This window comes from Talpa occidentalis, unplaced genomic scaffold, assembly GCF_014898055.3.
Source record: "Talpa occidentalis isolate TD23 unplaced genomic scaffold, MPIMG_talOcc4v2.1 talOcc4.2, whole genome shotgun sequence".
Taxonomy (NCBI): Eukaryota; Metazoa; Chordata; class Mammalia; order Eulipotyphla; family Talpidae; genus Talpa; species Talpa occidentalis.
Genome location: NW_023602073.1, coordinates 1605550 through 1676250, shown reverse-complemented (window position 1 = coordinate 1676250; position 70701 = coordinate 1605550). Strand labels below are relative to the sequence as shown.

At 54.4% G+C, this 70701-nt stretch overlaps 1 long non-coding RNA gene across 2 annotated transcripts; it reads right to left on the bottom strand.

The window, feature by feature from the left end:
• Positions 1–10762: 10762 nt before the first annotated feature.
• On the bottom strand, positions 10763–34575 carry LOC119253067 (uncharacterized). 2 transcript variants are annotated; one of them, XR_005126979.2, is made up of 4 exons: positions 34235–34575; positions 30495–31261; positions 29747–29869; positions 10763–10923 (listed from the first exon to the last, which is right to left on the bottom strand). It is a non-coding gene; the product is annotated as an uncharacterized LOC119253067 (long non-coding RNA). The 2 variants fall into 2 exon arrangements; XR_005126978.2 differs by lacking the exon at positions 10763–10923 and adding an exon at positions 28975–29273.
• Positions 34576–70701: the final 36126 nt, after the last annotated feature.

Genomic DNA, 70701 nt, shown 5'->3' with positions numbered 1-70701 from the left:
TGTTCTGGGGTGTGCTCTTTCTGCCAAACTGCTAATAGTGAGTTTCAATGACAACAGTAACGACTTGATTCGCTTTTACAAATACAGCCAGTTGCAAACTACAGTATAATTGGCGCTTCTAGACAGTCATTTTAAACCTGCATTTTGCATCCATCCAGACTATCACAAATACGAGAGACTGTGCCAAGATTTGCAAAACTACCAAGCATCTATACAAACACGATCGCCTTATAGCCTCTCAGCTACCTGGGAGGGAGTTAAATAAAAGCAAATATCAGGAGGATCATCTTCTCCCAGAGATGACCAGGTGGGTAAACTGCAGATTTAGACCTTGAATGTCAGCACCCCGGCCCCCCAGCCAGCAGCCAGGATTCAGTCACAGTGACTTAGAAGCAACCAGACTCTGAAAAACTCTTAAAACTGCTCATTATCAACGTCCTTATAACCCAATCACTACAATCCTGAGAAGAAAAGAAACCTCTTCTCATTGAATTTTACTAGACAAATGGTGTCACTCTCAGTCTAGGATGATGTAGTTATTATATTAACACACAAATACCTGGATCCTGGAGACGCTCCTGTCAGAGCACAGCTGCCTGGTCTCGCCCATGTGAGTGATGGAAACATCCAGCGCACGTGGGGGTGGACAGCTACTGCCGGGAAGCTGGGCTGGCCCCAAGTCTTCTAGTTCTCCCTTCAAGGTGACTTCCACAACAGACTTTTCCTGAATTCAAAGAAAAAGTGCTGCTATGTCATCTTTCCTCGTATGATGCATCGCCTATAATTACGTAACAAATCTACGCAGAACTTCCTGCTGTATTTACATTTTTCTTTCAATGGTTCTGCCATCACCATCTTTTAAAATATTGTTCCAAACTCCAGAAACCTATGAACTCATGATGTCAGAGGTGACTTAGGCAAGAATACTTGCCTTCACACCAAATGGTCTTTACCCAATTTAAACAAGTCTCTGCAAAGAGAGACATGAATGATAGCGGGTGTCAGACGAAGGCGTGGCCGTGCGTATTTAATATTTATTTCTGGCATCTGAAAACATATCTCCTTTTAATTAATTTCCCTGCCACAACTGTCTGCGGTGCTCGTCCTGTAGGTCTTCCTCCAAGGAAGACTGTATTTGGCAACCCCGGTCCTGGATTCTGTACAAGGAGCGTGAGCCAGGCACCCTGCTCTCTGCAGCTTGACAGCATGCAACTTGCTTTTTGTTGATTCCCTCCAAACATTCCCTTTCGATTCTTTCTCTTTATGTCCTTCTGTTATTTTAATGCTTTCATTTTCCATTTCAACCCGCCGTCAGCATTTGCTGTGCTCAGCCCACGAGTCCCTGCACAGCTTCCTCTGTTTTGTGGGCAAGAGCAACTGTGATCACATCCTGGGAGGTGGAAAGATGATGCATTTAGGTAAAGTCGATGCTGGAAAAGCGACCTGCTTCCCTAACAGAGGTTGGGGCTGCATCGCCTCGATTCACAGGCCGGGAAGCTCGCCGGAGGGGGACTTGTTTGGGGATTCTTCCCCCAAGGGAAGGTTCACTCCGTCCCCTCCTCAGAACCTGTTTGTGGAGCCCTCTTATGCAACCAGCATGATGTGGGAAGAGCGGATTAGGAGCATCATAATAGGCACAAAAATAGGGCCAATTTTCACATTACACAGCTAAATTGGAAAGGAAGGAAACAAAGACATCGGTGGATGAAATTAATGTAATTGGAGAACACTGTAGCCAGAGTGGTTGGTTTGCTCTAATCTTGTACGCGATATAAAAATGCGCTCGTCAATGGGCCCCAGCTGCACGTCATCACAGTCAGCGGCGAAACTGAGGCCCCGGTGCCGACCCAGGAGACCACAGCCGCAAGCCTGCTGGGGGGACGCGGCCGGAACCCAGGGGCACACGGGCGGGGCACAGCCTGAAATCCCAGGGTCCGCCTGGCTGAGGAGTGGGGTGCTGGGAAGTCCCTTCCAGCCCGACACTCTTTCCCTTTTAAATGTTGCTCTATGAAAGGGGCGCAGATGCCAGCCTCACGCCCTCTGTCTGCTCCTCACCACCTCGTCCCCGAGGCCCTGCAAGGGTGCTGGTACCAACCTGGAGGGAGAGCTGGTGTCTTGTCTGTTTTAGACGGATTTGCATGTGGCAGCTTATGACGCTGCTGGTTTTCTGCCAGATTTTTAAAAAAGATTTATTTTATTTATTTATGCATACAAGAGCTGGGGTGCAGGCCAGAGGTGCAGGAGAAGGGGTAAGACAGAGCAGGGAGCAGAACAAGTGGATCCACTGAAATCCACTGCTGAGGGGAGCAGCGGGGAGACAAGAGAGGTCTGCTGTGCCATGTGGGTAGCTCCCTGGTGGGGATTAAACTCAGGCCGCAGCGGTGACAGCCTGAGACTCAACCCCTGGGCCCCAGGGAGGCCCATGGTGAAGTATCTTGAAAAGCAACCAGGTACAATGTCTTCACCGTGGTCTATGTCAAGATTCAGTGTATTCAAGGCTTGTCCTAGAACACATGTTGGTCTTACAATGCTGCAATTTTGAATGATGGGCATTGGCTGTTGTCAGATTTCCCTGCCCATTCAGCTGAGCAAAATGTCTGGCTGGTCACTGCCCATTACTCTGAGCCCCGACATGGACGCAGCCACAAACCCCAGCTGGGTCTCCAGCCAGATGAGTGTGCACATCATGGACACACACTCTTCACAGGAGAGTCACCGGCTTCTTTCTACTGCTTTGGAGTAGAGGCTGTTATACTTATTTAGCACTGGGCTGGTTGTGGCTGTGAACCCTCCTCGGCGACAGCATTTGTCTATTAAATGAGTGCAGGCGGCAGGGCCGGAATGGAAAAGGAAAGCGTTGAGTGACCTTGTGTCTCCCCGGGAAGGTCATCACAGGGAGGGCACCCAACCAGGCCCTGGGGTCGCCCGTCCCGCTCAGGCAGCTTCCCCGCAGGACTTGGAGCAGAGGAAGCCGCGGCTAAGCAACCTCACCCTGGGCGACTTTTTTCGGATGCTTGAGGGAGGGTGTAGGGGAAGTAAAGTATCAGGTGTTTCCGCCCTCCCGCCATTAGATTAAATGTACGCCTGATGGCGCACACCTGGGGTGGGGTGTGGGCACGCGCAGGTGGGCGCACCTGGGCTGGGACTGGGCCTGTAAGAACAGAACCACCAGGAGGACAACAAGCAGAGAGCAGAAAGGAACCAGCAGGTAAAAAGAGGCCACGAGACTGGCGGGGGCCTGGGGCCTGCCAACCTCCCAGCCCCCCGGGCCCCCTGACTGCTGTGTACCTGGTAAATCCCAGGAAAACCCAGAAAAAAACATCGAGGGCTCCTTCACCCGTCTGCGTGGGTCATAGAGACCCTGCCCTGGCCCCTCCTGCCATCACAGAGGGTCTCAGGGATTTCACGGTGACTCGAAGCATCATCTTGCTGCTGCGGCTGACACGGCCCCGGCGCCCGCATGGGAACACAGGCTCGGGGTCCACTCCGCGCCGGGACGGCCACCCTCGCCCCGCAGGGAACTCGTCCTGTGACAGGGCAGCCCCGATAGACAACGGGTTGCCTGACCGTGGGTCCACACCGGTGCCCTTAAAGGAGGCTTATGAATGCTGAACTGCAGACACACACTAAAGGCTGATAAAGGGATTATTTACAAGGAGGGGAAATGAGGAAATGAATAACTCAGGGAGAAAAAGGGAGGTGAATTCGTAAATGAGTCCTACCTGCTCTGCCCACCTGGAATCCCAATGACCCGCCGAGCTGGCGAGCAGCGTTGCACGTCGGGTGGCCAGGAGGCCCGCCCCAGCCCCCAAGGCCCGTCATATCCCCAAACAGAAAAGCATGGCTGCTTCACTCCACCCTCAGGTCCTCGCACCCTCCCTTCGGGGATCCTGGGATTTGTAGTTCCCAGGGTCCTGATGGCCTGGGGGTGGAGTCCACAAAGCCCTGTGGAGTTTGCTCAGGACATCCCTTCCCCCTAACAGTCCCGCTGGGGTCCAGAGGCGTCTGTCCCAAGAGCTCGCAGCACGGGGCTCTCTGGACCACCCTGAATTGATGCTGTCTTGGTTCCTTGTCTGTCCCGTCCCAAATGCAAACTCCCGGAGCCCCCAGTCCACCGCATGCTGCTCCCCATCCTTGGCTGCGTCCTCAGGGGTGAGTCGTGCGTGAGGAATCAAGGGCTGAGTGTTTCAGCTCGAGGACTACTGACTTGGCCTATTCCAGGAACACTTCTGAATGCTCAGGCCTGCAGGTTGTTCTGAGATCATTTGCATTTTTCAGAATAAAACACTCATTCAAAGGGGCGTGTGTCCCCCTGTTCACGGCAGCCCTACACACAGCAGCCCAGCCGAGGGCAGCCTAAGCGCTCAGGACGGAGGAGGGGATAGGAAGATGGGGCAGATATACCGGGGGCACTATTGAAGCAGTCACCCCCAAAGTAGCTCTTCTTCCTACTTGTTTGAGCAAATTTCCAAGCAAGGGTGGGCTGGAGGCGGCTGGCAGCATATTTCACCGTGGCGCCGGACACGCGGGAGACCCAAATGGAATTTGTGGCTGCATCTATGACAAGGCTCAACTCAATAAATCTTTTTTTAAGATTATGCATACAAGAGCTGGGGCACGGGCCAGAGGTGTAGGGGTGAGAGGATTCACAGAGCGGGAAGCAGAACAGGCAGATCCACTGAAATCCACTGCTGAGGGGAGCAGCAGGAGACAGGAGAGGTCTGCTGCGCCCTGTGGGTAGCTCCCTGGCCAGGGATCCAACTCAGGTCATAGCGATGACAGCCTGAGACTTAACCCCTAGGCCACCAGGGAGCCTCAACTCTCCGGCCTTGTCCTCTGAACTATCCCCAGTGAGTAAGCACAAGAGGTCAGTCACTCAGCCGATGCAGAGCCGATATAGCACCCCCAGGCCTCGAGGGACGGAGGAGGGTGACGCACACGCAGGGCTCGTGCGTGTCCGTGGAGAGCCTGAAGCTGCTTGGCTGGCGGCAAGACGTGGAGGCCCGTGCTGAAGTCATTGTGGTATTTTTAAAATGAGAAATCAGGGCATGTGCAAGAAGAATTTAAAAAGGGATCATCAGCGAGAGAGCAGTTGGAAAGGATAAAAATGGAGACTTGCACAGAGCAGGAAAGATCAATTAAATAATCAAAGTCGAACGAAGAGACGAGAACAGAGTCGGGGAAAAGTGAGTTGACCCAGAAAGGTGCATATTTTTGAATCGTGGCGAGAGAATGATAAATAACTTTTAATTACTTTTTATAATGAGGAGTTTATTTAGAAGAAGGCATTGTGTTTTCAGATTAGATTTGAGCTTTGTACATGAAAAGATGAATGTTCTAAAAAATAAAATAAAAACAGATCTTCAAAAGCATGTCTGTGCTTTCCACAATGAATAGCAGAAAAACACTTACCTTAAACAGAAAAAAAAAAAAATATGGGGGACTTTCTTAAAGATTCTTAATAGAAAGAAAAATCATAACTGGTAATTAGTTCATCGCAACCTGCCAGAGGGAGTTTGTCCCAACCTGCCGGGGCAGAAGCAAACTAGTATTTCAAGGAGATAGTTAAAAATAATAGGGAAAAGGCCGCCGGCGCTGTCATCTTCACCTGTGTCCAAAATAGCCGTGCGGCGCGAAGGCTGAGCCCGCGCTGAGTAACCAGGATGTGTTCCAAACGCCTCTGCTCGGTGTCTCCGTTGTGAAACGCTCTGGCCCTGGGGTTTCACTTGTTGCACCTGGAACCGTGGACAGGGAAGGGAGCCGCGGTGCCTCCGCCCCTGTGTCATCGCCCCTCTGAAGCCACGTCTGTGTGATTCATGGGTAGCGCTGGGCGCTGCGGGGCCCAGCTTGAGCGCTGCAAACCCACCCCTGGCAGAGTAATGTATTTATTGCTAACAACTAAAAGGTGCTGGGAACGGATCCTCCACCTTTTGCATGAGCCAAAGGAGCTTTATTTCTTTCGGTAACAACGCCAACCACATGGCGTGAAGCCTCCTCTTTTTCCTTCTATCACGTGTCTCTTGCTCATACGGAGTGGAACAGCAGTTCCCTCGGCATTTAGAACTAGCCCTGATCTTCAAGCGTCGGCGTGCATCTTTGCTCACCACCTAGGAGTCTCCTGGGAGCCGGCCTGGAATCAGCAGGGAGTCGAGATGGTAAACGTAAACATAACTTTAACACACATGCATATGTGCAAGCTATGTACTTCCCTGGCTAACACGTCTACATATTGTGAGGCCGGGAGTTTCAAAACCTGGAGGCAGCCCTCTAAATGCAGAAGCAAAGTTAGGACCTTAGCATCGGTGTGTGCAGGATCTACCCCTCTCACCAGAGGGTTTTTTTTTTTAGATATTCGACTCTATGGATAGCTCCATTTCATTTTTTTTATTATTTATGAAGCACGCATGAAAATATCATGGAATATAAGTAGCTTCAGGATAAAAACGATCTCTTTGGATTCTTTGAGATCAAAAATGAAATGAATCCTGACTTTTAAGTTATCAATTTTATATATATCATCATGTTCAGTTATCAACATCTGATGTATATTAGATAGATGATTTACATAGAAAAAAACTTTCCAAAAATAACTGACTATGAAAAATATGGAGGTGACCAGAGGAATCGGGGAGGCAGGGACAGAGGGGTGATGTGACCGGGGTGGGTGTGAGATGTGATGGGGTGGTGGGTGCACGAAACAGGTGTTGGGGTGCAAAACTGCACTCCCTAAATTATGCAGCTTTGTAAATGAATGGCAAATCAGTCCAGTTTGATTAAAAATAAGAAACACTTTACCAAGCTACTCAAGCCTGCATTTTATTCAGCACCTACATTGTATCATCTGTCAGTCCCGATGCCCAGGCTTTATAAAGCCAGATACGCACCGTTTGCCCAAAATCCTGGGTGCCGGGTGTGTTTTGGGTTTCTGGTTTATTTTCCATGTCTTAGGAGCAGACACAGACAGAATATCGTCTCGCAAACCCCTCCCAAGACTTCCAGGATTCATAGACCCACAGGACATGCCTCAACCCTCACCCCAAATTGAACAGATAAAAACTGAAGACTGTTTTCATGTTGTCAAATAGTTTTGCTGCCAAATGAATTCATGTTGGGTAAGACCTGGCTGTCAGATTTACATCTGTAACATGTATGTGTCTGTCTAGCCTACGCACAGACGTGTGCGTGTGCGTGTGTGTGCGTGTGTGTGTGTGGGCTAGTGGTGGTAGCTGTGTGTGAATTCACAGTTTGCTTCTCCTTCCAAGAGAAAAGAATAGAAATCTGTATTTTAATTCTCCCTGTGCACAGAAACATGCACTAAAAACTCAGCACGTGTCTAGCAGGGCGATTATTTCCCTAAGTTGTTAAGAAGTTGCCCTGCAGTTTCTTGTTTGGTTTTGTTTTTTTGCCTACATGTTTTGAGAATGGCTCGTAGGGACAGAAAAAAAGCAGGCTTTCCTCTGGAAGAAAATGCTCGTCTCCTTTTAATCCTCTGATTTCATCTGCAATGAGAGGAAAGGAACATTTTTCACCCGCTCAGCCGACATCCTGGAGGGAGCTGGCCCGGCTGGCAGGAGCTGGCTGCCATTCCCTTCCCGCCTCCTCTGCCTTCTCTGCCCCACCCCCGTTTTCCCCCTTTTCTTTCTTGATTTATTTTCCCAGATGGGCTAATTCATTAAATGGAGGGTAAGTTAAAATGCGCCCGCCGCGAAGAGGTTGCCGATACTCTCCGAGCACCCGGCACCGAGGACACCGCTTAGCCGTGTGGGGCGGCGGATCCATCACCCACTTCCCCGCTCCCTGGGTGCCCCGGGCCCCCCACTCTGCAGCTGAGACCCAAACCAGCCACGTGCTTGTCCGAGCCCAGCTTTTCGAGCCCAGCTTCCGCGCGGGAGAGGCGGCCCGGCCTGAGGTACGGCTGGTCTTGAAACTTCCTCGATTCAAAGGCAGCCAGCCAGCCTGCAGCGCTGCGGCTTTTTGCCTCCATGCTTTGCCACTAGGATGTTTTGAGAACGGTTCGCAGGGACAGGAACAGAGCAGGCTTTTCTCTAAAAGAAAATCCACATCTCTAATGACGTGTGACACTCCCTGCTTGGGCCCGAATCCGCTGAGCCTCGGGCTGTTCCGGATGGGGGTGGAGGCCGCGGCCCGGCTCCAGAGCTCAGGGTGGGATGGCCGAGGGAGGGGAAGTTTCCACAGGACTGACCGAGGCATCTCGCGGCTGTTTTTGTCATTTTTCATGAAAAGAGCCGTGTTCTGATGTGGGGAGAGGGTCGCGACGCTTCCCCGGTTGCCTCCTCACCGCCCCATGTCACCTCCCGGGCACCTGGGGCGGCGCAGGTAACGTGCGGTTAGACACGGGGAGGTAAAGCCCGTTGCCCGGGCTTTGGGCCAGCCAAAAACAAGCATAAGCACCTCAAAAGGTGGACTAAAAAACAACCCCCCAAAAGAATGCGGCTTTTCAAAACTCTGGGGAGCCCACAACGTCCTCTCTAAAAATATAGACAAGGATCATCCTTTATTTCAATCCCGCAGCCTTGAAATATTTGGCGACGAACATTGGCGCCCAGAAGAAATTTTGCAAATTAGAAACGGAATTTTCTTGACGTTTTAAGGCAATTTTTCCTGAAGGAGAAAGCAGGCGTAGCTTTTCAGTGACACAGAAAATTCCTATCATTTCACTCCGTTCCAAAATTATATTAATGGAGTTTTTGTCATGGGAATAAATTAAAATGGGGCACACGGCACAGGGAGTGTGCTGGTCGCGCGGCACCCTGTCATTTACACAACAGTCCCGGGGAGCAGCCCGGCCCGGGGTGCACGTGCAGGCGGCTCCGGCTCATTCAGTGACAAGTGGTTTTTAAAAGGCTCCATTTAGAGTTTCTCAGAGCGAGTTTATGAAAGGCTCGCTGCTGTTTGGAGGAGACGGGCTCTTTCCTTGCAGCTACGCAGATTCACGGTGAAGTCCTAGAGTTTCCTCGCCAAGGGCAGAAAGAGGACGAAGACCGAAAAAACGGCGAGAGGCTTGCTCAGCAAAGAGGCCCAGGGCAGGGACTCCCCCCAAATAGCTAAGCTCTAGGATTTCTCCCCAGCCTGCCGCCCTTGGGTGAGAGTCTGTGGGTGAGGCTGAATAGACCGCTGGGCGCAGTCTGCGCGTGAGGTGGCCCAGGCAGGGAGGAGCGAGGCCCGGATCTGACAACCGAAGTCAGATATGATCCCACGCAGGCAGGATGGGAACGGAAGAATTGGCATCGACGTATTTATTTATGTTTAATGAGCTTATAAATGTTAAAAGAGTAGAACATAAATGTTTGAAATGATTCTAGGATTTGGAATAGCTTTGATTTTTATCGTAGGCATTTCCCCAGCCATTGAAACGCTGCTGTGCCTCCACAGCCAGCACACAAAAGCAGAGCCCCAAAACCCCAAAGCTGTCTGGTCAGAGCCCCCGAGAATGACAACCTTCCCGCACGTGTCCTTTTCTGGAGCTGCTCTGAGAAGCAAGAGAGAGACGCAGCAGCCGCCAAGGTAACTATCATTTTGTTGAATATTTGATTACACCCTCACATTAAATTGACAATTAAAAATTTTTAATGAAAACAATCCCGAAACCACGCATTGATCACGTCTGGAAAAATCCCAGATGGCTGCACGGGGGGGGGTGCCCGGGAGGGGGCGTCGGGGGCGTCAGGGTGGGTGGGGGTGAAGGGCAGGCTTCACCCTGCGCCGCTGCGGCGACAAGTGTCACCTGCAAGGCTCCACGAGCCTGAGCAATGAGGGCTTTTGGCTAAAACGCTGCAAGACACGCAGCCCCCCCATGTCACTTGCGCCATTTGCTCTCCACACAGAGGATCAACACAAGATCAGGGGCTCGGGAGTCCCCCTGAGAGACAGAGCGGGGGGCCGCAGCCCTGCCCGGGGATGCTGGGGCGCAGCAGCCGGCAGAGAGGGCCAGGAGGGCTGAGCGGGGGGAGAGCAGGCCCGCCGCCAGCCACAGGGCCCGGGAGGCCTTTGTCATTAGCCCCTCACCCGGCGGTGGCACAAACTCATTTAGCCCCATGCTGGACTCCATTAGGCCAGACTCGTATCAGATGGTCCTTGCGGGCTCCTGGGTGGTGGTCCTGAGTCGGGGGGCAGCACCACGGGGGCGCACGCTGCCCCTCCCCACAGACGCCAGCAGAGGCGCGAGGCCCAGGCAGGCCTCCAGGCTGCGGGTGCGACAGGGAACCCCCATAAGGGGAAAGACTGCATCCTCCGTGCCCGTCTGCTGGCATCTCCCCGCTCTCGCAGAGGAAGACAGAGTGGGGAAGGCCCCGAGCCCACGGCAAAGCGCAAATGCCAGGCGGGTTCACTGCGGCCGGAGCTGCAGCCGAGCTGACCCCGGCCATCTCTTCTGACCTCAGAGCTGTAATGAAAAGTCAGCGAAGCAGGGGCTGTCGACACAGCTAAGAGCAAGGATGTGGCATCGCAGGGAGTTTCTCCCACTGCTTCTTTGGGAAGTTTTGCTCAAAAATATATAGCGATGGAGAGGCGGCGTCCCTGGCGCGCACACCCTTGAGCACAGCAGGTGTTGTAGAAGGAGAATCTCAACCTTCGGTCCCGGCAGAGACACCGCCTGGGGTCAGGGAGGAAGGGGCTTCAACACCGAGTCTGAGTTTGTTTCTTTTACGTCAGGAATCATTCCAGCAAGAAAGACAGGAAGACAAGGCAGCAGACACCGATTTTTTTATGGTGGCTTTTTAAAAAAAAAGCCATCAGGGTCAATATTTAAATACTGTATGATTTTAAAAGTCGGCTCCGTTGCTCTGCTTGATTGGGCTGTTGTGTTTTCTTCTTTGAAGGTTTTTCAAAAGCATGATAGAGCCCAACTTCCCTTCTGCTCGTTTTTTCTCACATGCTATGAATTCCAGAGCAGCGACCCAGGATCTAGGAGAAACAGAAACTGTTTTCACTCTCTTATTTCATTCAATGAGTTAGTTTCTTTCCTGCCGGTGGTCACTGGCGTCACTCTAGAAACAAATCAGGTTTGCAGCTCGATACCTCCCAGCGAAAGCTCGCGGTGGGACGGGCCCTGTCGCCAGGTGCGTGTCCGTCCGACATCCTGAAACGTGTATTTCGTTCAAACGCTGCAGAGGCAACAGACTGAAAGGGCAGAGGGGTTGTCCACGCGCCCCCAGATTTTCATGCAGAATCTGCTGAAACTATACTAGCAAGTTACACCACTGCCTAAAACACTTACAAGGCTCATCCTTCTGAACCCCGAATGCCGGGGAACAAGTTGGGGGATGCTGGAATAGCATCTGCTCCTCATCTTTGCAGAACGGAGTGGCCGTATCTGCTGGAATGTTCTGGTCTCTTCCCTCCTCCCTGCCGGGATAAGTGTGCAGTTCCCTGCTGGTCAGAGAACCAGGGGGTACCTCCTGGGTGCAGCCGAGCCCCGGCCCTGCCTCTCCCACCAGCCGCCCCTCACCACCTTGTCAGCGACACCTGTCTCCTGCCACATGAGCTTGGCTGCAGATGATTCCTTTAAACCGAATTAAAAGCAAAACTGTTGGCATGCTCAAACATCCTTTCACTCGCTTCCATAGCGGAATTATGTGGAAAGGAAATCTTTTTTTTTTTTTAACTAGGAATGAGTGCTGCACAAATATTGCCAGGCGTGTTGTCTAAGGGGGAAGTCAGGGCATACATGGAGAGATGAAACAAGCCAGTATCCCATCAACACGCCAATAAATATGAAGCGAATTCCTGCCACACCGCCGAGGTGTTAAGATCAGCTTGCTCTGGGTTTTAATTTCTGAAGCAGGGCCAGTGGAGGCGTGAACACAGTAACTGAGGGTGCATCAGCTGCCTGAGCCCGGAGGCCCCGCCGCGTCTGCGAGGGTCTGTGATGCGGCGTGGCGGGCCGGCGGGGAGCTGGACGCGCCAGGTGAGTGAGCCGGCAGGTCCTGGAGCAGGTGAGTTGTGTTGAAGCGCCACCTACTGAAACTCGGTGCCCCCAGCGCGCACGCCCCGAGTTTGCATTCACGACATAGCGTTGGCAAAACTGGTTCAGGGGAAAAAAAATGACAGTACAAATGAAATCCTATTTTTGGCAAGCAGGACTCTAGAAGTGTGTCAGCTTCAAACTTTACTGATTACAGCATTTGGTCGATGCTAATGCTTCCGTGCGCTCCCTCTTCTCAAAAAGAATGAAAGCAGACAGGAGCTCAGCTCGCCAGCCCCGGGAAAGTGGGTCGCTATGGGTTTGGGGGAGGCGGGGAGGAGGCGTTGTGCATGCAGGTTGCACGTTTGCAAGATTTTGTGCAGGATAACATGCATCTGGGTGGCAAGGATGCGTGCTCACCCACACACAGCGGAGCAGAACGCCGCCGTCCAACAGAAGGTGATAAAATGAACACTTAGACTCACTGGCATGCTAGGTCTAGTCCCTTCCAGCGGGCTCCCACCCCCGTATTTAAGGGGTTCAGGCAGAAACGGGTATTCTACTTCCTTGTAAGTCAGGGGAAGGATGTTTTCTAGACACATTTCAAATGCACCAGCCAGCCCCTGGCCAGGCATGGTCTTCTGCACTGATCTGGAGACAGGTGGGGATTTTTTTTTTCTTCCATCTTATTTTATAAATCGATGATTTTTTCTTACATTGCTATAGTCCCCAGAGTTGGAGATATTTTGCAGGGGGCTTAGGATGGAATACCATGTTTTGTTTTTGTGGATCTTGATGAAATGAAGTTGTTTACTTTCTAGAACGACATCTTAACGCTATAGTGGAGTATTTCTCCTTCAAACCAGGCTTGATCTCGAAGCAAATCCCTCAGCTTGAGAGCATATGGGATTCTGTTTGTAAAATTTAGAAGAAATTATTGTTTTGTTTTTCTTCTGGCCTCATTTTTCAAAGTTATGCAAATATCAAATTCATTCTTCATAGAGGCATAAACTATCTATTTAAACAGTACACCACAGGCTAATTCTGGCAGTGCTAATATGAATTTCTGGATAAAGATAATTTATATACTATATGTTTTTAAATAATCAAAGTAAATGTTTCCATGCATGATGCATTCTTAAAGGTCTCTCTGCTAAATATACATTTGTATGATCTATGTAAGGGTCGTGCAGGAGTCTGCTTGAGTGGGAGAATCATTTATATCCTTAACTACTGTGGTAATACGTTTTCACGGTCGCCGCGAAGACTACAATCTTTTATTATGTTGACTTTAAGGCCCACAAACTTCCAAAGGTAAGATTCCTGGTCTCACTCACATTCTCTGCCATAAGCAGCCTCTGCCTTTCATCAGACGATTTCATTGCCAAAGTCAAAATAAGTCATAGGAAGGAGTTTGTGTAAAGCTACCGAAGACTAAAACAAATGTTAGAAAATGACTTAATCCTCTTTCTCACGTAGCACTGCCTGATTATGTACCGGGGTTTCCATGAAACCAGAACTGGTAATTTAAAGATTTGAAGTATGTATTTTAGGAAGCGTTCTAATGTATGTCCAGGCCATTGTCCTTAATCAGAATTGAAATTTGCAGACTTGTACGTTTGACCCCTAGAAGAACAGGGGGTCACTTCTGTGGCCTCCACCTAATTTTTTCTTTTATGGGAATCCTTGTCCCTATGAAATGAGTGTCGTGAGAACTGTGAGAACAACTACATTTCCCAGGAAAACTATGAAAACAGCATACTTGGGTCATGGGGGATTTCTGTAAGAGTCATTTCTCAAGCCGAGTTGCAGTAGCTAAAATGAAAGTTTGGGATTAAATGCAACCCATCTGAAGTGAGGTGTGGCCGGGCGAGTCGCCCCTCCTACAGGGCAGCTGAAATGCTCCCTCCCGTCCAGAAAGGCCACCCTAGAGCCCGTGCCAGCTCCAGAATTCCCCACGATCCAAATCCAAGCTCAGGACGTGTCATTCAAAGCAACTCTTCCTTTTACAATGCATTTCAAATATCTGCCAGAACAGAGAAGGAACGTGGGGTCCTCAAACACCTCCACCCTGAACAGCAACCCGCCCCCTTCACGGAAAGTCTCATTTAGTGAAAGTCCCCAGGAGGCCAAAGTCTGCCACAATTAGTCCAGCCCTGGAATTGTGCAGTGCTCAACCTGTGCAACAGTGCCCAGAGCACCTCTTCACCTTGAGTAGCAAGAAAATCAAACTTGAAGGATGTGTAGGGATGTGGACTTCCAGCTATTGAGCCCCAGAATTCCACAGGCACACCAGCGGGGCTGCTCTCGGGGCTGAGAGGAGGAGGCGGCTGGTGAGCTGCTCTAGGGGCTGAGAGGAGGAGGCGGCTGGTGAGCCCACCGTGCTCCTCTTCTGAATAATGCCCCAGTTGTTACTCCAGAGAACAAAGCTCCACCTGGGCTGGGAAAATTGCAAGCTGTATAAATAATAGTGATTGACAAGAGGATATACAGGTGACAGAAATTCTGGTGGACTCTAAATCCTGCCTCTTAGCTCAGGCCCAGTAGGCAGGAGTCACAGAGCGCTTACCTGTGGGAAGGAAGGGGGGGGGTGTCTGCTGTGGCAGGTGGTTCTCTTCACCCTTAGACCATATTCTCAAAAAAAAAGGTGTGTTTCCTTCACAAATCTCAAAGTTGGCTTCATTTGCACACCTTATTAAAAGAGCAGTGTGCAATCAGTATCTTGAAGGAGTGGTTCTAATTTAATGTCTTCTGGATTTCATTTAAAGAAATCTGGAAGGACTTGCAAAGCAACGCGGTGTTTCCAGAGGCAGTGAGCAGTGTATCTGAAATGGCGTGTGGCAGCTGACACCCTCTTCACGACACCGCTGCTGGCTTGTTGGTGAGCTATGATTCCCATGAACGGGACAGAGTACCCAGATTTTTCACAAGATGGTTCCTCCCGCTCAGCACAATGAAGCAGAAGCAGAGTCAAGTTCTAAGGGTTAAACATCGAAGCTAAGAAGCGGGGAGCGCCACAACAGGAACCGCAGCCAAAACCTAGCTCTGTGCCGATGCACATATTTTCCATGTGTGTGTGCGTTTTATTACATAGTTGTTCATTTTTGTGCAGTTATTGGCTCCTCCCCTCAGGTGTTGTCAACTCCATCATAAACCAGATTCGTGCCAGGCAACCCCTTAGATGTGATCTTGACAGTTTTCTCAATAATTCCGTAAATATCAATCCATTTCACAAATGAAGATGCTGATGTTCAGGGAAACTAAGTGTTCTTAAAAATAAATAACCAGAAAGTACAAATTCATGTGTTTCTGATTCAAAATTCCACATTCATTTACAGCTGTCTCACACAGCGTCTTATGCTCTGTCCGTTGAAGGTTCTAGAGGTAAATAATCTGATTCTTGTACGTTTCAATCATGAACGTTTGTGCTTTAGAATACAATTAAAAAAAACACCTCTCCTTTCCCCAGATCAAAGAGCTAATTTTTGTGTTCTCTGCAGAGAAGATTTTACTAAGAATTAGATATCCTAAATGCTGACCAGAATTATTTTTCTGTATAAAATAGCAGGTCGTGTAGTTAATTAAAAAACAAAACATTTCTGTACTTAAAACCAAGCACCTGAACTATAACCATTTAAAGACTAGCATTCAAAAATTCTATATATGAAAGAAAAACATTAAAAATTGGTAATTAACCCAAATAAAAATCTACGTGATATCCGTTTACAGTTATTCATATTACTTTTCTGAACTTCAAAGCCGTGGCACCTGAGTGTTTGTCCAAAGTTCCCCATTTTCGTTTTAACTGTGGTTATTTAGCTTGTAAAGCACAACGCTGGCCTAATTTTCAAGCTCTAGACCTTATTAGTGAACAAATTTCTATATTTAGAACCTCATATTAGTACTTGATTCTTCACATACCTAAATTTTAGTGCCAAGCTCCGGATTTAGGCCCTTAAATGCATATTTCCAGCAGCCAACTCTTTCTGCTGTAATTGGATCTACCCCTCGACGGCAGATCATAAAGCAGATAAGATATGCCAAAAATGTTTACATAAAAGTTTAAGACCAGAAGTGAGCAGAATTTCATTTACCTCGCTGCCGTAATCCTCCAAAACCCTGAAGTTATCATTGGTAATTAGTAAGCTTTATAAATTAGGTTACTAAAATAGCAGATCAAAAATAATACCAAGGATTTTTTTTTCTTGTATTAAGAAACCTTGTGTTTATAATAATCCTACTAGATTTGCAGCAAAAATGTTGGCAACCGTCCAGGTTAGCTGATATCTATTCACTTACTTCTAGGAAGGCAGAACGGAAGGTAAGAGCAGGAAGCAGAGCAAAATGATATCAATCCCGTCACTCGAGCTGATGCCCAAGATTCCAGGGAACGCGGGGCTCCTGGCTCAGGGACTCCTTTCCCAGGAAGCATCCCCTGAGCTCTCTGCAGCAGCCTAGGCCCTGGCGCTGGTTCTGTGGCAGGTACGCGTCCGCCTAGGAGGGCACCGGCGCTCCCCGGGGCTGCGTGCAGTTCTCAGCATTTCCACAGATCCGTTTCACCCTCAGGAGGCTTTCCCCGAGAACGACTGTCTAGCCCTTGACAGCAATCAGGGGCGGCGACGTCTCTCCTGCATTTTACAGGCGAGACAGAAGATGAACTTTCTGGTCTCTGTAATATGAGGTCGGGCTCCCAACGCGCTGACTCCCCCTGGGGACTGGTTACACCGAGGACTCAAGCCAACCGCATGCTCTCCCAGCGTGACTTCACTGGGGAAAACCCAGTGGAGCCGGATGAGCGTGCAATTCCATTGGCTGCAAAAGGGGAAGATCACAGACTTAGGGTGAGGCTTGGAAGGCTAGTGGTGTCCTCTCATGGGTCCAGAATTCTCCTTGTGACGTCAGCTCCCAGGGAGAGGAAAGCTGCTTCCCCAGGCAAAGCCCTCTGGTGGCAGATCCCAGCCCCAAAGGCAGCTTTGGAGACCCCCAAGGGCACTTACTGTGACTCCCCAGCTAGGAGTGTTAGAGCAACAAGTGCAAACACTTCAGCAGGCTTCTCTTTGAGGAGGGATACACCTGAACGCAAGCAACTGCAGGGCCGGGAGAATGCGATGGCTTAGGTGGGAAAGTCACGTGTCGGGGGGACCGGAGGAGGCCGGTCTAGGGTGCTTCAGAGATGCTGCGGCCGGAGCTGGCCTGGAAGATGGATGGACAGGAGAGGGGCTGAGAAGGTGAGAAATGGCCCCTTTGGCAACATCTCAACCTGTATGACCCTCTTTGGTTGCATTAGTCATCACTTCCCAAGGTTTAGATACATGAGAAGCCTTAGAAATATACATACAGGGGCCTCCCTGGTAGCACAGGGGTTAAAGTCTCAGCACTATGAAGCTATCTGCAGCCTCTGCAGCATGAGATCGATCCCCAGCCAGGCAGAGAAAAGCCCACGGGGTGCAGTAGACCTCTCCTGTCTCCCCGCTGCTCCCCTCAGCAGTGGATTTCAGTGGATCCGCCTGTTCTGCTCCCCACTGTCTCTAGTGAACCCCCACACCTCTGGCCTGCACCCCAGTCCTTGTATGCATAAATAAAAAATATAAAATATATAAAAAAGAAATACACACACACACTTGATTATGTATTACCTAAACTAAATGCAGACTTGCATCCTTTTCCCACTGTGAGGTTTAACCTGCATTTTGCAAGTTTCCCAGCCCCGATTAATTTAACAAATGCTAGTGAAGGGACTATTAGGGGCCTAGGAAATCCCAGCATAAACAAGAGTATTTAATCCCCTAAGGATTTGACAATCTAATGAGGCACAAGTGATAGCGAGAGCTAAGCAGACAGAGCGCACTCTGCTTGCCAGCTATCGACCGGAGCCATCTTCAAGTATTCATTCCCATGTGCCCTCAAAACCACCCACATCATTCCCGATCTCCAGGTGGGCCAAGGTGCGGGGACCTCACGGCGCCGTCTCTACCACGAGCAGTGAGCCGGTGTGGCTCAGAGCGGGCTCAGCGCCGGGCCGCAGCCCACCAGGAGGGCCGGCGCGTGGGTCTTTGTTCTGCTTCCGAGGCCGTGACCGATGAGCTATGAGGAGGCGAAGTTCCATCCTTCTTATCCAGTCGGAGCATCGTCCCAGGCTGCCCTGTCCTGCTTTGCAGACAAGTCCCTGTTTCCTTAAGAGACGTGGCACCTGCTTTTCCGGTGACAGGTAGGCCGAGCGGTTTCTGTGCCGATGCAATTTTAAATGATGTTCAGAATTTCCTGAAGTCGTTGAAACGCTTTCTTTCATGTCCCTGTGAAGGCCTTTTCCAGGGCCCCTTTGCGGGGCCTCAACTAATGATCTGCTTCGTGCCGGTAGCTCCGTCATTCCGAGGTAAATAAAATCAAAATGCAATTCCGTGAATGGGCGTCATTCTATCGACAGAGGCTCAGCCCGAGCCAGAAAGCTGAGGACAGCGTTTTGGCTCTGGAGCAGGTCAGCTGCTCGCTTCATGCCGTTCCGCGGGCTTGGGAGGAGGCCGTGGGAGCAAGGCGGGGATAGGACTTAACCCCTGCGTTCAGATCCATCTAGAAAGCCGGCAGAGAGGCAACCCACCTGCTCCGGCTGGACGCGGCGGGAGGCCGGGCCGCGGGCTGTCCGCAGGACGCTCTCCGGGCGCAGATAAAGGCACTCGGGGAGCTGGGGACGGTGGCTCTCCAGTTGATTTATTCAACAGTCAGAAGATTTTTGCGCACGACAGACTAGCTGCAGATGCATAAAAAGCTGCAGGACTTCTCTGGAAATGTTTCTGTATTGATTTCATCCTCGCTGGAGTCAGATATGGATGTTTCCCTTCCACGCAAAGTGCTGACGTGTGCCGATCGCGGCCGGCCCGCGCCCCCGGGCCTTCTCCACGGGGCATGCGAGCAACCATATTGTAACAGTTTGAAATTGGAAGAACCTCATTTTCCGTTATTTTCACTTACTCAGCAACACAGCGGTAAAGGCCGACGACAAGCCTCCTCCTCCCGGAAGAGAGACAGCGCCCGCACCCTCCCCAGACGCGGCGCCCTCCGGGGGCTGGGCCGGTTTTGCCCGATGATCTCCGTGGCAGGTCTTCGCCCTCCTGGATTCTTTCTAGAAATAACTCCTTCCCCAGAGCTCGCTGCTTATTTATCGGGACACGTGTTCTGCCAGGAGAGGCGTTTGCCAGGTGCGCCGTGACCACGCCTCAGGGGACGCGCCGGGGACGACCCGCGGGCACCGCCGAGGGGCAGAGAAAGAGCAGCTGGCACTCGCCTGTGCATGAACTCAGGGGCAGCCGAGACCGTCTGTCTTTCTCCAAAGGGCTCTGGCCTCTTCTGTGCACTTGTGTCTGCTTGACTCCCGGGACGGCGTCAAGGCGAGCGAGCATCTTCAGGGGACACCCGACAGGGCGCCCGCTGTCCTGCCCCCGAGGCTGCAGCTCACGCGTCCTCAGCCGCGCAGCCGTGGCCAGGCTCACGAGAAAGGGGACTTTGCCCGTGGGTCCAGCCAGGGCCGCCGGTGGCCATCCAGACACCTGCCGTCCGCTGCTGAGCTGGCGTCGTAAGGGGTCAAGGGCCTCCGGGCTTGGGGACACCGTGTTGGGGATGCCTCTGTGGGCATCACAGGCAAAAAGAAGAAAAAGGAGCAGCTAAGCGGGCAGTGTGTAAGCTCCCCGGGGCTATTGCTTAGGGGACTCCCAGAGGGTGGAAGCATCACAAACGGGTGCGCTGCTGTTTGTTAAATTTTCGACAGGTCATCAGGGCTGGTGGCTGCAGCAAGGATGCTGTGGCCGGGCAAGGCTGCTGTACCCTTGCTGCATTGTAGCAAGGAGCGCACTCGCCAGGAAGCAGAGCTGTGGCCCATGGGCTGGGGGTCCACTCGACTGGGTCTCTCTGACCCCACCCCCAACTTTGCTTATTTCAATGCCCCGCCCTGCTGGCCCGGGGCACTCTGCCCGCAGGGGAGAACTGGCCGCAGGAGGGGGCGCTGTGTGGAGCCCCATGACGCCCTGGGTCCAGGCCCAGGTCTGCTCTGACTGTCCCTGTGAGCCTGAGTGTGTGGTTTCATGCGGGCACTGGGCGCTTCCTGCAGCGCTGGTAGCCACCAGCGCCAGCTCCTCGGGCCGGGGTCAGACGCAAGTCAGTCACATCCCACAGGGTGCTGAGCCCTGAGTCTGGAATATTCGCCTAAAGCCAGAGGCCTGCTCGGTAAATACTCTCACAGCAAACACAACCATCGTGCAGACGGTCGCTCCTACCCGAGATTTCTCCTCTCATCCTCGAGTGGCGCCATTTAGATGGATCCATAAGTACATCAAATGCTTATTTTTTGAGAACACTGTTTCAGAAAATACTGGCGCTGGCTTTTGCAAGATTCACGCACATAAACCGAAAAAGAGGACAGAGAAAAATGCAAGTCAGAAGGAGGGAGGAAATGTAAAATCGTGCGCTACGAAGTCTGAGTCGCTGGTGCTCAGGAGCCACCCAGTAACGCTGCGGGATTTAAAGCGAAGAATCAGCAGCTGCCCTTAGAGCTGCCCTCCGGGAAGATACACCCCAAAGTGATCCCAGAGGCGCAACTTCAGGGAACAGCTATTCCTTCAGACCCAGGGCTCGGGTAGGAAGGGGAGGGTTTGGAACTGCAGAAATTCGGGGGCCTCCGAGGAGGGAGATGGAAGTCATTGTTAGTGGGCAGGGTGAGGGGGCTCCAGCACCCCCAAACCTGCCTGCTCTCAATGGGCTCTGCCATCTACCCCATCAAGACAAACATACTTAGTGCATACGATCTTTATTTTTTTTAATTTATTTATTGTTTTTGCATCCAAGAGCAGGGTGCAGGCCAGAGGTGCAGGGTGAGAGGACTCCCCAGAGACAGAGTGGGGAGCAGAACAGGTGGATCCACTGAAATCCACTGCAGGGGAGAAGCGGGGAGACAGGAGGGGTCTGCTGCGCCCTGTGGGTAGCTCCCTGGTCTGGGCTTGACCTCAGGCTGTGGCGGTGACAGTGCTGAGACTGACCCCTAAGCCACCAGGGAGGCCCAAGACCTTTAATAGAAAAGAGCTGCAGTATGATCAGCGTGCCACAGAGAGAAGAGAAAGAAGAGAGTTAAAATTTCCTCAGGAAGCACCCCAAGTCACCCGTCGCCTCGTGGGTCAGTGTCCAGCCAAACAGGGTTGGCCTAAACAAGGTCGCTGAGGCCCGAAAGCCACCCATGTCTGAGGCACCTTTGGGATCCATAGGATGGGGGCAGAAGGGGCCAGGCAGGTCATTTGCAAATCTTGGGGGGCAAGGCAGCTCCGGCCCCCTCCTCAGCAGCAGGGCCCATGGAAAGCTGGGCTCCCCGGCTCCGGACCCTCATTTCCAGAAAGGACCAGCCAGTGATTCACCAAAACAGATGTCTGGTTGCACAAACCACACCCTCAGCTGAGAAGCCCTCAGGACACTCACAGCGTAGCATGATTTATGGGCATAAAAATTCAATTTTTAAAAATCATGAGAACAGGGTTGCAGCCATATTGTCATTATTCATCAGGGTGTTCACTCCGAGCGCTTTTGGGGATATTCTTCTAATAATACTTCAGATTATATGGTCGTCGTTAAAGATCTCCAGCGGGCATATGATTTTCCCTCCTTTCCTGGAAACAAACTTCCCTCCGACCCGCGAGGGTGACGCTGCTCCGTTTTTGTAGATGACTTCTGGTGACACGAGAGGCCCCTGGGACAAGAGGCATGTTTACCACGATGTCCTGGGAAAGGGGAGACTCTTCTTGAAAGCTGTCGTGACGGGGAGTCCTGTGAAGACATGACGGGGAGTCCCGGGGCAAGCCTGGGTCCGCGCGGGCATTCCCGGTGCCTCAGAGCTGACCAAGACAGCTAGTGTCTTCTATGACTTGACCCCTAAAAGGATCCACTGGGGGGAAGTCAGTCTCCTCCCTTCTAACTCCAGAGACACCTGTGCCCTGGGCTTGTGGGCTGGTGGCCGGCTTGGTGGGAGCTGGACCGGGTACAGCACCTGTGCCCCCCAGCACATGGCAGAGAGGCAGGGGGGCACCCTTCTCTGCTTTGCAGCACATCCTGGTGGAATGAAAGCAGAGGCCACCTGGGGTGGGGTCCGAGCAGAGCACCCCGGTATACCTGTGGGGGACTCATTCTGTCGCTGCCCAGGGAGGGAGGGCGGGGAGCTTCTGGGCACATGGGAGTGTCACCCCTTTGAGGAGGCTGAGCTGCCTCCGGGCAGAGTCACCGTGCCAGAGACCACACCGGAGGTCAGGGTTGAGGAGCGGGGTCTGCAGGTAGAATCCACAGGGTGTCCCCCAAGATCTCCACCTGCCCTTGGGGTGGGCAGGACCTCTGGATTTGAGGGAGTAGGGGTCCCCACTGGGTTTCCTGAAGGAAGCAATTAGGAGCTGAGCGCAGGAGCAGGGAGCTGATTTTGCCAGCAGCCTGGGGGCCTGGAGGGAAAAGCCTGAGGCACAACCGAGCCCCTGCCCAGCCGACTGAGACTCTGAATTCAGCTGGTGAGATGGAGGCACAGCTCTGCCCCCCAAACTGGACTGGGGATCCTGACTGGGGCGAGGGTGTCGGGCTTGTTTGCAGCATCCGAGTGTGTGCGCATCTGTTAGGCGGCGGCGGGACGTCGTGCAGACGCAGGCGGAGTCGGGATACCAGCATCGGGCTGAGGGGGGCATTGGTGTCCACCTGACGCCCTCCATCAGACATCGTGGGTGCTGACGCGAAGGGTCACCCCAAAACCCGCAGCTCTAAATACGGAAGCATCACTGTGTCCACTCACACTTTCTCCTGTGCCCCTTTCACTCCGTCTCAGACAACTCGCCCAGGCCTCGGTGGCTGCTGGGCTCGCCCGGCTGCCGCCTAAATTCCAGACAGCGAGGCCTCGGGCCGCCCTGTCACTGCACTGCACAGGACGGAGAGTTGGAGAAACGCGCTTCGTTAGTGTTTTCCAAACATAAGAGACGTGACCGCTGGCTGTCGACCGCCGATCGACTCGCGTGGGGCTCTGCTCGGGGCCTCGCAGACGGACAGTGAGCCACAGCGTGGTGAGGTGGTGTGTCCAGGACCAGCGCTTGGCCACTTGCACCGTCGCTCCCGGGCTCAAGATCACTTTGAGAACAGCCGTCTACAAAGGTCAACGAAAAAGCAAGCGTCGCAGAAAATGTGGAACAACAGGAGACCCTCCCACGAGGGGTCTGTGGCCCCGAGGCGCCGTCTGCACGCTTCCCCCACTGTGCTAGGAACTGGGGTAGCTGGGGCCCATGTCTGGCCCCTCCCGGCTCTCCCATCTGGGCACCCCTGGCTCCCTAGAGAGAGGGGCGTCTCTAGAGCTCTGGATTCTGGGGTTCTGCGGTGAGCTCTCCACCCCAACCCAGTCTCCACTCTGCTCCCTCATGTCTTGGTCGTTAAGTTTCTTCCTCCTGGAGCACTGATCCGCGTGGGTCCCTGCGGCGCCAAGGTCATCGGCCTTGACCTTGCCAGGCTGCTCTGTCCAGGCTCACTGTCTGCTGTGACCCGGGCAGGTCCCAACGGTTGAGGCCAAGGACGCCTGCGTGGAATTTATGTCTAGAGTATATACAGTCATCGGCTTCCGATATCGAAGGGCTCGCTCATGAATTTTATTGACCCTGCATTACGAAAAGATTTTGTTTATAAATGAGGCCTCTAATTATAATTCCGCCGGCTTGACATAATTGAAGGCGGCTTTGTCATCCATCGGGTAACAGATAGAGCCCGTTCCCGGGCTGTGTAGCAATCACAGTCTCTCCATCACAGTGAAATGCGGTTGGAAAGCAAGCGGCAGCGGTTTCGCATTATTCCATACGAAGCGGGTGCGGGTGCAATGGGTGGGCACCATGCACGCGCCCATATTTTATAGGGTAACGACCTCAATTAATTCTGGAACAATGGCTTATCCAGTTGAAACAGCTACTTAAAAATGAACTAAATCAGCGTTAAAAATGGGCAGCTTTTATACCTTGGATCCCTCATCACTCACACTCATTTTGGATGTAACGACCTAGTGAAAAATCTGAAATAAAATCGAATTGATTAGGTCTTCGTAGTTCCAACTCCTGCACCCAGAAGGAGAGCGTTTGGGGCAGAAATCCTGTCCATGGGCGGTTTTCTTTAACCGTAAGATTATTTTATGCTCAAGCTGTTCTGCAAAGAAAAGATGCGGGTGGCAGGTGACGACGAGAGGACTTTCTGGCATCTGGACGCCAGGGCAGCTGGACAGGAAGGCACGTTGCAGAGTCTTGATCCAGGGTGTGTCCTGGAGTCCGTCCACGCGAGGCTCTGATTTCCGTGTTTATTTCTGCATGTTCTCGGTTCTGCTCCACCTTGCGCCCCTCCTCTGTCACCCGCCTTCGCCGCAATGGAGTCGTGGCAGCACCTTTCCGGCCCGCCCTGGCCTCTTGACTGGCCGTGTGTGCTCTCCCCGGCTTCTGGTTGTTGCTCTGAAGGGTAAAGGTTGTCCCTGCCAGCCAGCGGCCTGCCTGGTCCCCCTGCCAGCTCAGCCAAGCCCCCGCCGCCTCCCGGGAGCCTCCCTCTCCCGTGTTCCACGCCAGGTCCTGCCCTGCTCTGCCTGCTCCCCCCGCCCACCCTCTGGCCACGGCCCCGCCTCCTTGGCCACCTGCTTCTCAGAATTCCATCCACCTGGCGCGCTCCTGCCCTCAGCTCCGACCGCGCTCACTCTCCTCCTGCAAAGAGCTCTTGACCAGTCCCAAGTCTTGGTGGCCTGCCGGAGGGTGGAGCTTCGGGGACAGACATGCCAGGGTCCCTGGGGGCCCCCACCAGTCTGTCCCGCCCCATGGCTCACACAACTCCCTTCTGAGAGGCGGAGACGCCGGGTGCGGCACGTGCTATTCCCAGGGAAGGAAGGCTGTGCACCTCACGAGCCAAAGGAGGGGCAGAGCCGCGGCCTCTGGGATGCGTCCCTCTTACTCGCAGGCTCTCAGGCCAGCCTGCCATGGGGGCCCCGAGGCGCCTGGGGAGAGACGAGGACTCCGCGACGCCCAGCCGGGGCTCACATCTGTGCCAACTCCCCGGCCCGGAAACCCTACAGGGGGCCTCACAGAACCCCACGCTGGGGCGTCTGCACGCCTGGCCTGTGGCAACGGCCGATGCACACGGAAAAGTGGGTGATCGCCAGGTAAATGAAGGGGAAAACCGAGTCGTGCACTTTCCTCTCCTCTGCCATGCCTGAGCCCCAGAGACAGGATGCCATCACACCCCCGCGGGTGGCACTGCAGTCGGTGGCGGAGAGGCCGGGGCCTCTGCTTGGCTTACCCCACCGCCGCGGCCACCTGAAGCCGGAGGGCGGGGGGCAGCCTGCCGATGTCTTCTCTGCAGAGACGCGGGGCGCCGGTGTAAAGGGGATGCTCACCAAGCACCCCTCAAACCGGCCTCGCCCCCCAGTCTCCCGCGCCGGTGAGCACCAGGCCGGGCCCCCCGGGACAGGTGGCCTCGGGGAGCAGGAAGTCCCTGCCGCTTTCTGGGCCCCTCGTCAGCAGAAGGCGGCCGACACGCCCAGGGCTGGAGGTCACGTCCCCCCAGGAAGGCTCTGTGCGCGGGGCGTGAAGCGTGTGAGAGGCTGCCGGCTCCGATGGGGAGCTGCTACCTCGCAAGCGCGCGTCCCTCCTGCGGCGTGCGAAGATTGGTAAATAAAGGGCTCTCTGATAGAAAAAGGGCTCATCCCCATGGGGTCAATGAATCCTTTAAAGACGCCTCGGTTCTACTCAGTGCCCGGGAAGAGTTCATTAACCCAACTCAAATAGACCATTTGCTCCTGCCTGGAGAATCATGCTAATTAAATTGCTCTGTTTACCCACCTATGTCCCAATTTTCTATGAATACATGAATGTCTTGAGTCTCATTCCCCATCTTTGCAGAGGGGAGAGACGATTCCAGAGCCACGCTCACGCCCTCGCCGTCTGCCGCGGAGCCACCTTTATGGCCGTCCTCAAATCCGGCTGCGGGAAGTGTGTTGCGACGGGACTCTCCTTGCGAGGAGCCGTCTGCGGGGACACTGCAGGGTGTGACCCGCTGAGGGCTGTCCAGGAGGGTGATTGTGACCTAGGGACACGTTTTATTGTTAAATTCCTTCTTGCAAAAATTCTAGAAGGTTGTTCCTCTGAAGTAAGGCTAATTTCCACGCCGGGGCTGAACCGTCCGTGCTCGGAATCGGGGCTCAGAAGCGAGTCCTACGAGTTCTGATGCTCAAGGCCTCACGCTCTCTCCCCGTCTCTCAGCTGGAGCTTCCTGCCGGTTTCTCAGTCTTTCTGTCTCCTTCTCAGGCGTCAACGGTGACGGCTCCAGGCAGCTCATGGGCTCCAGTCACTCCTCTGCTGTCCCCACCGCGTAACCCAACTTCTCAAAAGGACGGGCTGCCGCGCTGCTCCCACTCCCTTCTGCTCCCGCGCGGCTGCCTGCTGGATGGGCTCCCGGGCCTTTTCCTTCACGGGAGCTGCTGACTGCGGCCTGGAAGCATCCTCCAGACCCTCACCACAGCTGTCCTGTCCCGCGTCCACAGTCCTCGGCTACCTGCGTTATTTCTCTTCCCTTGGCCGTAGGTCAGGCGGCTCCTGCAGCTGCGCGCCCCCTTTCTGTTGCTGGTTCTCGATCATCTTCTCAGGCTCAAGCCCGCCTCCCTCAGGCTGCCCCAGCACCCCCAATGCTGACAGTAGGAGTCTCTTCTAATCGTGTCCTTGCTTCTTTGATTGCGAGCACATCTCTGGCTGAACGGCTCTCCCCTGCCTGGCCTCTGAGTCCTGCGCTGTATCTCCAGCTGCCTTCTTGGCCATTCTCCGGGAGACTCAAGCTCACCTGAAACTCAGCTCTCCAGTGAAACTGCTGCGTGTCCAGTCGCTCCGCAGCCCCTGAGAAGCACGTCTGCCTTGGGAGCCGAGCCCGCAGTGTGGGGCCGTCGGCGGCGCCATCCCCAGGTCACCAGTGAGCCCTGGCGGCGCCCACCCCACGCGGTTCTCGCCGTGGGCGATGCCGGCCACACCCCCAGCGCCGTCCTCGCGGTGACGGGCGAGAGGCTTCTGGGTCGCCTCGCTGCGTCCACTCCAGCCGTCCAGGAGAAGGGGAGGGTTCCTGGTGTGACGTTCCAACAAACACCCGCGTCTCTCGCCCCCACACCCCTGGTCCTTAGGATGAAGCCCACGTGGCTCGGCCTCGCCCCAGCCTGGCGAGGCCACGGCTGTTCTGTCCCGCGGAGCGAGCCTCGAGGGTCAAGAGCTTGAAGGACTCTCAGATGACACAGCTCGTTGCTCTTAGTTAAACACGTTTGTTATCTCATTGCTTTCTTCCTTCTTTATCAAGTGTCGAGTCCCGGATATCAATTTATTATCACAATCACCGAATTCACCCAGTCAGTTGGGTGAGTTCTCAGACCACCCAGCGGAAGAGGAAGAGGCAGGACCTGACCCTTCCTCTCAGCGCCACGCTCGGTCGGAGACTGTGGAAGAAAGGAAGTTTGCACCTCAGCGCTCGTGAGCGGAAACCAAGTCGCCAGCCTCACGGGCAAAGGAAGGTCCTAAACATCCTGCGGGGTTTTATTACGAGCGACATACGGAGACATGAGTTTAGGATGAAGGGAGCAGAGGTGAAAATAAACTTTGTTTTTGCCATAGTTGTTAGTGCCCCGTTCTAATTTTACCCTTCGCGGGCGTGTCTGTGGTGCTGTTCACTCGTCCTAACGAGAAGCAGACCCCGGCGTTCCCGACACCCTCCTGACAAGGGGCGTCACGGGGTGCAGAGTCTTTCTAGAAAACACACAGCGACCTCCCACGTGGGCTCTGCCAAGGTTGAAGCCCCAGCCGGGTGGATCTGAACGCGCCCTGCACCTCTGGGGCGTCCACGCCGATTCTCTCACGTGCATCTTCCTTCCAAGTGCTGCCGGGGTCAGGCGAGGCGGCTGCTGGGCCTGTGGGTCTGGGAAAGCGCGGATTTCTCAATTTTGTGATGTGGAAACCTCTGTCGGGAGTTAGCAACGTGTCTATTTCCATCCCCAGTAAATGGAAAATATGTTTAATGAATAGAACAAAAGCTGTCCGTCGTGTCCCAACGCGGGAAGTAGAGTGGACACTACAGGGAGGCGGGGGGAGCCGCAGGGAGGAGGGGCCGAGCGGCCGTGGCAGACACTGCGCAGCCCCAGGGGTAGGAGCTGGGGTCCTGGAACCCGTCTCCTGTGGCCCCTGGAGCACAACCGTAATAATAACAGGTCAGAGGAGGAGGAGGAGAAAGAAACAGGAACGCAGGAAGCACGAAGGGGTGGCTCTCGCCCCGCTGCCCTCATAGACAGACCTTCCAGCATCTTCCCAAAGCCACACAGTCCGGCTCGGGGTTCCGAGCTGGGATGGGCCCCAGGAGCAGCGCTGAGTCCTGTCTTTGCTCCTCTCCTACTCCTCCATCCTCCTGCAACGTCTCACCCCACCCTGCACGGCAGCCTCCTGCCCCCCTCCTCTGTCCTCCCCATGGCCAGCAGTGGACACGTGGCTCTGTCGAATAGGAACTTTCACATACGACTCGCCCAGAGGCACCTGCTTCCTACACGGCGGTAGCAGTCAGGGTGCAGCCAGAGAGGCGGCACCGGTTGGTTTCTACTCAGAGATTCATCACAGGGAGTGACTTACAGGAACGCGGGGCCCCCAGGAGGCTGCAGTTGGCAGGCGCGTGGGCAGGGCAGGCCAGGACACAGGGGCCACTGGAGTGGCCTGTGGGCAGAACTTCTGGCAACCTAGCTCTGCTCTGAACCCCGGTCAGCTGTTTGAACCTGGCCCCCGGGTCATCCCGACTAACACGGTTTACTCGAAACCAGCTGATGGCGGACATCAGAGACTTGAATAAAGGATTCCCCGATAATGGCAAATCTTCACTTTTTAAAAAAATGATCAATTTTTAATTGACGTGACATTTGCTGACAACACTGTATGTGATTTAGGGGTTTGGGTTGACAGCCCTTCAGATGCATTCCCCACATTCACCGCCAAGACACCCACAGTCCTCAGACCCGCCCCCCACTTCACTGCGCCTCTGTGGTCTCGGTTCTGCAGTCATATTTCTAGGGTATGTTGTGCTTAATTTTGTAAGTTCCTTTATTTCTCTATTGTCCACCTACGAGTGAAATCATCCAGTATTTGTCTTTCTCCCCGATTTATTTTACTCAGCATCATCCCCTCCAGACCTGTCCATGTTGTCACAAATAGCAAGAGTTCATCCTTTTCACGACTGCGTAGTATTCCACTGTGTATAGAGGTCACATCTTCCTAATCCTCTGGCCTTGGGCACTGAGGTTGTTTCCATAGCTTGGTTGTTGTAAATAGGGCTGCACAGAACACAGGAGGGCAGAGAGTTCCTTCAAGTCCGTTTCTTGCATTCATGTGTCAATACTGAGGAGTGGAATTACTGGACTATATTTATGGTGTCCTGTAAGAACACCATAGGGAGCTGGGGCCTCATGCCTCAGGAAGGGGCACCAGTCCCACCTGATTTTGGGGAGCCAGCACAGCTTTCACCAACTCAGGCTTTTCCTCCTCAGTCAGCATCCTGGGCAGCCCCCCAGGAGGTCCTACGTCTAGCTGGCTGACAGCAACCACCTGGCAGGAATGAGGCCACTTCCTCACACAGCTTACCTGCACCTTCAGGCAGAGGCTGAATCTTTAGACAGTGACCCCTGAAAATAAAAATTCTCAGGGTTCTACCAGGAACTGCTAACAAAGCAAGAATGAGCGGGGTCAAGTTCAGCATCAAGTGGTAAGAAATGGAGGCGTGATGTGAATTACATGAAAAGGAACTTACTTTTCATCGTCACCTTCTGGGATGTGGCTTCTCCCCTGCTGTGTCCTCAGACCTCCAGGTCGGCCCACGGTGCTGGCCAAGGGCCTACTCCAGCCCCATCTTCTGGGACAGCGGACTCTTCGGCTGAATAACACAAGGGGGGATGTTTTCAGTTTCTAAGTCTTCTTAACACAAGCCAAACCTCCGTGCGACTTAGAAACTGGCTCATACGTTACTAACACTGGGCTGTGAAAAGGAACATAATTAGAAACTTTCTTTGGATTTTTTTCTAGCAGAAAATGTATGTCTTGAATAATTAGCAACCCTCTCTCTTCATTCATGCCTTCATTGCACCTAGTATTTCCCAGGTCATCTGGGGACACTGGCTCCGTACCCCCAAAGTAGAACAGGAACGGGAAGCCAGGAGGCCGAGCCTGCCTGAGACTGTGGGTTGATGCCGCAAGAGTGTACAATCTAAATTCTTTTTTTTTTTTTGCATAGAACTGGGGTGCAGGCCAGAAGTGCAGAGAAGGGGTGGTGAGAGGACTCCCCAGAGACAGAGCGGGGAGCAGAACAGGCAGTTTGACCAAAGTACACCGCTGAGGGGAGCAGCGGGGAGGCAGGAGAGGTCTGCCGCGCCCTGTGGGTGGCTCCCTGGCCGGGATCAAACTTGGGCTGCAGCAGTGACAGCCTGAGACTCAACCCCTAGGCCCCCAGGGAGGCCCTCTACGTCCTTTTCTTTTTCTGAGGATTATTGGGTGAAACTTACCTGCTGGCTTTCTTAGCGACGAGGCGCCTCCTGGATGGGTACTCATGGTTTTATTTGGATTCTTTACTTTCCAGACTCGCGTGCCTTTCCAGGATTTGGTCACTCCCTTTGATTTGTCTAATCTCTTGGCAGAACAGCTTTCTTAGGGCTCCCGTCAATTCTTTTAATTTCCGCCAGCTCGGGGGGAGTCCCCCTCTTTCGTTCCCGGTCTGGGGGATGTGGGTGCTGCCTTATTTCCCCTTGACGACCCCAGCTGAGATGTTGTCATTTTTATCCGTCTTTTGAAAGAATCAGCTTTCGGTTCCACCACTTTTATTACTTTTCCGCTTTCTAGGGCGCTGGCTCGCTCTGGTCCCCTGACTCCTTGGGCGGCTCTGCGTTTTGTTTGCTTTTTTCCTTTCTTCTGTTTTCTTAGCGTGAACGTGCCGATTTATCGTGGAGGCATATTTAAAGGGATACATTTCTCTCCACGCACTCCATTAGCCTCATCCCATAAATATTAATATGCTTTTAAAAAATCATTCAGTTAAAATTCTCCCTGTTCTGTTGCATGATTATTTTTGTTGAGACAGGGTCCTCCATAAGCGTGTTGCTCAATTTCCAAATATTTATGGATCTCCCGAATGAATACATTGTCTCGGCTGGTTTCTGATTCAATGTCATTGTATGGCAGCGCATCCTTGTGTGATGGCAATTTCACTGCAGTTACGGGGGCTCTGCGTGCAGCCTGGCTGGTCATCTCATGGCCGGCACCCCCAGGGCAGCGTCTGCAGAAGGAGAGTAACCCAGGATAGAGAATTAGCTCGGACAATCTCTGGTAGAGGCACCATGGACTTGTGATTTAAATGCGGGGTGAGATCACTAAAGTCAAGATCTTTAAGTCACCTAAAAAGCATTTTATTTAAAACTGTAAAAAGCATGACAAAGCAAAGTTGTGGACAGTTATGCTGTCAAGATATTCATGGAAGAAGATACTGATGGGGTTTTAAGAACCCTCCCTCCTAGTTGGAGTCAAAGCCTTCTTGACTCCTGCTCAGGACGGGGCGTGTATGCGTTTGCTGCCGTGAGAGCAGTTTAAAGAGAAAGATGTGTCCCGGCAGGACCACCAACCCCTCCACTCAGCAGCTCCAGGAGCCCTGAGAGCAGCCACCCCAGTATCATCCGCGACGCCCATGACACATTCTGCCTCCCCTTCCCCGGCAGGAACACACGTTGCGTGGCACAAGCTTGGTAGGATTTGTGGCCTGCTGTGTGGACGATGAGACGGGGTGAGGTCACCCATGTGACAAAACAACAGATACTCATGCCTTTCGCAGCAGCACGGATGGCGCTGGAAGGGATCATGCTCAGCGAAATAAGCCAGAAAGAAAAAGAAAAATATCGGATGGTCTCACTCCTAGCAGGAATCTAGAAAACCCAAACATGGGACCAGGAAAAAGACTGGTGGTCATAAAGTCAAAAGCAAAATCAACAGACAACTATACACCAGAGATACACTACAGCGGGGGAGGCGGGAGTAGGGTCAAAACAAGGGGGTGGGAATTTTACGGGGACTATAACCAAGATGAAAATGCATACACGGTACAAAAATGATGTAAAATACATATTATATATATAAAACCAACAAATACTGGCTGGTAAGTGTGGAGAGTACTAGTAGTGCATAGACAGATGAGGACACTTGCGTTTGGGATGGCCGGACCTGTTTCCAGCTTGAAATAACGAAGCCGACTTCATCCTGAAGTTACCGTAAGCTATTCTACTGTCCCTTGCGGTCAGGGGTGGGGGACACTGATATTTTCGCTTCCTTCTCGCTAGTCCAGAAGGTCTGCAAAGCGAGCGCGTTCAGTGGATTTTGAAAGCGTCCTCATATGAGAACTTGTTGAATACCCTGAATGATCGACGGCTCTTGGGCTTGAGAGCCACACTCATGATTTTCCCCCCAAACCTGATTTTTCTTGGTTTAGAAATCCGAGTGCAATTGTAAGGAAAATTTAACCCAGATGTTTTCATTCATCAGCTCTTAAATTACCAAAGCGCATTGTTGTTTTGCACGGATCCTGGAAGTCCTGCAGCCGCTTTGCGGCGATTTCAAGGATGCTTCTTTTCCTTATAAACACGATGTTTGGTTTTAGGCAGAGGATGACAAAACCACAGGGAGGAAATGTCAAGCCACATGGCCCATCTCGGTGTGGCGCTTTGTGCTTCTCTCTCGAGGGGGAGGCCACGCAAGGCTGAGCCCCGAGCGGGGGTCTGGGGGGGAGAGGATGTCCCACACGCCAGCACCTGCTCCCCCGGGGAGCCTCCAATTCCCTGTGGAATTAAGTTTGGGGGGAAAGTCATGAGTGTGGTGATCAAACCAGAGCCGTCAATACCTCCAGTGGAGCGGCAGGAAGGGACAGAGCTGGTTCCCTGTGACCCAAGCAGACGGGTAAGGTGGACTCCTGGAGCCCCCGGGGGCTTTTGCAGGCTTTTATAGGGATTTACCAGGTGCACAGCAGGCAGGGGTGCCGGGGGGCCGGGAGGGAGGCTGGCAGGCCCCCCAGCAAGTCTTCTCTCTCTCGGCTCCCGGCGTTCTCTCGTGGCCTCAGCTTCTCTGCTCCTTTCGCTCTGCTGTTCCCCATGACGCCGCCCTCGTAGGCCCAGTCTCAGCCCAGGTGCACCCACCCACATATGCCCACACCCCACTCCAGGCGCCCACTGTCAGGATCCATCATCATCCCTAATGGCAGGAGGGTGGAAAAGCCTGACATTTTACTTTCCCTACATCAGGGTATTCAACAAGTTCTAATATGAGGACGCTTTCAAGATACACACTGAATGTACTTGGTTTACGTACATGCTAAACTAGAGACTCACCCTTACCAAGTCAAGAAGGGGTGAACCCCACCAAGGCTTTGCTGTTTCTCCTCTCCCTAGGGGTTCAACTCAAATCACGGTGGGGGGCGGGGGAGGGTGTGGACAGGTAGAGCTAGGCCATAAGATCAAGCGTCCCAAGTCCACGCTGGGCCAGGAGGAGCTCATACTCGGGGGGTTTCAACCCAGGCAGAGACTCAACCTTAGGGCAGAACCTCTGTCCTCGCTCCTGGGGAGTCCGGGGCTGGGGCGTGCGGCTCCAACGGGCTACTGGAGAGGTAATTGAATAGGAGGCAGCACCAGCACAATTGCATTTGGGTCTAGAGGCGCTAAGTTGCGGCCTCAGAGAGGTCACACTGAAATGAATTTTTTAAAAGGCCTATAAAATTGCATCTAAGATAGATGGGGAGCCAAAGCAATATTTAAATGAAATTGTTATGGATATAAGTCACTTCCCCGGCATTATAACTATTTCTCACATAAAATATGTTTTCACTTCATATATAAAACATTGTTATTATTCACATCTTATGACATGTTAACATATTAAAACTTAAATGTTTAATGCATATATTAAAATTCTGTGTCATCATTAACCCAGCTGATGAATTCTCGAAAAAAAAAAAGTGGAAAAGATCTATGAAGACAGATCATTTTTACAATTAGATTAAAAATAGGTAACTTCAAATGTGATGAGATAAAAATGTTGAGCTCAAACTTCCAAACACCTTTCTTTTTTTTTCGGCTGGTGAGCTTGCCACCGCCATTTGTTTTCCTATTAAATGACATTTCAAGTACTTTATTATAAACATAAATCACATCTCCTTTCACGACGGCAAGCGACAAACTAAATTTGAGATCGGGCTTGCATGCCTGCGTCTTACCCAGGACTAAGTAGATGAACAGTCGCTTTATAGGTTGTATCTGAAGGATAAACAGAGACAGTAGACGACAGAAACATGGAAGCTGGCGTCTGCCCTTTCATCCCGGGGACCCCGCCTGCGCCCCGTCCCTCCAGCTGGCATCTGTCCTGCACCCCAAGCCCCGGGCTCTGCAATCCTATCTGCAGCCGCCCAGAGAAAAGAGGCGTCTGGGAATGTGCAGAGCGAGCGATAGGGGTGTGTGTGAGACGGCGTGTGTATTGTGTGTGCAGGCCTGGGCATGGGTGTGCATGCGTGTGCACGTGTGTGAGTAGGAGAGTGTCTGGGTGTGTATGCGTAAGGCTCGTGTGTGCCTGCATGGCCCGCCACACTCTCATGGGGCTTTAAGATGAGTCTTTGCTATGACAGTGCAAATCCCTTTATGATTTAATAGTCACCCTGTGACTGCGCCTGCCAGGCCGTGTGGGCGGGGCCTTGGCGGGTGGGGCCTTTGTGGGTAGGGAGTTTGGGGTTGGGCATTTTTGGGGTGGCCGTTTGTGGGTGGGGCGTCTGAGCCACTTTTAGCTTATGAGCAATCACCGTGTGTGTCTGTCTGACGTGTCACATGGCTTCACGGTTTTTTCAAGTGTAGAGCTGTATTTTACTCCTGCTGCATCTTTTCATCCAAGTGGCTGCTGCTGAATGAATCAAACCAGTGTGCTACCCCAAGTGTGGGCCGGGAGAGCGTTCTGAAAAGAAAATTTCCGTGAAATGGAGACAAATGATACAAAACAGAATGCTGATGGAAGAGTCGGTAAATCGGCGCAGGAAGTTGCTGTCTCCCACCCTCCGCACGAGCCAATGCCAAGTGATCTCGACCAGCTCAGTAGCCACTTTTCACGATCAGTTAGTTGTGTGTTTCCAGCCTCGTCTCCCCCGGGACGGCACCGCCCTCTGCAGGCCTCCTTCCTGCCCGCCACAGAGGTCGTCAGGATCAGGCGACGACCGCATTATCCTCAGCACAGAAAGGCCCGCCTTGCAATGTCATATGTGTACCCAACAGTGTGTTGCATGTGACGTCGCACATGCGTGACACATGGAATCGTTTGCAGCCTGCCCTGTCCTCGGATCCTCTCCGTCCTGCGCTAGCTCAGCCGCCCTCAGGCAGCAGAGTGCTCCCCCGGTATTTCCCTAACTCGTGTTCATGAGTCGGGATTCTCCAGAGAGACAGAAATAGATGTTATGATCTTGTGTCTGCTGTCCTGAGTTTGATGTGTGTTCTTTTTTTTTTTTTTTAATATACTTGCTTGATTAGATTAGATCGTTTATTATTTATTTTTTATTTTTTAAAGAATTTTTTTTTCCTTTTTTATTTTTAAGATGTATTTATTTATGCATACAAAAACTGGGGTACAGGCCAGAGGTATGGGGGTTGAGAGGACTCGCCAGAGCCAGAGCGGGGAACAGATCAGGCCGACTGAGTGAAACACACTGCTGAGGGGAGCAGCGGGGAGACAGGAGAGGTCTGCCGCGCCATGTGGGTAGCTCCCTGGCTGGCTGGGAATTGAACCCTCACTGCAGAGGCTGCGGACAGCTTCACAGCGCTGCGCTCAACCCGCAGCGCCACAGGGGGAGGCCCTATTTATTTATTTTTAAATTGTACTTTTTAATAGAGGCAGTGTTAGTGTACACCACTGTGTCTGACCCGGGGGTGCGGGTTCACAGCTCCTCAGGTGTGTTACACCTGTCACCAAGCCCCTCTAGTCCTGTCCTGGACTATGAAGAAGCAAAGAGAGGCACAGACAAGTCTAAAGAGTAGCTAAGCGTGGACTCTGACTGCAGGACAGAGGCTGGGTCACTGATTTTTAACCTTAATTCCTTTTTAAAATATTCATTGAATGCTATAAATCTCCTAAATGTTGTAGATATAAATTCGAGCCTTTTACCCAGGCAGAGGAAGTACAGCGGTACTTCAGGGGGCAAAGCAAGGCGGGGAAGATGCAGGCATTCGGGGATGGCCTTGGAGAGACAGACCAGCTTGGCCGGCTGCCCGACCTTGTGGATAAGGGTGCTGAGGCCCTGGCCGTGAATCTTGAGAGGGAGGAGCTGTAAGGAAGCAAACTTGTTGGTGATGCCTGCGTTGGAGTGTTCATTGCACCTGGGCTGGAAGTTCTGCTGGAATCTTTATTACATTCATTTGCTCAATAATATATTTTCTCATCACTAAACACTATTATTAACTGCATCCCCCCCAGTTTGATAGTTTATATTTTCCTTGTCATTTAGTTAAAACATTTTCTAATTTCTATTTTTTTTTTTTTTAAGTCATGCATTACTCAGAAGCCTGTTGTTTAACTTCCTAGCAGTCTGGGCTGCGGAGGCTTCTAGCTTGCTTTTGTTTGTTGATCTCTAACTCAGTTTCACTGTGGTCCAAGAATGTACTTTGAAAGCCTTGAATCCTTTGAAATTCGCTGAGGTTTGCTTTGTGATGCAACATGCAGTCAGTTTTGGTAACCCTGTTCGGCATGCTCTGCGCTCTCTGGATGAAGCTCCTGCTGGGGATGAGGTGAATCCTGCCGCAATCAATGCTGAGAATGTTTACCGCTACACCTGTTTTAGACTAGGATTCATGTCATTTTATTTACTCTTTTCTTGTAGACTCAACTCATTTAAAATGGAAAAATTTCTGGCGCGCAGACCCCTCCTGCCGCCCGCTGCTCCCCTCAGCAGTGTCCTTCGGTCCTTCTGCCTGCTCTGCTCCCCGCTCTGGCTCTGGTGGATTCTCTCACCCTCTGGCACCTCTGACTGTACCCAGTGCTTGTATAAATAAATCTTAAAAAAAAAAAATCTTTAATAAAATAGAAAAATTCCTAAAGGACAGAGGTCATTTTTACATGGAACAGATATTTCATCTGTTAATGTGATTACCTTGTGGTGAACAAATTCGTATTATCTTTAACAGCCCTACTTTTTTAAGAATCTTAGCATCGCCGTCGCGGCATAATAATTTTCCTGTAAAGATTGAAGAGACAGTATCTGCTCTATGGACAGGCAGTCCACTCATACCACTGCAGGCAGAGTATCCCGCCTCATCCCTGACATCCTCCGTGCATTTTCGTTCTTAACCTACGTGGTCAAAATAGTTTGTTCCGTTTCCTTAACCTGATCTCAAGAGTTTGTCCTGTGTCTCTACCGTAATCCTCGAGAATGAACGCTTCACTCCCTGAAACACAGGCTGCTCTGTTCTCTCTGGCTGACACTGGCAGTTGGAGACGCATCCGTCAGAGCGCAGGTGAAACAGGCTTCCTCTCACCACTCTCCCGCCATTGCAATCATATTTGCTTTGTGTTTCTGCCACAGTTTGCTCAGATCAGACCACATCTTAATGGCTTTTTTAGGTTTTTCTTTTGTTTCAATGTTTGTTTTTCTTCCCTGAGATCTTGACATTCTCGAGGGCAAGACCTTTGTCTTATTCTCTGCACCACCAGCAACTAATGTTCCACCTGAGACATTGTGGGCAAAAAAGTCCATCCTTGCCATGTGCAAATGATGTGACAGCTCTGGGTCCCCACAAGCTCAATACCCGTCCCGGAAAAATGCCTGGATAGGTCCTTCAGACAGTGAGAACCAAATGCATTTGTCTATATAAAGGAAAAACAAAAACTTGGCGGAGAATATTAAATATCCTGTTCCACTGAGGTATTTATGAGGTCTTTGGATTGGACTGAAATTCCTCCCCCAATATAAATGCTAGCTACAAGTCAAGCATGCTTAGGGGGCTGATATTAGGGAAGGAGCAATGAAGGAATCCAAACATTAGGTTTTGGTCTAAGACATTGAGTGCTTTTTAAAACCCACCAAATATAATCAGATTTATATTTATTTTGATAGAAATGTTTGCTCAGCTAATGTGCTCCAAATCAAATAAGGGGTGTTCCATGATGGAGGTTTCAAAAAAAGTTCTTAAAACTGTCAAAAAGTAAATAAGCTAACTATAATTATATTTCTTTGTTTCTCAGGGGACCTCATAAATGCTTGAAGAGGAATATGATGTACTAGAAAGTGGGCCAGATGGATACAAGCAGAATCAACAGCTCTTCCTCTGCTGCCATCAATACTTCAACCCACATCCTCTGAAGAGAGATGTCAACTTTTTTAAGGAACAAGTAACTCCATAATCGGTTAAATTTGGGGGGAGGATAGGCTTTTATTTCTTTTTAAATCTCCGTGTCAGGCCTCCCTGGTGGTGCAAGGGGTTAAGTCTCAGCACTAGGACGCTACGGGCAGCCACTGCAGTAGGAGTTCCATCCCCAGCCAGGGAGCTGGCCCCATGGCGCAGCAGGCCTCTCCTGTTTAAAAAGAAAAAAAAAGTCTCCGTGCCACCTCCAAAAATCTATAATTTTATTAACGAATCTAATGTTTTCTATAGAACAAGCAAAGATTATTTTCTGTCTCCTCACTGGCGTGGTGTTTTCGTGGCTGAACTCACGAGTCTTCCCTGCAATAGTGCGCGCAGGTTGGTGCCCTGTTTTGCTCACATGCCGGGTCCCGCATGAGGACAAGATGTGGAGAGCGTGAGCTCGGCGCCCCGACAGAGACACAGCAGCTTCTACAGAAGATGTCAATGGTCTCGCTGTTGCACATTATTGAACCAGTTAAATATAACTCTGGGTCACGCTGAGCTTGAGTGTGAGCTCTTTGGTTGACCTTCCAGGGAGTCTGGGGGACGAGGCGTTCCGCCCACCAGTTGTCCGGCTGAACACAGGGTCTTCTGCGTCCAGTCTTGGAACACAGACATCACGGAAAGTGGACAAAAACAGAACCCTTGGATCCCCCGATTTAGACGCCGGGGACACTACAGCCTATCACCCATAACCTATTCATGCAAAAGCATGCTTTTATTTTCGGTTTTGTGACTCATAAGACATGGGTAATGCAGCCAAGTTTTCTGAGACATCGCTGGGAGGTTTGATTAAAATAGATTTGGAAGCCTTGAATGAAAGGCCCGCGTTCATATTGCCGGACTTTATTCTCGTTTGAAATAATCCTCCATGGGGTGACAGGCACCGGCCACAAAGCCAACCTGAGTAGGGTTGAGGAGCTACTTTATGGGAGAAGAATCTGGTTTAGAAACTGTGGTGAGGAAAATGTGCCGGCGGCTCTCGGCATCTGCAGAACATGAGGACAATCAGGCCTGCAAGGGCCTTTATGGGGGTAGGGGAGGGGGGGTGTAGCACACCCCCCAAGGGAGCACAGTCCTGATGACCCTAAGAGACCCAGCAGGTGGGCTCTGTTCCGAGAGGCTCCTGCTAGTCAAGAAGGGAAGACGAGGCCCCTGAAGGCCGCCTCACGCCCGCCCAGGCAGGTCTAAGAAAGTGCGTTTCCCCGACAAACCTCGCCCGAGCTGACTCTGCATGACGCCGTTTTGAAGGTGTTGTCACAGGCACCCCCTCCAGGCCGCCCCCCTTGGATTCCAGTTCCTGAGAACCTTGTGAGCTCATTCCCTGTCGCGGTGGGGCTGGGGAGGAGCCGGGTCCTGTCCTGGGCCGCAGCTCGGGAAGCCGGAGGAGCTCAAATGGGAGCCCAGGTCCCAGCCCTCCGCTTGCCTAGTGCGATTTTGTGATTTTATCTTGGTATGCCTTAAATTATTCTATTAATACTTATATGTAACATATCAACGTGCATTATTTTAATACGTGTGCTGTGCACACCTTGTGTATCTGTAAGCACATGTAGGCCAGCGATGCTTTGTTGTGTGAGAGAGTTTGCATTTTCACTTGCTCTGAATCCTTCTCAGGCTGTCCTTGCTCGTCCTCCACACCCAGAGTGGCCCAGGCTGCTCAAGGGGTGATTTGCTCCCCAGAAGTTGTGGCTCACCCTACTCTTCTGCGTAGAGGACCTGGGGGGTGCCCACCAGAAGCAGGGGGCACCCTGGAACTGCCAGTGGGGAGACCTGAGTGAGGAGCCTGCTGCAGCGTGGTGGAGAGATTTGTGGGCACAGACAAAGGCTGAGTGCCTGCCCTGGGGGGCTGGTGTTTTGTTCCCCGGGTTTTGAAATCTCCCCCGCCCCACCCCGGCAACAGCTACTGTTTTTGGTGTAAGTGGGTGGCTCAGAGAACGCCCCAAGGAAGTCTGCTCTGATTACACCCATTCCAGGCACCAGCTGGGGGTGTCCGGCTTCATTTCCAACACTGCCTGGGGTGAATGCAGACCTGCCAGCAAAAGGGTTTAGTCTCAAGTCCTAGGGACCTTAAGTCACCCAGACTTCTGTCCCGGAGGAGCTGGGGAGCACTGTCTCGCTCTACACTTGATGGAGGAGAGGAATAGAAAAAAAACTGAAAAAGGAGGGGCCACAAGACCAGAGACCTGGCTCACACAGGGAGGTGGGGGTAGAAGACACGCGCACAACCATCAGCACAGCTGTGGAAACCGGGATCCTTGGCGCGGACCACACGGTTGTGGAAACCCAGATCCTTGGCGCAGACGACACCGTTGCGGAAACTAGTGTCCTTAGGCGCAGACGGTGATCCTGAGGCCGGACGCCTAGATCACAAAGCAGAACATCCAAGCGGGCCTCCAAGGACGCATCCGAAGGTGAAGACGGGAGACTCAGCCCATTGTGGACTCTCCCGTCCCGCTCAGATTCTGCATCCTTATCCAGAATCAGCACCTGACAGCGCCCCAGGACGAGCCCCTCCCCACCAAAAGAAGCCGATAAAACCCAACGCCACCCCGCAGAGGGGCAGCTCCTCCGGCCCGGCCCGCCCGTGTCTAGGCAAGCGTCCCTCACTCTGCGGCCCTTCCCTACTGAAGCTGCCCTTTGCCTATAACCGACGTGGCTGCCTCGTGGGGAAACTCGCCGCGTGCCGCCGAGAGGGGAGCTCTGCGGACACCCTTCCCGGGGCGACCCAAGGGCCCCGCACTAACTCAAACCTCATCACACTGATGGTTCGCACAGCGGGAGGCTGAGTCCACCTCGCTGATCGTCTGGGTCTGGGATTTTATTTCCCAGGCACGACCAGGCAGTCTGCCGGCCGCCTGCTTCAGCGCACCCCAGCTCCCTGGGCCACACCCCAGCTCCCTGTGCCCGAAGTGGGCACTGCAGCTCTCCAAGGGGTCGCTCGCTCCTCCTGGCCTGGCCGGCTCCTGCCCAGGCCCCACCTGGGCACCCACAGGGAGCCCCTCACGGGCCACAACGCCAGCAGCCCCCCGGAGCTCCTTGTGAGAAAAACCAAGGCCGCGCCTGCCACTCAGGCAGCTGCAGGGGGCTCTGCAGCTCCGCGGGGGGACAGGGTTCTAGGGGCCACCACCAGGGGTCTGGCAAGTCAGTTGCTGAGAGCCCAGGGCGGGGGTCAGGCCAGCAGGGCTAGGACGTCACGGAGGAGGGAAACCTGCCAGGACAAGGCAAGGGGTGATGAGGACGGTCCCGAAGGCCGGGGGAGCAGAGAAGTCCTTGCTGCTGGGGAAAGAACTCCGAGGGGTGACTGCCCCAGAGACTGGGGATCGGCGCCAGAAACCTCGCCGGGGGCACGGGCGTCCCCGCAAAGCCAGCGTGCACAGCCTTGCAGAAACAGGCTGCATTTTAAGACGGAGCGACTTGAGCTCCTCGGAAATTTTTTGTGTTACGAACAGCTGTTCGTGTATATTTGCCTAGTCCCCAAATTCCCCTCGCCAGCACCCCCAGAGAAATCTTCTCCGCAAATTCAATAAGGAGGATATTATTGAGAAGCTCGCCGACCCTCATTTTATTACCGGCGTCCCCCGTTTCGACGGGGGATTCGCGCCGAGATCCCCAGTGGGGGCCCGAAACTGCAGATGGTGCCAGCCGCACGGGCCCGCCGCACGCGCACCTGTGATGAAGTGTAATTTATAAACCAGGCTCCGCGAGAGCCGCGCGGCCACACGCGGATCAAGGAGAACAATGATGCCCACGTGCTGGGGCGAGAGTGGGAGGCTGTTCTCTGCGCTGCTCTCGGGGCCACGCGGGCGCCGGCGCCGTGTCCAGGCTGCGCTGACCCGGCAGCTGACCTCGCAGAAGGCAGCGCAGGTGAGGGGGCACGCGACCCTTGCTCACGGTATCCTGGTGACACTTACGCGTGCACCCCAGTGCTCCCAGGCCAATAAACGGGAGGAGAGAGGGAGGGAGGAGTGGGAAGAGGGAGAGAGAGGGGGAGTGGGGAGGAGAGGAGGAAGGGGAGGAGGGTGAGATGGGAGGGGGAGGACGGAGGGGAGGAGAAGGACGGGGGTGGGGGTGGGGAGGAGGGAGAGTAGGGAGGAGGGTGGGGGAGTGGGGAGGAGGGAAGGGAGTGGGGAGGAGGGAGAGTTGGGAGGAGGGAAGGGGAGTGGGGAGGAGGGAGGGAGAGTGGGGAGGAGGGAGAAAGGGGAGGAGGGAAGGGGTGTGGGAGGAGGGAGAGTGGGGAGGAGGGAGAGTGGGGAGGAGGAGAGAGTGGGGAGGAGGGAGGAGAGGGAGGAGGAGAGTGGGGAGGAGGAGGAGGGGAGGAGGGAGGAAGGGGGGGAGGAGGGGAGTGGGAGGAGGGAGGGAGTGGGGAGGGAGAAAGGGGGAGGAAGGGAGGGGAGGAGGGAGGGAGAGTGGGAGGGGAGGAGAGGAGAGTGAGGACGGAGGAGAGGAGGAGGGAGAAGAGTGGGGAGGAGGGGGGAGAGGGTGGGAGGAGAGGTAGGGGAGGAGAAGGGGACAGGGGGAGGGTGGGAGGGCAAAGCCTCAGGAACAGACAACAGGAAGGTGGGGCCCCTCCGCCCTTCTCTATTGGGGTCACTGGCACCCAGGCCTTGCCTGGCAAACGCACCGGTGCAGACCCGGCCTGCACCCGTGGGGAGAGCCAGGCAGGGCAGGGCCAGGCTGGGGGGATGCTCTGACCAGTCACGCGCTGTTGGGGGCCCTGGAGCATCTGAGACCCGGGCCTGACGCACTCAGTGCCCCCCGCCCCCCCCCCCCCCACGCCCCCGCCATCGCATCTGTGAGGAGAAGTGAGTCATGAAACCCAGGAGGTCAGATGAAGCCGGCAGCCGGCGAGGGGGCCGAGAGGCCACGGAGCGGGGTTCGAGGTGCTTTCTGTTCCTTCGAGCCTCCCCACCCCTCGCCCCCAAGGCCGAGTGTGAGGGCACCCCTGGGCGCCGCGGGCCGGGGACACTCACGCTGGAGCTCAGGCGGGGACGAGGCCGGGGCAGTGAGGGGGACTCGGGCCTGAACCAGCCTCGGGCCCCGCTCTGGGCTCCTGTCCCAAGAGCCGGCGGGGCTGCGGCTGGAGCAGGCACTGGGCGCTCTGGGCATGGGGGGGCCTGGGGCTCACTCCACCCCCTTCCTGAGACCTTGGGGGGAGCCCGCCGGGCACAGAGGGGGGCCAGCCCTCTCCTTGAGCAATGCTGGGGGCTGTGGGGGCGCCTGGGCTGTGCAGAGGGGGGTGCATGGGAGGGCTGTGTGAAGCAGGGCTCCCCCCGTTCCCCTCCTTGTCCGCGCGCTTTCGGGCCGACCCCCCGGGCCGCGTCTCCCCGGACCAGGGCGAGCAGAGCCACCCGGCAAAGCCCACCGCACCAGCCCCCCGTGGTCCTTCCTACCCAGAAGGAAACGCTCGGTTATGGAGCTGGTTGACACAACGGGGGTGCAGCCCCGCCTGGGGTGACCTGCCTTGAGCCCCAAAGCAGGACGCGCTCTGGCCACGTCCGCAGCTCCCCCTTCTCCAAGGCCCCTGCGCACCTGGGAGGATCACCCTGAACACCTCATTAGCAAATTGTCTGGAAACAGCTGGGGCGCCACGTGGCAGGTAACCGCGGCCTGTCGATGAGGCTCCTCCACCCCTTTGGGGAGCAGTTCCTGGCTCCCTGACGGCTTCAGGGGGAACCGATGGGCCAGAGGCAGCACGGGCGGGCGAGGGGGCTGGGGTCAGCGGGCGGCGCACGCCATGCAGGCCGGCCTCGGGCTCCGCAGACGCTCACCAAGGCCCGCCGCGCGCGTCCAGGCTGCTCGCGGCCGCCCCAGGTCCCGCAGCCAGCTCGGGGGGGTCAGGGGCCCCGTGAACACACTCAGCACCCCGGCCAGCTGAGCCCCCAGCCCAGTCCCCAGTGGGGGCCCCCCAAGGAACCAGATTGGAGGTGGGGGCTGGGGCTGAGCAGGCCGGCCCCAGGGGAGCACCCCAGTGGGCACCTCTGCTCATTGCGCAGAGGGAAGGCGCAGCGGCTGGGCTTGTGGGGGAGCCGGTGAGGACGGCCCCTCTCTGGGGCTGCTGCTCCCCTGCAGAGCGCGGCGCGCTCAGAGGCGTGAGGACACTGACCTGGGCTCTTCCTGCAGTTCCCGGACGCAGCGGCAGCGGACGGAGGTGGCCACCAGCGTCGACACGGGCCAGGTGGCCGAGCTCGGCCTGCTCCGGGGACGCCCACGGCGGAGCCCTCTGCTCGCCGGCCCCAGCAGCGCGGGGAGGAGCAGGAGAGGCTCGAGGCCGTGCGTCCTCCCGCAGCCCGCGGCGCCAGCTCCCGCGCGGCTGCCCTCGCAGAGGGCTTTGGAGACACACCTGAGAAAAATCATCAGGCGCAAATAGCAGCTGAGGACGCAAAGCCCCGGCGGTGCCAACGCGTGTGGGCAGCAGGAAGGGCGGCTCCGGGAAGAGGCAGGTCTCCACGCGCAGGCACCTGCTCTCCCGGGCCTCGTCCTCACGGGGGTCAAGAGGACCCCTGAGCTTTCTATGCCTTCGCTTTGGCCTTTTCCCAAAACCCCACGCGAAGCAAACAGGATGAGGCCTTTCAAATCCGCCTCCTCGCCTGTCAGGTTCAGGTCCGCCCCCGTGTCCGTGTCTTTCCCGTGCGGCTCCCAGCTCACCCCAAATCCAGCGGAGGTCGATGCTCCAGGTCGTGGGGCCTCTGGGTGGCTCGGTCTGAGCGTCTCCTGCGCTCTCCTCGGCAGGCGGGTTTGCCTGTGCTGGGTGCGCGCCCGAGGCGGCCAGTGTCCACTGGAGCAGCCGGCGCCGGGGCCTCCCCCAAGCTGCAGGGCCTTTATTCTGTGTGTCCGCCTGGACACGGGTGCCGCCCATCTCTGCGTCCACTGCTCTGCTCGAGAGTGGGGGGGGATGTCCGCTGTGGCCCCATCTGGGTCCCTGCCGTGGCAGGGGGCGCGCGGCACCTACCGGCCTGTTTTCCTGCCCGCAGCTCTGGCCGGCACCAGCTGCAGCCTTTTGTGGCTTTTTACCGCACTGCGCGTTTCCCTGCGGCCTTGGGAGAGCTCATCGTCTATTCTGAGTACACGTTCCCCATCACACGTGTGTCTGTTTTCTCCTCCTTTTCCTGGTGTTCTCGGTGAGCAGAAATTCTTAATTCTGACGACACCTGACTTACCGAGTGTAGCAGCTCAGACGAGTGCTGTCACGCCTCGGGAATCCCCGCTGAAGCCAGGGGCGCAGAAATACCCTCCGATGTTCCCTTTGGGGCCTCCCCTAGTGTGACATTTTACACCTCGGGCTTCCATTCAACAGTGAATTAATTTTTGTGTGTCTAGAGCCGGTGTGGGCCCGTGTCGCCTTTGCGTCTTCCCCGAGACTGAGCTGGGCGCTCTGCCCCGCCCAGGGCCAGCAACGCCGGGATAAAGGAATAAGACAGACACGTGTCGTCCCCACAGGGCGAGTCATGAGGGGCGAGGCAGATGCCACTGGCACTTCTGACTAGTTTCACGAAAGGCGTCTCAGCTGGAAGTGGTGTGGATGTCACCCCACGGCAGAGATGACAAAGGAGGGCCTACGTGTCCCCTATCAGCCTCAGCGGTGGTTCTGGCGCGGCAAAATCTTGGTCTTTGCTAAAGGGCTTCCAGGTCCTAAGTGAAGAACAAGGTGTAATTCATCACTCAGCTCCACAGCACAAAGTATTTGGACGCGAGCGAGAGCCAGCCAGCCAGCCGGCTTCCCACTCCGTCAGGCAGGAGCCCGTTATCAGAAATCTCATATTGGCAAAATCTTCATTTCACTGGAGCTCAATACCGAAGGAGGAAAACATTTTTTACAAAGGTCTGTGCTGCTGTCAGATGCCAGCACATTAAATTGCTTGAAAAATCCACACCCCGGCATGTGAGAATTTCTCAAAGCTAACTATTCATAAAAAGCTGACAGATCATTACTGTAACTGTCAGCAGACACGATACTGGTGTGATCACATGAAATTCTATTCTCGGGGAGGCCAGAAATCACAAGACTACACCGAGAATGCTCGCGTCGCCGGGACTCCAAACAAGGAATTGGTCAGATGTATCTAAATGGGCAACACGCCAGTGAAAAGGAACAGCATCAAAATGAGAAATTCTGCAATAATTACTAAGTCAGAGAATCAGGTAGACATAGGTCATTAGCGGAGACTATTAATTATATTTGGCAAACGTAGTGAGGTCTAGCGCTCTGCATGGAAAATTCATTTGGTCGTAGGAAAAATTCGTCGGGAAACCTTGAGGGCATTAATCATGGGTCAATATAATTATATGCAAAGGTTCTTTGATGCTCTGGGAATAGGAAGCTTCCCCCCCATTGATTTATGCCGTATCTAGATGGAGATTCTAATATTTGTTCTCTGACCCTCTCGGGGGGTTTAATCTGAGGGCTAGTCCAAAAGACAGACATGGCATTCCCCTAGCTAATCTCCAGGGAGTGGGGGAAAATACATTAAATTTCACAAATTCTAGGCATTTTCTTAAATCATCTCAAAATATTTGCATAATCAAATCATCCAATTTTAAAAGACGAATTGATGATTCTCTTCCAAAATAGGTATTATTCCCGCAGTAGCTGGTTCATCATCAGCTTTAATTGGGGCTGCCATTTATCAAGCTCCTATTTGAGAAAGGGAAAATAATTGCATTTTCACACCAAAATAAAAAGAACGGGGGAAAACCATGCACGAGTGAGCTGTAAAGTGACGTTTTTGCAGGGCAGCACAGCTCCACATTTTTGTTTGCACAAAGGCCTCCCAGATGTCATTAATAATGCAGATCGAGAAGAGGTGGTCTATACACACAATGAAATACTACTCAGCCATCAAAATAGATAAACTCATGCCATTCGCAGCTCATGGGTGGCGCTGAAAGGGATCATGCTCCGTGAAATAAGCCAGAAGGAAAAAGAAAAATATCGGATGGTTTCACTTTTAGGAGGAATATAGGGGAATCAAATAAGGGACCAGGGAAAAAATAATAAATTAGCAGACAACTATAAATCAGAGATATTCTGCGGGGGAGGGGTAGAGGAAGGGACCACAACAGAGGCGGGAAGAGCACACGGGACTGTGGTGATGGTCACGGGGCAATTGGTGGGGGGAATTTTATGGGGACTGCACCTGAGAGGAGAAAGCAAAACATTGTACCAAAATGAACAATGGGGCCTCCCTGGTGGCACAGGCGGTTGAGCACCATGCTATGAAGCTGCCCACAGCCTCTGCAGCATTGGTTTGATCCCGGCCAGCCAGCGAGGGTCCCACATGGCTCTCAGACCTCTCCTGCTGCGCCCGCTGCTCCCCTCAGCAGTGTACTTCGTCAGTCTGCCTGTTCTGCTCCCCACTCTGGCTCTGGTGAATCCTCTCACCCTCCCACACATCTGGTCTGTACCCCAGTTCTTGTATAAAGTAAATAAATAAATCTTTTAAAAAATGAACAATGATGTTAAGATAGATAGATAGATAGATAGATAGATAATAAAAAAAGGACATAAAAATACAAATGCAGGTTACTGATCCCAAAGCAGAAAACTTTGTCATGGTTCTCAGGTGGGGCCCTGGAGGCTGCATTGTAACAAGCACATGTGTTTGTGGTCCGGGTGCCCACAAATTATATTTCAAAAACCTTGAACTCTGTTTCGATTGGGACATAACTGACCCATGTCATATTAGGACTGGTGGCCTCTACTCACCCAGTTACTCTCATGGGGCCTCGGATCCTTCTGCACCAGCTCATACCTGGTGGCTGAAACCACGACATAGATGAGGTTGTCTCGAACAATTCACAATCTTATAACTGAAGGACACAGTTTTTCATAACTTGCCACGGCATACCAGTTTTATTACTTTTCTCTCCACACCGAGCATGTGGCCAAAATACATTCTGGGATGTTCGATCTCAGAGTTGGAAAGTGGCATCAGCAATTAGGTGATCAGATTTTTCTTCCCAAGAACAAAACTGGGGCAAAGAATGGCAATTTGCCTGAGTCTTTGCATCAGTGACCGACGCACGCTAGTCATTCTGTCACCACTTACTCAGACCAGGACAGAGCAGCTGGCACAGGATGTGTCCTCATACCCAGAACAATACTTATCAAGCTGGACAACGCAACTGAGTGTCTTTTTTCATATCTTGGGCAGTAAGCATGCCAGGGCTGTGTTGACAGAGGGGAGGGTAAAATGTGGTCTGAACCCCACGATATACCCACACTCACTGAGTTTCTGTTTGGTGCAGTTATCTTGTGAGCCAGAAATGACATAGTCAATTTTATACTATAAAATAATACTATTTTATACTATTATAAAATAAAAGTTGCTAGGGAATGAAGGAAGTGGTATAGTATAAAATAGTATATGATTAAATACTAAATACCATGTAATATTTTACAAAATAGTATATAGTATAAAATAGTACTATTAGTACTATTTTACTATTTTGCTAAAATAGTACTTTCTATACTTGTATAAAATAAAAGTTACTAGGGAGTGAAGGAATGCGAAATGTTCTCCCTAGTCAAGAGAAAAAGGGGTACATAGGCAAGACCCCAGGATGACATAGATGCTGAAACTAGAAGACAAGGAGGCTGAAGCAGACACTATAGATACATCCAAGGTCTTAAAGGAGAACATGGTCTTAATGAATGAACAGATGGGGGTCAGCAGAGGATAGAAACTATTAAAAGCCATAAAGAGGAGACTTCAACAATGGGAATTCCAATACCTGTGATGAAAACTCACTAGGTTGCATTGACAGCCAATTAGAAGCAGCAGAAGTAATGGTCTCTGAACATGAAACTACTTAAAGTAACCCAATGGGAAGGTGCAGATAAAAAGGTATTAGAAAGAGAGAGTCCCCAAAACAGCTGAAAGAGAGCGTTAAGGATACATAACGGATTCATAGGCTGCGTATTGAAATATCAAGAGCAACGACTCAAATAAAACACGCAAAGAGGCGTAACTAAAAAGGCAACTGTACAATTAAAATTAAATAACAAGATTTTATTGTCCTAAAATAAGAGAGGAAAGTAGAAAAAGGGGGTATAAGGCAATAAAGATGGATGGACAGGAGAGAGATAGCAAAATGATATCGACTTAAATAAATCGATTATTCCATGTAAATGCATTTCCAGAAAGGAAGGCTGATTCATCATTTGCAAATCCATTAGCGTAATCCAGCGCTCTAATCGATTTTAGGAACCTGAGTTACCTATTTCCATAACGAGCTGCATTTTAGGGGATCCGTTCCTGCTGCTGCGGCACTGGCAAAGCCACGCTCTTCGGCCAAGCCCCACCTGCTGGAGGCACAGGGGTTCCCAGCTCCCGGTTTCCAGGCAGAACTCCTTCTTCCCCGGGAAAACCTCAGTTTTGCCCATAGGTCTTCAACCGATCATCACAGCCTTCCCTAAAAATTAACCAATGACAGGAATACCGTCACAGAGACGTCTGGGTAAGCGTGTGACCGGCAACTGTGGGCCAGAAAAAAAATTCAATCCTCACGTCACCGCGATTCTCCACCTCAGTCCACCCAGGAGACAACATCAGACAAGCACAAATGGAGGCGCAGTTTATGGACCAAGAGGCTGCAGGTCTAGCAGAAGCCCGAGCCGCGCTGGGTGAGCGCAGACCGTCCCCCTGTGCCGCTGAAGTGAAGGTGGCCCTGGGGTCACCTGGCGCTGGGTGAGGCGCTCTTGGGACAGTCGCTGTCCCGAGGCTGCAGGGACTGGCGGGGTCATTTTCTACTTTGGTGACTGTGCCTGCGAAAGAGAAAACCGTATTCTTCCACGGCCGCAGTGAAATGCTGGGGGCGGATCTTGCTCTCTGCACATGCCTAGAGGCCCCCAGAGGATGTGTGGGTCCAGCAGGGTCCAGACCTGCAGGGAACCTCCATGCATGCTGGAGGGGGGTCTGCAGACAGCACCAGGTGAGGACCCCGAGGACCCTCTCCATGTCCGCGCGCGTCATGGAAGCGGACGAAGGGCGTGAGCCCCAAAGGAAAGGTCAGGGCCATGGCCTCCAGGGCAATGCCATGAGCGTGTGAAAGGTGGGGGGACCAGAAGCCACGCAGGGGCCCCTGGATGTTGGAGGATGCGGCCGCCAGCGCGGTGAGGACTCAGGCAAGGCGGGAAGGACAGGACAGGCGGGGTCTCCCTACCTGCTCACCGACCCCACCTCCCGGAGACCCTCTGTGGCCTCCCGAGCTCCAGAACCAGAAGATGCTAGATCTGTGTGGTTTCCGGCAACCTGTTCATGGTAATGGGCAACTAACCACAGCACACTGGCACCGCATGGGCAACTCAGAAAAGCATGCACTTGTTTGAAACTGTAGAGAGAGAGATTGGAGGACGCGTGCAGCCCAGACAAAGCAGCGGCGTGGCTGGGAGTTCCCGCACTTGCTTGAACAATTTCTTGAAGGTTCAAGTGTTAGCTGAATACAACAGGACACAAAGAGTGTGTCAGCGCTTAGGGTGGGGAAGTATCGCAGGGAAACCAATGGACGTTTGGGGGGGTCGGGGCAGGAACGGGCAGTGTTGACTCGGGAAGGGTGTGGTGAGACCTGGGCAGCGTGGAAAAGGCTTTGAAGGGACCCTCATGTGCTTTTCCATGTGTTTCAAATTCTTTTTACAACCCCCCCCCCAAAAAAAGATGATTTTATCTAAAACTCCAGGGCAGGGAAATCATGGCATCTCCACGGAGCGTGTCACAGCCAGAGTGTCTGCGGAGTTAGCAGCCTCTGTGCAAAAAATCAAGCTGGCAGCAGCAGGACAGCCGAGTGTCCTTGCGCAGACACCCAGGCAGGGAGAGGCTGGCCCCCGCAGGGTGCACCAGGCCCACAAGCTCTCCCTGCCCTCCTGCCACCCCCCTTTGGGGTTCCCCAGCCCTTTGGGGTTCCGTTATCCTGTGCACGCACTACCCAGAGCACGTTGTTGCAAAGGGCCATGTTGAACGGCGCCGGAAGCCACTTGAAATACAACCCTTGTTAAGCGCCACCTGCGTCTGCCCTTCTTACAGAGTGACGAGCCTGCAGTCGCTCCTCCCCGGCTGCCAGAGCCCTCTTATTGCCCTGGAAGCTTCCCACCGGCAGTAGGTTGTAGGTGCATGGGAAGGGACCCCAAAGGCATCCAAGTGGGTGCCTGTAGCACGCCCTGTGCCTGCCCCGATGAAATACCCAAAGGTGTGAAGGAGCTGTGTGCACACGCCACACACAGGGGCTGAGCGTGCAGCGCCTCCGTGCTAACTCCCTGTCCTTCCCCAAAGAGGAGCAAAAAGGGAGCCTGCGTGTCTTGGCCGGATGCGACGAGTTTCATTTTCCCATTAGCATGTAATAGGTTTCCATGCGGAACCCCTTTGAGCGTGGGAATTGGGGGGAGAGAGCCCCGCGCTCTTGATTGCTCTGCGACTTCGGAATACTCCGCGCCTGTACAGAGAAAGATAATACGTTCTGCGTGTGTTGATTTTTTTTCAATAGCAAGGTTTCTGCAAAAGCCATTTCATCTCCGAGAGGCTCAATGACCGTGTTTGGTGACAGGCCAGATGGCAGCCTTGGCTGGCCCCTGCGCCAGGACGCACGACCGAGCCGCAATTTACCTTCCGCTGCGCGAGGCTGGCTGCCGGGCCCACAGCTGCGGGCGAGCAGGCTGCGGCCTAGGCTGGTTCCCTCCCAATTTGGATGGAGCAGGTAAGAGGCTGAATCAGTACCCAGCAATTACCGAGTTGGCAGGCGCGGCTTTGTTTACTCACAGTGCTATTCCTACTGGACTTTATTAAAACACCATCTGTTGTCAGAACAGACAAAGAATCCAACAGAAACGCCGAGCAAGACGCAGAGAGGGGGAGCGGGGACAAGCCTGCGCGGGGGCCCTGCACGGGCCGGGCTGCAAGACCTGCTGGGACCCCGGGGTCGTCCCTGCGCACCAGGGGCCCTGCCCTGGCCCCCACTCCGTGCTGATGAGGCCCCGCCGCCAGCCAGGCCGAGGCAATCTGTGGTCAGAATGAAGTTGGCTGTGCGAGTCGGCTGGAAGGGACGGCTTGAGCACAGCCACCCGGCGCCCCGGCACATCAGCCGTGCCACAAATTAAAACCCAAACGAGGGAAAGGCACAGCGACGCGGTGACGGATGCTCAGAGTGAACTTCTGAGTTCAGGCTGGGAATACAGACCGAGACACCGGGGCGACTTGCCAATAACGGGGCAGCCCCCGGGCTGGGGAAGCGACTGGGTTTACGATCAGCTGCTTCCTCTCCCCCTGCACATGGGATCAGATATTCCTAATACGCAGCTGGTCGCTACAAATGGCCAAGTGTAATTTTTCAGACGCCCGCATGCAATTCCAGGTGAAATTAATTAATCAGAATGCGTCATCAGATAATGGCCTAATAAAATGGGTGGCAAGTCATTAAATATGCAAATACAGGGAGACAGCATGGAGGCCAGGTGTCCTTCCGATCCCACACGACGGTGTCTGCTTGGAGGCTGTGTGCAAAAAAGGAATTCCTCCCCCTCAGAGCGTCCTCAAGCCTGCAGAAATGAGACTTGAACGCCTTCTGGGGAGAAGCCCCAGCCTCCGGCACCTGTCTTGAAATGTTAGGAAGGAAGTGAGTGCGGAGCATTTGGGGGGAGCCTCAGGGGAGGGTCACTGTGGATGGCACCGCTGCCTGCCCCGCCTGACCCGGGGACCCCAATTCCTGCCGTCAGTTCAGTGTGCAGGCGAGCCATCCCCACTGTGCACGTCGGACGAGTGTTTGCAGCAACCCAGGGAGTGAATGGAGAGACGCAGTTGTGCCGCCCGCCACCCTGTGGCCCGACTCACGCGCCTCCTCCCGGCCTCTCGTCCTTGCCATGCATGAGCGAGGGGTGCACGACACCCCAGTGTCTAATGGCTGAGCACCTCAGGATTCTGCAGACGAATTTCCCCTCTCGCAAGCGTGCTTTAAAGACACCTCCTCTGCAGGCTACTCCACGCAGGGCCTACAGCGTAATCGGCTTCAAAGGCATGAATTATGAATTTTCCCTGCAACTGCAGCTAAGTGGTTTTTGGTTTGCCCAAAGCCTTTTGTCCTGGCGACGTGCTGCTGTGAAACCACAGAGACCTCAGGGTCAGGTATTGTAGAGGACGTTTATTTATTTTTTTAATTTTTTTTTTGCATATAAGAACTGGGGTACAGGCCAGAGGTGTGGGGTGAGAGGATTCACCAGAGACAGAGTGGGGAACAGAACAGGCAGATCCACTGAAATCCACTGCTGAGAGGAGCAGCGGGGAGACAGAAGAGGTCTGCCGCGCCATGTGGGTAGCTCCCTGGCAAGGCTGGGGATCGAGCTCATGCTGCAGAGGCTGCGGACAGCATCATGGGTTGCATCTCAACCCCCTGCGCCACCAGGGAGACCCTATAGAGGATGTTTAAAAAGCAAGACGCAGCCTTATCTGCAGGGAGCTTACATTCTCATTGGAAAGAGAAGGGAGCTCTCGAAATAATAGAACAGACTAGCAAGTTCCCTGTGGTGATGCGGCACCAACTCGCAGGGCTGCAGGAGCTAAGGGAGAACGAAGCCGGGTGGAGTCGGGAGAAGCTCTGGTCGACGGTGAAGCAGCAGGAGCTCGCGAAGCTGCAGAACAGACGTGCTCAGTGTGGAGGGCAACAGAGCCGGGCCAGAGCCAGGCAGGGCGTGCGGGCAGCAGGAGCCAGGGCAGCGAGGCCACGAAGGTTGACGGAAAAACGCTGTCACTAGCCCCCGGGTGCCCACGAGCTGAACCCCCTCCAGAGGCCGGGGGCGGCTTTTCAGGAAGGAGGAAGTCATAGGCTGTCTTTGCAGATCTTTGCAGGCTTGATCAAATTTTAATGCGCAACACTGCAAAACCGTCTGTATGAATATTTGAAGACCAAAGTTGGCCAAGAACGAGGGAAATGGTGAGTTGCTGGAACCACTGCACAGCAGGAGCACGGAGACGGAGTCGCACCACCTGAACGCCCTGTTCCGAGCGCGCCCTGCCATGGGGAGCTGAGCTCTGAAGCCACACCAGAGCAAGCGCCGTGGGCACGCGTCTGCGGGGGCAGCACCCTGGGCCGGGACAGGACGTGCCCGGGACGGCAGGGGGTGCACGCGGAGCTGAGCCTGCTTGAACCGAGGCACCGAGGCCGAAGACCAGCAGCTGTGACCGGTGCCATTGCTGGGGCGAGGCCCAAAGCCAGGGCGGGCTACGCGGGTTGAGAGGTGGGCGTGTGTCTGGGACAAAGACCACAGAAACGGGGTCACCAGAGACTGGCGGGGCTCGGTTCCCAGGCGGTCCCGCTCAGGCTGCCAGGAGGGGACGAAGACAGCGATGTCACTATGTCAGCCCAGAGTTTACATTGTACGAGGGTATAAAATGGAGGTTCCAGAACGGAATCTGCTTAGAATAAAAGCCCTTCGGTGTCCTTCTAGCTTTGAATTGTCTAAGAACATCGCTAGAGGTTGACAGAGAAGCTTCTCCAAGAATGATTGGACAGGTGGGAAGAGACCTGGGGCACACGCAGACATGCACACATGCACACACACCAATGTGCACACGCACACCAATGTGCACACACAACGGGGTTCAGAGAAAGACTTCAGTGAACAGGAGCTTGGTCCCCAGGGAGTCAGGGCCTGGGGCCGCGTCTCCACTGGCCGCGTGACAACCGACTGCTTCTGAAAGAGGCTCGTGAACATTTCTGAGGAGGCAAAAATGAGAAGAAATGGTTTTTAGCCGTGGGTGCTCACGTGGGGCGCACGGACCAGGCTCTGTGTCGACTGTCATCCAGGAGCAAGCGAGAAGCGGGCCGTCCCGGGAGAGCGTCTTCTGCTGAAAAAAGCTCTTCTTCCAGCGTTAGTTTCTAAAGAAACCCTGGAATGTCTCTGCAGTCACTTTGAAGTCCGGGGGAGGAAACCCACGTCGGGGAGAGCAACTTCACATGGGATGCTGTGAGCCGGGTGGGGGCAAGAAGGATGTGGGGAGAAACCGCTGATTAGGAAGATGTTATCAAAGAGCAGGATTTGGTTTTCTGGATTATGCTGGAATGACGGATTCTTGGCAGGGCTACAGAATCACGAGCAGATCCAAGGAAGAGAACAGCCAGATCAAAGGGTTGGGAGCTGGAAATTTAAGTCAACATCAGAAAAATGTTGTTGAGAACCTTGAAGGCAGAGGAGTCGAGCGAGTGCCCCGCACGATGTGGGCGCTCCAGAGGCTTCTTCATAAATCCACGGAGAACAGGTACCCGCTGGGCTTGGGTCTTAATGGAGAGAATCACAGAAGCCCCCAGATGGAGAGGGGACTGAGACCCGAGCTGACAAAAGTGTCTTGAATGAAAACGAAGAGAATCAATAGACCTGCATCGAGGCCAAGCAGAACAAATCTCCTTATGGAGAAAGAGGAGAAATCCTTTAATGTGGAGAGCGCGCTGCAAAGCCACGGGGCAAAGATCAAGCGGGGCCACGGAAGGATGCTGTGCGGAGGCAGGCGGCGGGGCCGTCGTGTCAGATGGGCTGATGAACCGGGTTTCCCAAACGCGGGTGAAAGCCTGGTGCCCGCGAGATGGACCCGCGGGGAGACTCGGCTGCGGGGTCCCGGTTCCCTCGTCCTTCCCAGAGCCGTCCTCTTGCCCCCGGGCCCTGAGCCAGGAATAAGGACTCATTGCCCCCGCTTCTGACCATCGCTTCACAACCTGAGCCGCAGGAGCCTGGGCATGGGGTGTCCATGTCGTTTTAACTTTCAGTTTTCCGGGAAATAAGGGTGAGGGTCGAGGGTCGTCAGAGGAAACTCAGGGGCGTCGGGTAGGGTGGAGGAGCGGCCTGCGCGTCGGCAAAAGACCGGTTTGGGTTGACGTCTCCTGAGGGCGACTGTTTTCTCTTCGCGTGACCTTGACAGAGCCCACGGCTTTCGCCCCTTCTCACGGGCGGCCACCCCGATCCAGGGCGCGGCGCTGAACCCGCCTTCTGCGCCAACCAGAACATCTGACTTCAGGAATTCTGTCATTCTTCTCCCAAGAAGGTCACGAAATAGCAGCTTACTGTAATCACTCAAAAGCTGGCAATTAACTGCGTGTGCACAAGGACAGAGGGAAATGGCTGGTGGGGCAGTGACTGGGCAACCACGGCGTCGCCGGGAGGAGGAGGAGGAGTCGGGGTCTCCCATCAGGACCCACTCGGCCCTCGCCGGGCAAACCTCGCGCGCAAACGGGGCCGTTTTCCACAACCAGCCTTCTGGGAGCAGACGCGCGTCGTCCTGATGCCTCTTCCATTTCCCTGTGTTGAAGTCGAACATTTCTCCAGTGTGGACACGTTAGGACACGTGAAGGACACGTTGGGACTCATGAAAGCCAGAATAAGTGACGGAATGAGTGAGTGAAGGAATGAATGAATAAAAAACTAACATAATCGCGCCCTCTGTTTGCCTTTGTCTGTCCAGATCTCCAGACAAAACTCAACACAGGAGTCCCTTAGCGGTTTTTAAAATGGCCACTCAGAGTCTAAAACTTGCATCTATTAAAATACAAAACGCATGCCAGGCAGGGGCATACGAATGTTTACTAAAAAGCCCCAGAAAGAGATTCCGAGAACTATTTAGGGAAAACATGGCCACACGCCCCCCGGGGACACGGCTGTCCTCTGAGCAGATTGTGTCTGCGAAGCAGGGGGGAGTCATGGCTTCAGAAAACGGCCCGACGCTGCAGGTGGGGGTCACAAGCGACTTTTTAGCGTCCTGAAAAATTAAGTCTGCGCCGGAAGACCCCAGATTTCTTCCTGGAGCTTCGTCCACAAACCGGCAAGGACGCCCCGCGGTGAGAGTTTGAGAACCACCTTGTGCTGCTGGGAAGGTCTTTGCCAAGAGCCTGCTGCTCCCGCCCCGAAGCTTCGGTCCCGCTGTGACAAGAGCGAGAGCCTCGCGGGGCAGTCTGCGTGCAGCCTGGACGGCCCACTACTTCGTGGCAGATCCTTTCCTAGCTCGGCCTGGACCGCCCAAGCAAGCCCGGCGGCCTCCTTCCAAGGACCGGCTCCCCGAGAGGGTCGTCTAGTTCGTCTTGGGGTGCGACGTGGTGACCGCTGCCACCTGCCAGGCTGAGTTGCACCCTCCAGAGCGTCCTCCGCGCGAAGCGTCGCTCCCTGAGTGTCCTCACCCACCGTGGAAACGCCTTCCTCCCCACGCGCACGGCAGAGCAGGCGCAGCCTGGCTGGGCTCTGGCTCTGGCAGGTCTGAGGAATGGGGGGAGCGGGACAGTGTCCTCTCCAGCCCACGCTACTCTTTCCAGCAGGTCTTCCTCTTGTCTTCTCCCGGGGAGAGACCGGCAGGAGGAGGCAGGCTCAGGGAGCGTGACCCGCCAGCTGCCCCGGGAAGCGCTGCTCTCACAGTCCAGGGGTCCGCGCGGGGTTCGCCGGGCGAGGAGGCTACTGACCAGAAGCTGGAGAGCCCCCGCCCCGAGGAGGCGCGTTCAGCCTGACCTGCTGGAGAGGCTGGCGCCCAGCGCGTGGATCAGGCCCGCTGCTGCCCGTGCAGAGAGCGCTGGGCCCGGGGCCCTCGCGAGCATGGGGGATGCCGGCCCCCGACCTGGACCCCATCCTGCCCACGATGCGGGCCGTCTTCCTGCCTGAGCGGCCGGACTCTCTGGAGAGCGGGCGTTGCCGTGAGCCGGTGCCGGCGCTCCACGCGCCTGCAGAGCTGGCCCTCCAGCCCCGGCGAGCTGCTTGCTAAGCCGTTTCTCTTAGGATGCCGTGTGCGGTCAGGTGGCGGATGCTGCAACCACCCACGTCTTACAATTTGTCAGGAGGAAAAACACCCAAAAATGTCAATTGCCAGCTCCCTCCTGCCCCCAGCAATGTTAAGTATCTTTTAAAAAAAGATTTAGTTAGTTATGCACACAAGAGCTGGGGTGCAGGCCAGAGGTGCGGGGGTGAGAGGACTCCCCAGAGACAGAGCGGGGGGCAGAGTATGATGTCATGTGTTTATAACACAATGGCCTCCCGGGGACATCGCTGTGGTGCGACAGCTCTACCTGCTGCATCATGACCCCACTAAGTCTTGTCTCCACCCTGCACCCCACACTCACCCCTTTACCTCTCCCCCCAGCCCCTCCTCTTCCCTTCTCTTGACTGGTATCTTTCTGTTATAACCAAAGAGTTCATTTTTGTCTTGTTTTCTCATGGTGCTTTTATTTAAATCTCAGTGCCCAGCTTTCTAGGGGACACCTGTGTGGACCCATTGTCACCCCCACCCAGGGTCTGGTCCCACCAGTCACCCCTTTCTCGGACACCCCTTTCTCTGACAGCTTCTGTGATTTGTGGAAGGAGCTGCATACTGGCAGGGTTGACCTGGGGGAGAAGTACTTTTCAGGGAGAGATACTGTAACCGTGGACATGACACTGCGAAGGGGCGAGTGTCGTCCTGCGAGCTGACAGCTCTTCTCTGTCGCCCACCTGGAGCCTCTGACTCGGGCGCATCCGCTTCTGCAGAGCCAGGCAGAGGTGGCAGTCGTGAGGGCGCCCCTGGACGGAGACGCCCTCAGCACAGCGTCCACATCACGGCTCCTGCTCCGCCGCCGCCCACGCCAACCTCAGGTGAGTAGGCCGGCCACTCCCTCCCCCGGCGCAGCGGCCGCCCGCAGGACGGGTCACCACTCAGTGTCTGACAGTGTGCACCCGGCCCACAGCCCCCCCTGCTGACGCTGAGCCTCCTGCAAGTTCAAGCTGAGAAATAATCTGCGAAACAAAGAGCCCAGGACATGAGCCTCCCTCCTCCCCCCCAGGAGCCCCTGTTTAGGGGAAACCAGGTAAGAAAGACCACCAGCTCTTCTCGGGGGGAGTTTCCTGGGTTGTTGGACACAAACACGACTCAGAAGCGTCACGGTCCCAGCTGTGGGATCCACGGTGTCGTCTGCACTCAGGACATGATTTGGCAAACGCCTTCTAGAAGCCACTGAACGGCGCTTCCAAGCTGGGCTTTTCTGAGGGAGGACAGACGAGCGAGTCCCTGTGCCCTGTGAGGGGCGCGGCATCGTTTAGGATAATTTCTCCCTTGCCCGTGGGTGCTGACACGCGCCCTCGCGCCGGAGCACCAAGCACTCCAAGCCTTTCCGTCCGTCTCTCTGCTAATGGAGTTTCCAGCCCAACTCCCTGTTGGGACAGATTAACAGCAAATAAATCCGCTTGGAAGTTGGCACCTGCTTGTGCATTTCTGCTGCAGTGCACAAAGGTGTCTCCCTTCTGGCAGGTGCTTCTGTCCTCCAAGTTCAAGCCAAAGCAGGACTGCCTCAGGCCCAGGAGGCCCGCGTCGCCCCCGGGAGTGACCGGGTCCTTCGGAACGGCTGTGCGTGGGGCGGCTCTTGGTGCGTCCTTTTATTTCCACAGTTTCCGTGCTGTCGATTTTAGATGCCGAGCACCCGTGCTGTCGTTGTTTTTAATTTGATTCCTTCCAATAAAACATTCCCAAATAATCTCGAAGGAATGCCTCGTTGTTGACCTCTAAGGGGTGATCTGGTTGCATAAACTCATTTTCCCCCAGCCGTCAATCTCCATTGAGATCCTAAAACCGGAGACACACGAGCGGATCAGAGAACCACTGTGGCGTATTGTGCTAAGGCAGGTTCTGGAGACACAGATGAAAATACTCATTTCATCGACACGGGCGGTTCTGGCTCTAGATTCGTCAGTGCATCATCCCCACGGCCCCGGGGACGGTCCTATGTCCACCTTGGCCTGGGCCTCCGCGTCCCCGGGAGTTCGCCTGAGTCCTGCTAAATCTCAACACCCCTGGGGAAGAGGAAAGTCTCAATTTCCATCCATGAAGAATTTTTTTCAGTGCTTTTCTTCTTGAGATTCAGCCTTAATTTTATGGAAAACGGAAGCGTTAGGAGAGCTGGATCGTGATTTGCCATAAATAAGAGAATCCCCGTCGGTGTAGGGATGATGCTCACGAGATGCATCGTCTACTTAGCTCGGGAGCAAACCTCAAGGGAAAATAGAAAATTTGCAAACTCCGACTATAACTGCACACAAGCTAGCATGTTTCTTCTGCATGTATGTTGCCCGTGTTGTGTGTGCACGCCTGCAGCATGTACGTGTATGTGCACACATGTCAATCGTCTATCTGTCCTCTGTCTGATCGTCCGTGTATGTGTCTCCATCCGTCCCCCATCATCTGGCTCTATCTCCTGTCGACCTAGTTACCGTCTATCTATCTACCTGTCTCACCTAGTTGGATAAAATTCTACTTGCACTGCTTCCCTGCAATTCCTCTTACGCACATGCACAGAAACCCGATTGCAGAGTATTTACGTCTTTGATGGATTGACATCCTACAACCAGGACACACCCGGGGCTGTCCACCAAGGGAGAATGCTCCCCTCCCCTGCCCCTTACAGGGCCCCTCTCACGCGCTGGTGCTCCAGCCTGAGACCCTAGCAGAATAACGAGCATCCCGACTGCAGAGTTTCCCAGGGAAGCCGCCCACAGGCCGGTCCCCATGTCTCCGTGACTGTTACGGCCACGGGGTTCCGCTTTTGGAAGTGAGTTTTCCCTGCAGTGAAGACAAGGGACTGGACCCGAAGTACATCAGGGCTGTGTCCACCTGCAAACCCCACACCCCAAAGACAACTCTGCTCCAGTGTTGGGGGGACTGTTGCACCGTTTGCACTGAATGGGTGGTCTCGTCCGCGCCCCCGAACCCCCGGTCCCCAGGGCAGAGGGCGGACCTCGGGCTTCGTCGTCGTCCAGAGGTGAAGAAGTGAGACCGGCCGGGAGCTGGTTTTAGGGCTTCATCTGCTCGGGCAGAGAGGAATGAAGATTTTACAGTTCTATAAATATTTTAGTGGGGCCTATCATTTATGGACTCTGGCAGCTCTCGTAAAACGTCCCTGACTTTTGTTACAACTGCATATAAGGTCAGAAAATTGCATCTCGTGGTAAACCATAAAAACCTAAGTAAAAGCTCCGTGCCTTTCAGTATATTCTAAAAATATACAGCCCGGCTGGCAGGCGGCGGGCGGCCCCTCCTTGGGATGCCTGTTTATTTCTCATTTTTTTATCTGATCTTACCCTGGTCTTTTCAAGCCCTTTTGTATTTCGGTACCTTTTTATGTTTCATAAATAACAGCCACCCCCACCTAACAGCTGAAATAGATTTTCTGTGGCCGCGATCTGCAGGGGAGGCCGGCCGGGGAGAGCAGGCGCCTTCGCCCCCGCCCGTGTCTAATTGCCGGAGATGAGGTTCTCGCTCCGTCTCTGCCGCGCCTCCTCGGCCTGGTGATGAAACAGCTTCATCCAGAGGTGGTCAGCGGGCTGGGGCGGGGGGCAGCCGGGCGAGGGCTGGGCGGGGAAAATAGAAGCAGAGCCGACGGCCGGGAGATTAAAATGGTGATTTGTGGGGTGCCTGCGCGCCTCCTCCCACAGGCTGTTCCCCGGCGGGCGCAGCTCAGCCCTCACAGCGTCTGCTCCCGGGGAGGAGCAAGGACGTGGCCAGGACCGGCGTCCCCTGCTGAGGCCAGCGGGGCTTCTCCCCTTCTTGGGGAACCCTGGGGCTGCCAGGAACCGCCGGGCAGGTGAGGCTGCAGAGGAGGGTCCTGAGTGCCCCGTGCACTCTCCGAAGTGGCCATGACGCCGAGTGGACCCTGACCGGGGCTTCGTTCTCAGCAGCGGTGGCCACGCGATTCCCCCCACCCTGCCTGGACACTTGCCCGTCAAGTCAGCAGTTTCTCGGCTCATTCTCACCGGCCTGAGCCCCCAGCGTGCACTCCCCGCCCCTGGGCCATTGTCGCTGGCCTCGGGCGACAGGACAGGGTCTGGCCCAGGAGGGGTGTGGCCCAGGCCGCGTGTGGTTGTGCGGGCACGGGGGCGGGGGTGACACCGCGTGCTGGCCGCCCCCCACACCTCTCCAGCAGTGGCCGCCCATGGATGCGGGGTCTGCACCCAAGGGTGACAGCAAGGGAGGCGTGGAGAGCTCTGGGCCTTGACGCAAAGCCTCCTGGATGTGCTGACCTGTGATGATGGCCGCGTCCCGGAGCCCGGGGACTCGCGGGTCCGTCTCGGCAACTGCCCGGAGCTGAGATGACCCCGGACCCCCCCCTCGCCCTGGAGGCCTCTTCCATGACGCTCCCGGAGCAGAATCTGCCTCCTTGTCCCATCACTGAGCCCAGGCACTGCGGGGACCAGCGCCCGCGGGACGGCCAGGCTCAGCCCTGCCCGCCGGACGCGATCAGCTCCCAGACGCCACCCGCCTGGGCTCAGGTGGACGGAGAAGGACAGACGTGTGGGGGCACCTCACCTCCCATTCCGGGATGGAGAGCTTCAGCTGGCCCACCTGGGCCACATCCCGCCTGGCCCCCCAGGCCACCCCTACATTCCTCGGGGAACAGAGAAGACTTTGCTGCCCCTGTGAATCTGGGGTGCTCTGGATGGATGTACAAATAAAAGTCGGAAGACAGAAGTCAGGACACTTCAGGATTGCAGGGAGGGGGGGCATGGAATCCAGGGTGTCCCAGCGCCCACAGCCTCAGTCAGTGCCACCCACCCCCCTCAGGTGCAGAGATGGGTGCTGAGCTGGGTGCTGAGCTGGCTGGGGGTCAGGCCAGAGCCTCCCCTTGGCCTGCGTGGGGAGAATCTACTCCCCAAGGGGGAACTGAGTGCAGGGAACCCCCAGGAAGCAGATGCCACCGGGGTAACTGATCCCCGTCTGCATCTAATCAGGGCCCAGAGCTGACAGGGGAGCAGGCTCCCTCCAGCAATCAGAGCCGAAGCCACATCAAGCTGCAGCCCTCACTGGCTTCCTGCTCCCCATGGCCCTGCAGACTCGCTGGGCGGCAGAGGGCAGCCCGGGTGTCCGGCGCGTCCAGGCCTGGCCACCTGCCCTGGCACGGACGTGTCACCGGAAGCCAGGGCCAGGACGGTGGCCCTGGGCATCACTGGCAGGACGGGCTGCCATGCCTCTTGCCCGCTGGCCTCCTGCCCGGTGGAAGGGCATCCTCCAGCCTCCTCCTGTGGCTTATCTCTCTCCGCAGGGTCTGCGGGGACCCCTGGGCAGGCTCGCCCAGGGCTCTGCTTGGAAATCCGCCCCTGCAGAGCCTTATCTCCTGCACACAGGGCCTCGCAGGGAGTGTCCCTCTAAGGACAGCGCTTCAGCGTAGGCCTGGAGATATGCAGGACAGTGCTGCGGGGGTGACCCCACGTGGAGCTGAGTGTGACCGTCGGTGCCGGCGCTGCAAGACTCCGAGCCGGAGGCCGTGCCTGGCGACTGCCACGGGAGACTGGAGGACGAGGCCAGCCCAGCATCTGGGGTGGACACTGTGGACACTGGGCGAGGCTGAGGAGGTGAAATGTCGTGTTGTGAAGAGCCGGGGGCTTCCTGGAGATGGAGGCTCGTGCTGCTCGTGAGCACAGCCGGATGCTGAAAAGTCGTCATCGCTCCCTCTGGGGGGTGAAATGTGAGTGGTCAGAACGTTCCCATCTAGTCTACGGGTGACCGTGATCTCACGGCCCCTTTATTTTCCGTATTTACTCATCGCTTGGTGGTTTCTCATAACTCAAAAAAAACCCAAAACACAAAAACCAGAAAGTGCATGCTTGGCCCAGACAGGCGACCGTCTTACCGAGTCGTGCCGAGGTAGCCACTGCACTTGGCCCAGTGCTGGCTGGACAGAGGAAGACTCCAGGCCCGAGGGGGCCAGAGGGCTGAGGGGGGCTTGGCTCTTCTCCGCGTTGAACAAATGCACCCCCTCATCTTCCAGGAAAAGTTTATACCACAAAGCAAACTCTATTCTTGATCCACACCCAGCAGAGGAGGACAGTCCAGGGTCTGGAACCCCCCCAGCTCAGGAGCAGCCTCTGTGCAGCATTCAGGGGGGCAGCTCCATCCTGGGGGTGCCGGGCAAGGCCGGACAGACTCCCCGTGATGCCGTCCTGGGTACCGGCGGAGGCGGGACTGAGCAGGTGTCTCCCGGACCCGGGGGAGACGGCAGCTTGGCCGGCCTGGTGCGCCCCCGGCTCCCTCAGAGGCGTCTCTGCCCTGCTGGCCCGTGGCCTCCTGCGCGCCCGACCTCTGCTCCGGGAAGCAGCCTGCACGCGTAATTGCTTCCAGAACAAACGTGCCCGTGACCCCACGGGCGGGCGGGGGCGTCCCATCCTGCTGCTCCCCCACCCGAAGAAGGCCACCCCGCTTCAAAGCAAAGCGGAGGATGTTTTCCTTTAGATAGAGTTTCCCAAACAAGACTTGGTGGAGCACCAGAAATCAGAGCTGGAGAGGGAGTGCGCTCACGCTTTCTCCGCGGGTTCCACTTTGCTCCCCACTTTCAGACACCAATAGCAGGCAAGAAGGTCCCCCTCGCCCAGGGAGCGATAAACACCAGAACAAAACGAAAGAAAAAGTCTCCAGGGGAAGCGCTCCAGGTTCCCAGACTCTGCTGTGGCGGAAGGAGAGCTTGCTGCTCGCTGAACGGCTGTTCCTGTCCTTCCTGCTCCCCAAAGAGACAGGCGCTGGATGGGGAGACCCCTCCTGACCCCCTCCACCGCCAGGCCCACGGCGACCTGGGGACCCCTGGCTGTCCTCCACGCGGCCCCCAGGCCCCCACAGGGCCCCCAGCCACCCCGCCACTCTCTCTCTGGCTCTGGCTCAGTGTCAAGCTTCACCTGAGTCTCTTCTGTCTTTTCTCAGATTCAGCCTGCCCGGGGGTGGGGGGCGGGCTCCTCCAGGCCAGCAAGGACCCTGGTGCCCCCAGGAGCGACCCCCAGACGGGCAAACCCTGCAACCTACCCGCGCAGCTGCCGCCATCTTGGCCGGGACCATCTCGTCTCAGTAACTTTAAACAGAAGCCACGCGCACGCACACCTGTGAGCAGCGGGGCTTCTACGGGGGGAGCGGATGTGGGGACAGTGATCGCTTAAAAGGATGAAAACAGACTCTCAGGGCCTCCCTGGTGGCACAAGTGGTTAGGACGCAACCTATGAAGCTGTCTGCAGCCACTGCAGCGCGAGTTCCATCCCTGGCCAGGGAGCTACCCACAGGGCGCAGCAGACCTCTCCTGTCTTGCCCGCTGCTCCCCTCAGCAGTGTATTTCAGTCAGTCTGCCTGTTCTGTTCTCCACTGTCTCTGGTGAATCCTCTCACCCCCACAGCTCTGGCCTGTACCCCAGCTCTTGTGCACATAAATAAATAAATCTTACCTAAAAATGAAAATCGGCTCACAGAGAAGATGCACACTTCTCCAGAGCCGGGCACGGCAGGGATTGCATCGGCCAAGGGCTCGGCTGTGAATCAGGATGGGGGCGGGGGAGCGCTGACAGTCAAGTGAGAAGAAGAGAGAAGAAATGAAAGCAGGAAGGTGGCGGGAGGAGGGCGGAGGGGCTCTCTCTGGAAATACGTCATGCCTTGGGGTCCCAGCAGACCCCTAATAAAGTTTTACGGCTCCAGCAATAGCTGCTGCTGAAACCTTTTAGCAGATGCTCGACAATTTCTTACACATCCACTTCCTCCCCTCCAAGCCGCCCTGAAGTCCTCAGGATATTAGAATTAATAATTCCTGGGAGACCGGAATTAACCGTGTCTCACTGGAAACGCAGGCCGGCCGCGTGGCCGGGCCAGCAAGCCCGCGGGAGCTCCGGGCGGCCACGCACCTCCCTGGAGGCACCTCTGTCCTCCCGCCCTGGCCTGGCGGGTGGACACTGTCCTTTCTTCCCGAAGGCACGCGCCCCCCCCCCCCGGGCCACTCTGTCCCTCTTGGCCCCGTCCCTCCCGCTCGAGGGGCTCTCGGGGCATCCATCCCAGGCCGTCATTACCGGGACCAGCTGCCCCCACGTCGGGTCCAGGATGGGCGCCCGAGGAGCGTCCGTCTGGGGCACGCAGGAGGGGCGGCTCCTGGGTGGCTCAGTGTCCCGTGTCCCACCAGGCCTGGCTGCATTGGGGCGACTGCCCGGTGTGCGGCCACGTCCTGCCCGTGGCTGCCGGCCAACGGGGGCCTGGCCGGACTGCGCAGCTGCCCTTCCCACGAAGCCATGCTCTGCACAGGGCCGGGCTCTGCTGGCGTCTGAGCGGCCTCTGTGGACCATCAGGGACTCAGGTTTTTTAACGAGCAGACAAACAAGGGCTTCATTTCACAGAAATGTTTACAGAGGCCCCCGCGCCCCAGGCCCTTGATGCGGAGGGATAAGTGTAAAGTCGCCCACGGTCTGGATGCACCCCCACTCGGCCCCCAGGTAAGTCCCTTCACCACCTGGAGCCTTGAGCCTGCCGTGACCTTGTCCTTCAGGTGGTGTGACCTCTAAGGGTCTCATGGGGTCGCCCACAACCCGTGACCCCTGCCAGGACCCCACTCTGGTCTGAGTTAATTTTGCTTTTCAACCCCGGCTCAAGTGTGTCCATCACAAAAGCGGGTTTCGTGAGCAGCCTGCCGGCCCGCGAGCGTCCGCAGTAGTCGCTAAAACCCACGTGAGGTTTCACGCCCTGTCTGGGCCCGTCATGGACCAATTTTAAACACTGAAAAAGGCAAAAGGATAAATCTTGCCCTTTTTCACATAAGTACGAAAATGCACGTTTTTTCTGTAGGATAATGCAAAAGGAACATTTTTTAAAGTGTTGGCTTTTTCTTTTCAAGTGTCCAGCTTGGGAACGTCCTCTGCTGTCCTCTGAACTGTCCTCTGCCCCATCCTCATAGCAGAGACATCTCTTCTCCTGCAAACTGATGACCAGTCTGCAATGTCCAGGCCTGCTCAGACGGCCCCGGCCCGCCCCCACGGCACCAGGCCCCCTCTCTGGGCTGGAGGTGGACATGGGCTTGTGATCTGCCTTCCATGAGCCTCTCCGGCCACGACTAGGCGGTTCCTCCCGCTACTGGCGCGTCCTTGCTCCATGGGGCAGTGGAGAGGCCCCCTTTGGGCTCAGATAATAGACAGCCAAGCCCCTTCCTGCTCCCAGTTCGCCAGATGCTCTGGACATCACCCCCTTTGTCTCAGGCACACGGGTCCCCCCAGATGGAGACTCAGCCCAGCTCCAGGGCCTGGAATGCTCCTTCACAGGACGGCAGCTGAGAACGGGAACGGTTTCGGAAGACAGCCTGGACCGGCCGGGTGCTGCCAACCCTGGACTGGAGACGCTGGAGGTCCGCTTGCTCTTTGCCAGCGTGGCCGGTCCCCACCGAAGCCGCGAAGGGCGTCTCCCGCCTCCTCCCTGCGCCTCTCACCTCCCCGTGCCTTGCGGGGCTGCCCTGGCCCGAGGCGTCCAGCTCACGGCGGGGGCGGCCGGCGTGACCCGCGGTGGTTCCTCGTAATGAGAAAAGCGACCGCTGAGCGGGGCGGCCCGGCCACCCCCGCCGCATCCCGCGCCACACTGAGTGTCCTTTGAGGGGCTGAGCCTGGAAGATCGACAGCGCCCGCGGTGCCTGGATGCGGCCTGGCCGGGGCACGGCTATGTCGCCCCGCCCGAGAGGGAGCATTTGCACAATGAGGGGGAACATAAGGACCCCTTCAGAAAGGAGCGGGGCCTTGGCAGGCGCAGGGACCCCCTGGAAGAAAGCGATTACAGATCATTATCCAATTGAGCAGATTGATGGGCTGGGGTCAAAGGGACACCGCAGCTCTCACCGAGGGACAATGGCCGCTTGTCGCCGTGAAAGGGGAGAGCGAGGGAGACCCCCACGGGGCGCGCGGGCCGCCAGGCCTGGGGCGGGGGGTGTGCCCTGCGGCTCCCCAGCCCCATGTTTTAGTGTTTTATCCTGTGTGACAAAGGCCTCGCCGTGGAGATCAAATCGGGCATTCAAAGGAGCCCCAGAAAGACCCTATAATGGTCTAAATAGAGTCTGTGCCTCTCACTTCTTTTTCTCCCCGAAGGCAATAAAGCAGCAGGCGGGGAGAGGCGGCCCTGACAGGGAGCACACGCAGGGGCTGGGCTCTGACTCTGGGGACCCCCCTCAGGACTCACCAGCCTGCGTCCTTGCGTGGAGCCCCGAGTGTCTGCAAGTTCTTGGCCTTGTGAGGGTCCCCAGTACATCTGCAAGGGAAGAGGGTGTGGGGGGCCAGGCCTGAGATTTACAGTATGGGGCGATGCCTATCCAGGGGAGCTCAGAGCTTGTCTACTTTGGCTCCAGAGAGTATGAGCCAGTGAGGCAGAATAATTCATATTATGAACATATTTCACCAGGAAGGTGTATCTCTTTTTCCCCCTGTTTAGATTATCCTTCAACAATGAGATGATTTGGTTTCTGTAGGATTTAAGGGGAATTCCATCTAGAATTTAAGGATAGGGAGGTAGAAATAGAGGTGGGTGGATAAATAGATGATTGCTAGATAGATGATCGATATGCATAGATCCACGGAGACAAGCTACAGATGATAGAGATATTGATCTAGATGGACGGATGGATGGGTGGGTGGAGGGGTGTGTGGGTGGATGATGGATGGATGGATGGGTGGATGGAAGGGTGAGTGGGTGGATGGGTGGATGGAGGGTTGGATGGGTGGGTGGAGGGGTGGGTGGGTACATGGATGGGTGGGTGGAGGGGTGGGTGGGTGGATAGACAGATGATGGGTAGGAAAACAAAGGCAATAGATTACAAAATCTGGGGAAAGTGAAGGACTGGAAGACTGGATTTGGAAATGTGGACATTTTCAGGCTTTTCTTGGACGCGAGCATGGCAGTCATGGAACGCCCCACTTCATCTTCCCTCCTAACGAAGGTCCATCTGCTGGGATGGAACCGCTGGCAGTGGCGTCCCTTTTTATCCTTCTAGGAAGTGGGGGTTCCCAGGACTGCAGGGCCCTGTGGGGCCAAGTGGTGTGGGGGCTGGGAACACCCACCCAGGAAGCCTTCCTCAGAGCTGTGTTTCTTCCCTGCCCTGATCACAGTCTTGACTGTTTCCTAATGAGCTCTTAATGAGCTGTCAATTGTTTATGCAAATAGAGGCAGGAGCAGACGGGAGGGGCTGCCTGGTATTCTGGTAGAATATGACAGGGCCTGACCTCCTGAAGTTATTAAAAATGCAAATTGCTCCAACTTCATAACTGGTCTTTGCTTTCACTTCTGGTGGACTGAACACCCAGAGCTCAGCGGTTGGTTCCAAGAGCGCCAGCTTGATGCCTGCGCGTGCTAAAGGCAGCGACGATTCCTGTTGAGTGTTCCGGACGCATCTCAGACTGAAAGAAAAGAAGCCGAACATGACCATCAGTAGGAATATTTCCTGAAAGTACAAAAGTGGCTGTATTTGGGTTTCTGCTTCTTTAAAAAAAGATTTATTTATTTATGCACACAAGAGCTGAGATGCAGGCCAGAGGTGCAGGGGTGAGAGGACTCATCAGAGACAGAGCAGGGAGCAGAACAGGCAGACAGACTGAAATCCACTGCTGAGGGGAGCAGCGGGGAGACAGGAGAGGGCTGCAGCGCCATGTGGTTAGCTCCCTGGCCAGAGATCAAACCCATTGCTGCAGTGGCTGGCAATAGCTTGATATCACTGAGACTTAACCCCTGCGCCCCCAGGGAGGCCCAGTGACATAATTTTTTTTAATGTAGATAAAATGATCAACCTTTACTTTATTATTTTTCCCCTGTGAAGTTTACCATTTACCCCAAAGTGTTGCTCTGTTCACACGCGCTCGAGAATGAGCTCCTCTCCGGAGAGGCCGCATGTGAGCAGACGCTCCCGAGACAGGTTTGTTACACTATGTTGATGCGTATCTGGTGAGGACCGGATTAGATTTTTATACTGTTTTGGGGGAAAGGTAATTTCTTTGATGGGCAAAAAATATATCTATTTATACAGATATTCTATAAAGAAACCAGGAAAAAGCTTGTGGAAGTCTGTTATTGCTTATGAGTAAGTGAAAAAAAATTATGTTTATCAATCTGACACATTTCTACAGTTAATCTGGGCCATTCCAGTCTGCAAGGGAATTTGGGGCCTGATTGATTTGGTTCGTATTTCTAAAATTATCCTTCACTGCCTAAAAGACTTTCTGAAATGACTTAGAGAATTTTGGAAAAATAGAAAAAGGGATAAATCCACGCATACTGGGGTGGTTAATCTGAATTAAATGGGTCAAAATAACATTCTTTTCATACTGCACTATTTGTTCATTTTATTTTTATCAAAATAAATTCATAATAAAATTTTGTCTTCTCTAGTCAAAGTAATTCAAGAAAATTTTTGTCCGTTGCAATTAATCCAGCCCTAAGCTGACACTTTCTCAACTTCACTTGACTCTGCTCAGTTCAGAGACTTCGTGTCAGAGAATTTTTAAAAATTCTAACAACTACATTTTCAGGGCTCTACTTTTCAATCCTGTTTTGAGACAACATTTCATTTAGTCCTTTTAGGAGGTT